The sequence below is a fragment of the Rhinolophus sinicus genome, chromosome 14 (assembly GCF_057876585.1).
Source record: "Rhinolophus sinicus isolate RSI-liver-muscle chromosome 14, RSI-T2T, whole genome shotgun sequence".
NCBI classification, from domain to species: domain Eukaryota; kingdom Metazoa; phylum Chordata; class Mammalia; order Chiroptera; family Rhinolophidae; genus Rhinolophus; species Rhinolophus sinicus.
The window spans coordinates 34,048,763-34,111,141 of NC_142514.1; the positions used below are offsets into that span (position 1 = coordinate 34,048,763).

The window sequence follows — 62,379 nt, forward strand, 5'->3', positions numbered from 1 at the left end:
ATATTCCAGGAATGGAGTTCTCTGGCACACAGTAGGTGCTCCGTACAAATCCAGTGCATCATTGAATGAAACAGAGACGTGGAGGCAGAGGTGGATCATGGGTATTTTACCTCACGGGTAAACGTTTCTGCACAGATTTTTGTATGAACATAGTTTTTCTTTTTCTTGGGTAAATACCTAGGGAAGCAAAGCAAAGAGTTGCTAAGGCAGGGCAGCCAGCTGGGAAGCGTGCCAACTGGGGCAGAGCCCAGGGCTCCAGTTGCAGCTCTCCCAGCGACCCCTGGGAGTCCCACACAAGCTGCCCTCCGTGGCAGGGCCTCAGCCTCGCCTGCATAATCAGGAGGCTGATTTATATCAGCGGCATTCATTCGAGGCTGCACTTATTAATCACTTGGGAAGTTTTAAAATATCCTGATAACGGGGCCCTCTCCCTAGAGATTCTGACTTAATTGGTCTGAGGTGGGTCAGTGCTGTTGCTAATTTAACACCCTCCCCCCCCACCCCCCCAGGTAATTACAGTAAGCTGCCAAGGCTGAGAAAGACATGGGTTATTTTCTGGGTCCCTCAAGTTCCCAATGCCTGTGATTCTGAGATTGTTTTTGAAGAATTGAACTAAATTAAATTTGTATCCCGTGGTAGTAAATGATGGCATTGCACCATTAGGACAATGGGTGGATATTGGTCACCAATAAACCTAAAGATAAATCTGACTATTTGTGTTTAGAAGGTAATCCCAACAATAAGCCACGGGAATATGATTTATTTCCCATGCCTCTAATGTAATTAAGTGTGCATTATAAAGAAAGCTGCATTATTGAGATGCAAATTAGTAATGGCAGTTTACCTTCCCATTGCCATTTTGTTGAGGTTACCATTGTGTGGTTTCAAGTGCTTAAAAGTGCATTATTCATGTAGCAAACACAGGAAGTCCACTGGGAGAGAAAATGCAACACACTCAAGAGATGATTCAAGGCCTCTGGACTTTGTCACATCCACAAGAACTATTACTTCATTCCCTCCCCTGTTTGTTCTCCCTCTATTCTGCGCTGAACTGTGCAAGAAACATAACACTAGTGGGGGAAAAGGAAAAACCATCTGCAACTTGGGCAGTCCTCTTTAGATACGCCACTTAGAGCAAGTTGTTCTTATTAGAAATGTTCAAAGGGCAAGCATTATTTTGAGGCAGTTCTCTAATGTCTCCCTGCTAGGGAAAACCATGCACCGAAAGAGAGAAGTATGTGAAGAATATTTTAGAATTCTGAGCTGGGTCTGTGTCTGGAAGCCTGGCCTGGCCCCCCTGCTTTGCAGTCTCTCCCCCAATCCTAAGGGGGCTCTGGCCTAGCCACTGAGCGAGCATTCACAGAGAGGTTGCTAACGGGCCCCAGATGAGGCTGCTGCCAGATGACACGGCTCTGGCTTCGATTAGCAAGAAACCATGTGGAACAATATCAGTATTAAGAACCACTATTGATTGAGTGCTACCATATTCCAGATGCAATGCTTGAATGACCCCCTTCACCAGTCTGAGGCATAAAAACAAGGTTACAAGGCTTTTACTTCTCATTTAATTACTCAAGGCCTACCTGCCTATAATATCCACCTTCCTTGACTTTTCCAAGAACATCATATAGTAAAAGGGTTTGGTGATGCTTCCAAGTGAACTCAATCTATCAAAGAGATTTTAATCTTGTTGATTGTCTAAAGGGGAGAGATTGGCTGTAATCCCTTTTCTTCTTAGAGATTCCTCAACCCTGTGCAAATTTAGTCCCTTATCCTAAGTAGCTAGATCTTGGAAGGGTTTGCAAAGGACAATCTTTGTAAGCCTCAAAGAATCCTGTTACACCTATTCCACATCTCAGTGTGTACTTTGTGGTCTCTTATTTGTATTAACTAAGTGGTGTTACTGAAGTGTTCAGAGAAAAAGCCAAGATCTGCTTTCAGGTGATAAAACTTACAATGTTTGTCAGACAGAAGCTACTGGCAGCTTCTCTTGATGAAAAAATCTTAAGTTCTGTCTCACCTGGCAGTCTATCATTCATATGTACATAATTTAATTATCACAACAATTTTGCAAGGTTGGCAAGTTAATCTTATTAAGTTAGAATGCTTATTATTGTCAGACTGATAGTAAAAGCTAATATTTTCTTAGTGCCTTCTTGGTTTCAGGACTTGTGCTAGGTCATATATAAATAACAAACACTCTTGCTGATCCTGACCATAAGACCATAAGGCAGGCATTATCATTCCATCTAGCAAACTAGGAAATCAAGTCTCAGATGTAATTAGCCCGAGGTTCAGTAGTTTGTACAGTCCATAAGTGACAGAGCTACGTAGGATTCAAGAGTGCATCTCACTGACTCCCAAACCTATGATTTGCACTGCATGGTGACTTGCAAATGTTCTGTTGTCCTGGAGATGATGGGACATGCTTTTCTCAAGGATCCTGTTCTAACAAGGTCGGGGAACACATTTCAGAGATGTTGTACAAGGTACTCCCCCTGAGAGCAGGAAGGGGCTGCATAAAGTTTCTTCCAGGCCAGGGGCTGACTTGTCATGAATCAGCAGACAGTCCCATTACCAGCACAGTCTGGCACAAAGAGTATGTTCAAAAATATCTGTTGACTAAGTGCTGACTGCCTACCCTGAGATTGGAAAATATGATTTCTCCATATGCTGTGCAAGTTAGTAGCTTTCATTGTATCTTATATATACAAGCTCAATAAAATGCATTTATTGAATTAAAAAATTGTTGAAGATAGTGCTCTGTCTTGGGAATGATTAAATGATAAAGAAAACATACAAGAACTATCAGGGAAGGGGAGGTGACTGGTCTGCAGTGATTAGGGAGGCAGATTTTGACTCAAGATGTGAAAAAACGTGCCACTGCTTTCGTTGGCAGTAGTAATGATGTCATTTATTCTTTTCTTTAGATGCCACATATAAGTGAGATCATCTGGTATCTGTCTTTCTCGGTCTGACTTATGTCACGTAGCATATAACGATGTCCATCGGGCAGTGATAATTAGGGACCTCTGGGAACAAATTCCTGTGACCTGCTTTGCATGAGCAGCCTCTAAAAAGTCTGCAGTACTAGTGTTACCTCCAGGTGGCACTCATGTACTTTTATAACTTTTACAGCTTAGCTTTCAAAGGAACTCAGCCAGTGGTTCTGTCCAACACCCTCCAGCTTCTCTTCATTGTGTTTCTGTAGGTTGGGATGTCCACTTATGGTTAATAAAATATCAGAGGACAAACATGTTTTTATCTTATTTATTATGAATTCAGTCATGTATACCCCCTCTTAGCCTGGATTGGGCTTGAGGCTAAACAGTCTGGCGTCCTGTATTACACATATTTCAGGCAGATACAGATGCAGACACAGAGGCCCTGAGACAGTCCCAATGTCACAGTGACTCCCATGCTCTCGGGATCCTCCCTGAGGGTCAGGTCTTGGGCTATGAGTCTGTGAAGAGACAAGATGCTGGCAGAGCCCTGCCCAGGGGTAAAGTACCTGTTTTGTCTCAAGTGACAAGCAGAGGAAATTTGTCTTCAATTCCATATTCATTACTTTTTGTTTTCTCTTACCTATTCTAATCTTGTGAAACACAGATAGGTGACAGGATGAAGGTATGCAGGGTCATGACAATCATAAGCACCGTGGTTGGAAGATCATGAGAAACAGTGTACCCACTGTACCCAAACAGTGTAACGTACCAAAGAGATGTAACAAACTAGGAATATAGGAACTGGAGGTGAAGTAAAGGCTGGTGAAAGAGAGATCCTATCATCCTCGATTCTATTGCCAAGGAGAAGAGTGAGTGAAGTTGAATTTTGGATGAGAAGTTCTGGGAATGGGGCGGAGCCTGGGCTAGTTGAATTTTGAGCTGGAGCATTCTCCCCACCCTGCCCAGTATCTCATGATTATGCCTTTATTCAATAAATACCCGAGCATCTTTCATGTTATAAGAATTGGTAGAGGTACTGAGGGTATAGCTATGAGAAAGACAAACAAAATACCTGCCCTTGAGCTTACATTTTAGTAGGGGAAATAGATAGACTTAAGTAAGGGTTGAGCGCAGGGCCCATGCCACTGACTAGGGCGTGCTGAGGGGTGCCATGGGGGCATGCTCCCTTGTGCTGCTCCGGGGACCAGGTGGGACCCACCAGACTCCGGTAGAGGCAGGTGCTCGCTCTCCTCCCTCCTGGTCCTGACCGCCGCACTCTGGTGACAGGAGCAGGCCCAGCCCACCGATTGGAGGGTCACGCGGAACGGTGTTCACAAGATCAACAGGTACCTGAACGCAGCCTTGGTCCTCCTGGGAGACGAGGACGGGCTCTGCCAGGGTCACTGCAGTGACTGATCTAAGCCTTTCCCACATTACGGTTATAAACCCTCTCCGCCGAGTGTATGCACGTGGCGCTCCACTATGCGGTGTTCATCTTAACATCGGCGTCCTTTCCCTGACAAAGCGCTGCAACCACCACGACAGGAGCTGTGAGACCCGTGGCAAAAGCAAGAACGACTAACGAGGAGTTCCAGTATTGCCTCTCCAAGATCAGCCGAGAAGTACAGAAAACACTGGGACTAGCTCAGCATGTTCAGGCAGGTGAAACAACAGTGGAGCTCTTGTTTGACAGGGTTATACATTTAGGCTGTAAACCATACCTGGATAGTCAACGAGCCACCGGTAGGTGGCGCTGTGAAATAAAAAACGGATCTTGAAAGAAGATGCTGGCGGGTGGTGACAGCACCAGGATGGAAGAATATAACCTTTGGCAAAGAACTAATGTTTTTACAGCATTAAGCTGCCTCATTTTTGTTTAAGAGTTATTTTAAGACCTCATTTTGACATTAAAACTGCAAACTAAAGAAAAAGCAGGGGAGTTTATGTTCTTGGATGTTGCTGCTTTAGTGTGCCAGATTGCCTTGACAATTTAGGAGGTTCAACATTTGAGAAACAGGAGTTCAAAAAGAGATGAGGAAAACTCAAGGGGAGAAAATTATTCAAAAGTGAAAATAATTTAAAAGAAAAAATAAATGAAAAGAATAGAGAATTTATCAGAGTAAAATGGATAAATGAAGTTTGAAATTGAGACAATCAAGTAAGATAAATAAAAATAAGGACAAGATAAGGCAAAGCATTATAGGGTTTCATACCATTAGAATTAGGACAGCAGGGATCAAATGAAAATTCTAAAATTTTCAGAGAAAGAGAGAGAGACTCACAAAAGAAAAATATTAGATAAGTAGATAAGCATCAGATTTCTTGTCGGAAAGAGTATATATATTCTTTTCCAGTATTCACAAAAAATTTGCCAGGGGGCCATGAAGCAAGTCTCAACAAATTACAAAAGATTGAAATCACATGAGGAATTAAGCTAGAGATGAATGTCAAAGAGATAACTATAATTTTCCATAGTACATGGAAAATTACAAAATATACATATACTCGTAGTTATACCATTTTGCATTCCCTCTAGCAATGAATGAGATTTCTTGTTACTTCACACCCTCACCAGCATGTGATATTGTCAATTTTGGGACTTTTAGCCATTCTGATAGCTGTGTAATTGTATCTCATTGTTGTTTTAATTTGTAATTCCTTAGTGACATTAGCATCTTTGTATGTGCTTATTTGCCACCTGTATATCTTCTTTGAAGAGGTGTCCAGATCTTTTGCCTATTTTGAAATTGGGTGCTTGTTTTCTATTTTTAGTCTCAATATTTGGATCCAAATCTTTTAGCAGGTAGTTGTTTTTCAGATATTTTTTCCCACTCTCTGATTTGTCATTCTCTTAACCATGTCTGTTGCATAGAAGTTTTAAATTTGAATAAATCTCAGTTTATCAAAATTTCTTTCATGGAATACCCTTTTGACATTGTATCTAAAAATTCATTGCTAAACTCAAGGTCACATAGATTTTTCTCTTTTGTTTTTTTAGAAATTTTATAGCATTGCATCTTATATTCTTATATTTAGGTCTATGCTCCATTATGAGTTAATTTTGTGACAAGTGAAAGGTCTGTGTGTAGGTTTTTTTGTCTCTCTCTCTCTCTCTCTCTCTCTCTCTCTCTCTCTCTCTCTTTCTCTCTCTCCCTCTCTCTTTTTTTTTTTGTTTGGTACATGGACATCATGGTGTTCCAAAAAAGATTATCCTTTCTCCATTGAATTTCTTTTACTTCCTTGTCAATGATCAGTTGACAATATTTGTATGAATCTATTTCTGAGTCTCTATCCAATTGATGTGTTAATCTCATCACTAATCACTAATCACTAATACCATGTTGTCTCTTTTTTTATTTTTTGTACCAGCTTACTTTTTAAAAAAATTATTATTAGTTTCAGGTGTACAAAAGAATGTAATAGTCAGACATTTATACCCCTCACAAAGTGATAACCCCTCCTCCCCCAATCTACTACCCCTCTGACATCACATACAGCCGTTACATTTCCACTGTCTCTATTCCCTATGCTGTACTCCACTTTTTGTGGAGTATATGTATAATTATAGTTGGCATTCATTATTGTTCCGCTTCAGGTGGACAGTGCAGTGATCAGGCATCTATACCACCCATGAAGTGGTCTCCCTAATAAGACAAGTGTCCATCGGATACCCTATAAAATCTTTACAACGTTATTGATTATATCGCCCAAAGTGTCTTTCATATCCCAGTGGCAATCCTGTGGTTACCAATTTGTGCTTTCTAATCCCCTCATCTTCTCCCTCATCCCCACCTCCTCCCATCTAGCAACCCTCAGTTTTTCCTCTATGTCTCTGAAAATGTTTCTGATTAGTTTGTTCATTTATTCTATTCTTTAGATTCCACCTATAAGTGAGATTATACGGTATTTGTCTTTCTCCATTTGACTTATTTCGCTTAGCATAATGTTCTCTGGGTCCTTCATATTGTTGAAAATGGTAAGATTTCATTCTTCTTTATGGCCAAGTAATACTCCATTGTATAAATGTACCACAGTTTCTTTCTTTCTTTCTTTCTTTCTTTCTTTCTTTCTTTCTTTCTTTCTTTCTTTCTTTCTTTCTTTCTTTCTTTCTTTCTTTCTTTCTTTCTTTCTTTCCTTCCTTCCTTCCTTCCTTCCTTCCTTCCTTCCTTCCTTCCTTCCTTCCTTCCTTCCTTTCTTTTATTAGTTTCAGGTGTACAAAACAATGTAACAGACATTTATCATTTATACCCCTCACACAGTGATAACCCCCCTCCCCCAATCTACTACCCCTCTGATATCATATACAGCTATTACAATTCCACTGACTCTATTCCCTATGCTGTACTCCACGTCCTGTGACTATATATATATTAAATTATAGTTGACATTCATTATTATTCAGCTTCAGCTTCAGGTGTACACTGCAGTGCTCAGGCACCTACAACGTCCATGAAGGAATCTCCCCAATAAGACAAGTGTCCATCGGGTACCCTACAAAATCTTTACAACATTATTGATTACATTCCCCAAATTGACTTTTGTAACCCCATGGCAATCTTGTGGTTACTGACTGTGCTTTCTAATCCCCTCACCTTCTCCCTCATCCTCACCCTCCCTCCCATCTAGCAACACTCAGTTTTTCCTCTATGTCTCTGAGACTGTTTCTGATTCGTTTGTTCATTTATTCTTTTCTTTAGATTCCACATATAAGTGAGATCATATAATACCATGTTGTCTTAATTACTGTAGCTTCATGGTAAGTCTTGAAGTCAGGTAATGTCAGTCCTCCGATTCTGTTGTTCAATATTGTGTTGACAATTCTAAGTCTTTTGTCTTGCTATGTAAACTTTAGAGTCATTTTATCAATATCCACAAAATAGCTGGCTGAGATTTTGATTAGGATTGTAATTAATCTATAGATTAAATAGAGAAAGAATTGAAATCTTAACATTATTGAGTCTTTCTGTCCATAAACATGAAATATCTTTCAATTTACCCCTGTGATTGCTTTCATCAGTTTTGTAGTTTTCTTTTTTTTTTTTTAATTTATTGGGGTGACAATTGTTAGTAAAATTACATAGATTTCAGGTGTACAATTCTGTATTACATCATCTATAAATACCATTGTGTGTTCACCACCCAGAGTCAGTTCTCCTTCCATCACCATATATTTGATCCCCCTTACCCTCATCTCCCACCCCAGCCCCCCTTACCCTCTGGTAACCACTAAACTATTGTCTGTGTCTGTGAGTTTCTGTTTCTCATTTGTTTGTCTTGTTCTTTTGTTGTTTTTGGTTTATATACCACATATCAGTGAAATCACATGGTGCTCTGCTTTTTCTGTCTGACTTATTTCGCTCAGCATTACACTCTCAAGATCCATCCATGTTGTCACAAATGTTCTTATATCATCTTTTCTTATCGCCGAATAGTATTCCATTGTGTATATATACCACAACTTCTTTATCCATTCATCTATCGAAGGACATTTTGGTTGTTTCCATGTCTTGGCCACCGTAAACAAAGCTGCAGTGAACATTGGAGCACACGTGTCTTTATGGATAAATGTTTCCAGATTTTTTGGGTAGATACCCAGGAGAGGGATTGCTGGGTCATATGGCAATTCTATTCGTAATTTTTTGAGGAACCTCCACACTGCCTTCCATAATGGCTGCACCAGTCTGCATTCCCACCAACAGTGTATGAGGGTTCCTTTTTCTCCACAGCCTCTCCAACACTTGTTACTATTTGTCTTGTTGATGATAGCCATTCTGACTGGGGTGAGGTGATATCTCATTGTGGTTTTGATTTGCATTTCTCTGATGATTAGTGATGTTGAGCATTTTTTCATATGTCTATTTGCCATTTGTATGTCCTCTTTGGAGAAATGTCTCTTCAGGTCTTCTGCCCATTTTTCAATTGGGTTGTTTGTTTCTTTGTTGTTGAGTTGCATGAGTTCTTTGTATATTTTGGCTATTAATCCCTTATTTGAGGCACTGTTTGCAAAAATTTTCTCCTATTCAGTTGGTTGCCTCTTTATTTTGTCGATGGTTTCTTTTGCTGTGCAGAAGCTTTTAAGTTTGATATAGTCCCATTCATTTATTTTAGCTTTTACTTCCCTTGCCTTTGGAGTCAAGTTCATAAAATGCTCTTTGAACCCAAGGTCCATAAGTTTAGTACCTATGTTTTCTTCTATGCAGTTTATTGTTTCAGGTCTTATGCTTAAGTCTTTGATCCATTTTGAATTAATTTTGGTACATGGTGACAGATAGCAGTCCAGTTTCATTCTTTTGCACGTGGCTTTCCAATTCTGCCAGCACCATTTATTGAAGAGGCTGTCTTTTCTCCATAGTATGTTTTTTGCTTCTTTGTCAAAAATTATCTGTCCATATTTATGTGGTTTTATTTCTGGGTTCTCAATTGTATTCCATTGGTCTATATGTCTGTTTTTCTGCCAATACCATGCTGTTTTGATTATTGTAGTCCTGTAGTACAAGCTAAAGTCAGGGAGTGTGATACCTCCAGCATTGTTCTTTTTTCTTAAGATTGCTTTGGCTATTCAGGGTCTTTTGTGGTTCCAAACAAATCTGATGATTTTTTGTTCTATTTCTTTAAAAAATGCCATTGGGATTTTGATGGGGATTGCATTAAATCTGTATATTGCTTTGGGTAATATGGCCATTTTAACTATGTTGATTCTTCCAATCCATGAGTACGGAATGTCTTTCTATTTCTTTGTGTCTTCTTCAGCTTCTTTTAAAAATGTCATAGTTTTCAGCATATAGGTCTTTCACATCCTTGGTTAAGTTTATTCCTAGGTATTTTATTCTTTTTTGCTGCAATTGCAAAAGGAATTGTTTTCTTATTTTATTTCTTTTTCTGAGATTTTATTGTTAGTATATGGGAATGCAGTGGACTTTTGTACATTGATTTTGTACTCGGCAATTTTACTGTATTTGTTTATCATTTCTAATAGCTTTTTGGTGGCATCTTTAGGGTTTTCTATATATAGCATCATGTCATCTGCAAAGAGTGACAATTAAACTTCTTCATTCCCAATTTGGATGCCTTTTATTTCTTTCTCTTGCCTGATTGCTCTGCTGAGGACTTCCAACACTATGTTGAAAAGCAGAGGTGATAGGGGACAGCCCTGTCGTATTCCTGAAAGTAGAGCAAAGGGCTTCTGTTTTTCACTATTAAGTATGAGATTAGCTAAGGGTTTGTCATATATGGCCTTTATTATGTTAAGGTATTTTCCTTCTATACCTATTTTATTAAGTGTTTTAATCATGAATGGATGTTGTATCTTGTCAAATGCTTTTTCTGTATCAATTGATAAAATCATATGATTTTTGTCTTTTGTTTTGTTTATGTGGTATATCACATTGATGGATTTTCGTATGTTGAACCATCCTTGTGCCCTGAGGATGAACCTCACTTGGTCGTGATGAATAATCTTTTTAATGCATTGTTGCATTCGATTTGCTAGAATTTTGTTTAGGATTTTTGCATTTGTATTCATCAGAGTCTGTAATTTTGTTTGTGTGTGCTGTCCTTGCCAGGTTTTGGTATCAGGGTAATGTTGGCCTCATAAAATGAGTTAGGAAGTACGGTCTCTTCTTCAATTTTTTGGAAGAGTTTGAGCAGGATTGGTATTAGATCCTTTTATTTTTCTTTTTTGCATATATATCTTACAAATATTTTGTTAGACTTATATCTAAGTATTTATTATTATTTAAATATTTTAAGTGATGTGTTTTTAATTTCAAATTCCATTCAAACTTTGCAGTCTATATGAAAACAATTGGCTTTTGTATATTAATCTTGTATCCTGTGAGTTTGCAATGATCATTTTTTTAGTTTCATGAGTTTTTGGTCATTTAATTGGGGTTTGTACATAGACATTGATGTCATCTGCAAACAAAGACAGTTTTATTTTTTTCTTTCCCAATATGTACACATTTACTTTCTTTTCCATTTTTTGTCTTATTATATTAGCTATGACTCCAGTATCATGTTGAATAGAGTAGGAAGAGGGACCTCCCTGCCTTGTTCCTGATATTGAGAGAAAGCATCCAGTTTTTCACTGTTAAGTATGTTATCTGTAAGTTTTTTATAGATATTATTTTACAAGTTAAAAAACTTCTTGTCTCTATTAGTTTCCCAGCATGTCCATTGCAAAGTACCACAAACCATGTGGTTTAGAACAACAGAAATTTATTCTCTCACACTTCTAGAGGCTAGAAATCCAAAATAAAGACAACGACAGGACTATACTTTCTCTGAAGGCCTAGTTGTTTATTTTATTAATCTGTCTATTTCTGTGCATATTTGTAAGTTTACATTTAAAAAGAAAAAGATCAAATGGGATGAATAAAAGCAACTAGCAAGGTAGTAGATTTAAACTCCATCAAATCACTAATGACATTAAGTGTACATGGTCTATGCACCTCAATTAAAAGGCAGAGATTGTCAGATACAAAAAAGCAATTATACACTGCCTACAAGAAACTACTTTAAATAAAAGGGCACAATTAGGTCAAAGTAATAGGGTGGGGAAAGATATGATGCTATTTTTAATCAAAGGAAGCTAGAGTGGCTATTTTAGTATCAGACAAAATAGATTTCAGAACAAAGAATATTACATAGAATAAAGGAAATCATTTCATAATTGTAAAAGGAACATTTAACTAGGAGACATAAGAATTTAAAAATTTTAAGTACTCACAGTTTTAAAACACTTGAAGCAAATACTAATAGAACTGAAAGGAGAAATAGGCAAATTTATATATTTATTTGGAGATTTCAAAGCTCCCTCTCTCAATAACTGGTAAGTAATCAGAAAATCAGTAGAAGACTTCAACAACTCTATGAATCAACCTGACCTGATTCACTTTTATAGAAAACTCCACCCAACAGCAGCAATATCCATGTAGATCAGCTCCAGCTGTGTCTGCAGATTACAATCTTTTCACCAGCAGCCACTTCTGAGAAACTCCAGCTTGCCAATGCCCTCTGGCAACAGCAGCCACCACTACAGAACAGTTCTGGTTCATCCATCCTTCTGAAACACTGGGAAACGTCTACAGAGCATCTCCAGACTTCCCACATTCTCATTAGAACTGGGCCACTTCTATAGACCAGAATCGGCCAACCTCCTCTGTCAAGTTTGGGTGCCAAAGGCAGAACGTATGCATATTTGGTAGCCATGCCCTCTTCAAAGAGATGTAAATATTTACCTTGGTGTAGAACACTCTCACTCTTTAGTGTCTTTATTTCCCATTCTTCCTTAGCCTAGAGCCTAGGTGATGCTCTTTTGTACCTACTGCTTCTGAATATCACAGAGTTTATTGAGCAATTAGCCACAATTCTATTGTCCTAGGCAACAATAATTTATGTTAAAATTACCCTACTTGAATATCTGGAGTGGTTTCAGCCCCCTGACTTGGCCCTGATTGATATATTTGTAGGGAGCTAAAATACTATAACCCACAGCATCTCTTGCAGAAAAGGGGTGACAAATGAGATATTGGGTGGGCTGGAGGGAAGCTTTTTAAAGAGGCCTGTCCTTGCTGTCAAGTGCCATTTAAGCTTTCCCCTATTCCTCATTGTTTTTGCTTGGAAAGAGAACACAATGGCTGGAGCTCTAGAAGTCATCAATGATCATGAGGTGACCTTGAGGATGAAAGCCAATTGATTCAGGAGGACAAAGCAAAAAGAATAACTTCATTCCTGGTGATTTAATGGAGTCATCATACTGCACCTGAACTGTCTGTCTCAACTTCATGTCACATAAGGGGGAAAAGAGCCCAATATTAGAGAAATACTTGGATTATGAGAATATATTATAGGAGAGTATTAGATTGTTTCTAAACCTTTATCATTATAAATACTGTAGTTAATATCTCCCAACATAACTGTCTTCAAACCTGATCCGTATTATAAGGAAATTAGGGGACAAAGCATAACTATTTTAAGGTTTTGATGTATATTCTTCTGTGAATTGTTGATTTTTTTTTGCCATCTTTTTTTCTATTCAGACGTGCATTTTTCTTATTGACGTATGTGCAAGGGCTCTTACCCATTGCATGTGTTAATTAACTTTTTAACTTTTTAAATTACCACAACCTTGGCAGCTCAAAGCCACATACATTTATTATTTACAGGTTCTGTAGGTTAGGAATCTGGCCATGGCTTACTTATGTGGGTCCTCTGTTTCAGGGTCTCTCATGAGGCTCTGATTAAGGTAAGAGCCAGGGTAGCGTCTCACCTGAAGCTCGACGGAGAAGGATCTGCTTCCCAAAATCCCTTATGTGTTTGTTGGCAGCATTCAGCTCCTTTAGGGCTGTTGAACTGGGTGCTTTAGTTCCCACCTGGCAATTAGCTGGAGGCCCCTCTAAGTTCCTTTCCACATGATCCTTCCAGAAATGGCAATTTGCTTCAATAAAAGCCAATAAGGGAGAGAATGCGTTAGCAAAAGGGGAGTCAGACCCTTTCATAACCAATCACAGAAGTGAAATGCCCTAAACACTGAGGTTATCTATTGGTTGATAATCTGTCAGTTGATAGGCCAGCCCACGCTCAAAGGGAGGGGTTACACAAGGGAGTGAATACCAAGTGGTGGAGATCACTGGGGCCCATTGTAGAGTTTATCGCACCATATTGAAGTCAAGCACCTTTTTTTAAAAAAAAAAAAAAATCATATTTACTGCAATTATTTTTCTCACTTTGACAGAATTTTTGCTTCATTAATGGTGTTTTGGATACACTGATAGTTTTTTTTTCACCTTAGCATTTCAGATGTAAAATGTTAAGAAATATGAATACATGAAATTTGTCAAGGTAGAAATTTGGGGCCACCATGTGAAGCTGTGACCACTAGGACCTCCATATGGCCTAGTGGCCCATCCTTCCTCCCAATGGTCAACCCTCAGGCTACATGCCTCACTCCTGAAGAACTAAAAAAGAACACCTTTGGGCGGCTGGATGGCTCAGTTGGTTAGCGTGCAAGCTCTTAACAACAAGGTTGCCAGTTCAATTCCCAAATGGGCCAGTGAACTGCGCCCTCCACAACTAGATTGAAAACAGTGGCTTGAGGTTGGAGCTGAGCCACCAGTGGGTGGCCGGTTTTCTCAGTGGTTAGAGCACGGTGCTTATAACACCAAGGTCGCCGGTTCGAGTCCCACACAGGTCAGTGAGCTATGCCCTCCACAACTAGATTGAAAAAACAATGAGTTGACACCCTGGAAAAACACTGTTCCCCAATATTCCCCAATGGAAAAAAAAAGGAACCCCTTTTGCAGCTCTGAGGGTTTTTTGTTCATCATTGGTAGTAGTCTACTCTGCAGGTGACAGAGAAATTGTGGACCTGTTCAGTGGATTGTGGGGATGTAGGGCTACCGTCAGTCCCCACTCTGCATTGGCCACCATCTAAGGGCTTCAGATCAGCTTCTGGCAAGAAGAGACCAGCCCAGGGTGTCCACCCCCTTTGCCTGGTCTGGCCACTATGGAAGCTAAGGGGTAATTAGGAAGCTCTGTCATAAAGATTATCAAAGCATGAATAGAGCTATTCAAACGCTATACTCTTATTGTCCATTGGAGAAAATGGAGTTTCTCTGATGTATCACCCTGATTTGAAATGTTATATTTTTGAGGTATCACATTGTACTTTTCGTTGTGTTTCCTGATTTCACAAGGATAATAAAACCTTCCAACTTATTACAAAATAGCTCTTTACCCCTTTTTGTATCCAGAAAGGCAAATTAACTTTGAGGGTACAAGGGCTGACAGACGACTTCTTAACAGAACCTATAGAATCCATAAGTCAGTGGATTAACATCTATAAAGTGCTGCAATACACACACACACACACACACACACACACACACACACACACACAACCTATAACTAGACTTCTATGCCCAGTAAAAATATTATTCAGGAAATAGGATAAAACATTTTTTGAAAAGTAAAAGCCGAGGGAATTTGTAGTTCGCAGATCTACACTAAGAACAACACTAAAGGGATTTCTTCAGGCAGAAGGAGAATGATCCCAATTGAAAATATAAAAAGGCAGGAAAGAATAAAGAACAAAAGACAAGATAAATACACGGGTAAATGATATTTATGACTCAATAATTGAAATGTATTATAGAGTAGCATATGGCCGAAAATAATAATGCAAAAGGTGGGAGGAAGTAAATGAAATTTAAAAGTTCTAAATTTCAAGCACTGTTAGGAAATGGTAAAAGTAATATTTTGTATTGTGGTAATAAATCAAGGATGAATGATATAATCTCTAGGATAACTACTAAATAGTAATAGAGTGTAAAACTAAAATTTTAATAGAAGGAGAAGTAAAATGAAGACGTTTAATCCACAAGAAGTAAGGAAAGAAGGAAAAAGGAACATTGTCTAGCTAATAAATTAACAAAAGAACCACAAATAAAAAATAAAATGTTGATTCATTAAAAAGAAGAAAAGAAAGGAGGTAAAGGACCATAAAACAGATGAACCAAGTAGAAAATAAATAGTGAGATGGTGGATAGCAACTCAACTATATTGGTAATTACATGAAAATAAATGGAGTAAATGCTTCCAATAGAAGAATAATATTGTCATAATGGTTAGAAATAAGTTTAAAATGCTTCTTCCATGAGACACACTTTCAGTATAAGAATACAAAATGGGTTAAAAGTAAAAGAATGGATAAAGATAGCCTGTGAAAAAGGTAACCAAAAAAGAAAATGAATGTAGCTATTCTAAGATTATACAACATAGATCATAAGGCAAAAAGCATTTGTAGAGATAAAGAGAAACATTTCATAATGATACATAAGATAAATGTGTCTAGCACAAAGACATCAAATTCATAACACATACAGTTATATATGCTAATCTTATATGTCCCGATCCTATTTCATCATCTTTGTGTGTATCAAGGGTGTGCAACGAAGTCCAACGATATGTTCTATCTAAGCGCCTGCAATGGGCTGAATTTTTGTGTCCTCCCAAAGTCCATATGTTGAAATCCAACACCCTCCCCACCCAATGTAATTGTATTAGGAGGTGGGGTCTTTGGGAGGTAGTTAGATCATGAGAGAGGAGTCCTCACAAATGGGATTAATGCCCTTATAAAAGAGACACCTCTCACCTTAACTCTACCATGTGAGGATGCCACAAGAGGATGGTAGTTTGCAAGCTGGAAGAGAGCCCTCATTACATTAGCACCCAACCACTGGCATCCTGAGCCCAGACTTCCAACCTCCAGAACTATGAGACATAAATTTCTGGTGTTTATAAGCCGACTTGTATATGGTGCTTTGTTACAGCAGCCTGAATTGACAAAGAGAGTGCCTGCCTTTGTTTTCTCTATAAACTTTGCTCTTCTTGCATGAGGCTTTTGTCAAGTTTTCACAAGTTGTTTGAGGTCCATGGTTTGGTGGCTGCATCCCTACCTTTGCTTCTGGGCCCTCTGGAGCCTGACTTTCTTTCTGCTTTTATCTCTGCACCAACAAGACTTTCACCCTTATTTAAAACTATCACTTAAGCAATGGCATGAACGCATAATTCACCGACTTTTTGGACAGGAGGCTGGTCTGGTATGCAGTCTTCTCCTTCCAGAAATAATGCCCCATGACATTATATTTTGGAGATTACAATCTGCCAAGCTGAGTTTGTGTGACTCATCTTATCTGTGCCAAAATTGCTGCCTCGCCCAGGGATTGGTTCTCCTCATCTATTTCCAGTACTCTTGTACGTGACCTAGCCAAACTCTGATAAAAATTTTTTATATAAGTTATAAATATCATTTTCAGGAAAAAGTAATTAAGTAGAAAGTATTTTCTTTTGCTGGTGGTGAGAGGTTTTATCATCGTACCTCAGAGAACATCCTACTCTTATTGGAAACTATGCCTTTTAAAACCATCTTGAGGTAGGCAAATACTGACAAGCCTGGGCTTTAGCTAGTGCCGAGACTTCTGAGAAAGGTGAGAAAATAAAACATAATAGACAAGGTTTAAGTATTTTCTCTGTGTGGGAGAGGAAGAAAAGGGAAGAAGGAAAGGTGATCATTATAATAGTATCATGTCATGTCATGAGTCATATAATACTTTTACGAATCCCAAGTCATTGGTAAAGCAGAGAATAATATTACAAATGCTTGGAATATTCCATTTCTTCTGGAAATTATTAAAGTCACAGATGTCTGCATTTTGGTTGATTTGATATGGAAGCTACACAAGGACAGAATGCTTGGGTGTTGGGCCTAGAGACACAGTTGACATGAATATATTGCTTCTATGGAAATTAGAAGACGTTTTTGGACTTCCTCAAAATATGGAACTAGTTAGGGTTCAAGGACACTTCACCCAGGACATTGGGGAAGAGAAGGTATCTGAACGCGATCTGGACCACATGTACGTTCAGTAAATCTCTTGTCCCATTCTGTTATATCCAGCTCTTATTTCTGAGGCTGCCAGATGAGACCTATATCGACTTTATGCTCCCAGATACTGGCTTGGGACCTCTAAGGTGCCTCCAAACTGGTATAAGTCCCCACTCTTGAGTTAAAGAGGGAGACTCCAACTTGTAACCTCCTTTTCTCCTCACCAATTAACCAAAGCCCCCATGATTACTGTCCCCAACTTTCTGGTTCGTAGTTGGGATTTTAATGTCAAAGGCCTTAAGCTCTGTCCCCACATCTGCTGTTTCTTGAGTCAGTGCCTCCATTGATGACTTTGTTGCTGTGGGAAGTGGATCAGGAATTGAGAGGGTGAATGTTGGAGACTTCCGATTGCTTTGGGGAGTTTGCAGTCTGTCCATGCTACTGCTTAAGCCTCGTGTGACATACATCTTACAAGTTCCACAGTATTCAGATATGACTTGTAAAGCCTTTCTGTGTCCCCTCACACATCATTGCTTCTCTCTGGGCCTTAGTCTCCCTAAATACATGATGACAGAGGTATTTGTTGACTGGTTCTGTGAGGCTAAGAATAAGATCAGGTCGCGCATTACAAGGAAAGACTGACAATTCTATCTACCTCTCCTTGTACCTCCATTCTATTTTTTTAAATTCCCTGTTTGATTTCTTTAGTTCTAATTTTTACCCTGGCTCTGCCTGGAACCCTGTTTTCTTTGGAATAGGGTCTCTGCCTGACTCTAATCGGCCCTGATAGAGATAGTACTTCTGATCCTAAACTGCTGTCTCTGTCAGTTCTCCTAGAAGTTGGCCTCCGGCTGCTTACGAGACTTGACAATTTAGTTCGTGAACTTCTTGCAATGCTGTTGCTAACCTTTTTTGATATCAGAGGGATTATTCATTATGAAATTGTACCAAGTGGACAAAGAGTTAACCAAGTTTACTGTTTGGAAGTGCTGAAAAGGCTGCGTGAAAAAGTTAGACGACCTGAATTTTCGCCAACAATTCATGACTCTTGCATCACGACAATGCTCCAGCTCACACAGCACTGTCTGTGAGGGAGTTTTTAGCCAGTAAACAAATAACTGTATTGAAACACCCTCCCTACTCACCTGATCTGCCCCCCAATGACTTCTTTCTTTACCCAAAGATAAAAGAAATATTGAAAGGAAGACATTTTGACAACATTCTGGACATGAATTGTAATACGACGACAGCACTGATGGCCATTCCAGCGAAAGAGTTCCAAAATTGCTTTGAAGGGTGGACTAGGCACTGGTGTCAGTGCATAGCTTCCCAAGGGGCATACTTTGAAGGTGACCATAGTGATATTCAGCAGTGACGTATGTAGCACTTTTTCTAGGATGAGTTCGCAAACTTAATTGTCCGACCCCATATACTGCATATTATTAGCTACATATTCCAAGTCTTTGTAATGTAGGACGTGGTAGCCTTTATGAGAATTGCTCCTGGATTCTGCCCTCTTGTCACCAACAATAGTGCCCATAATCTGTTACCATGTCTTCTAGGGGACCAAGCAAGTCCAAGTGACCTGTTTGAACCCTCTCTCTAGATGTCCTCCCTTTGTTCTGTGCTTGCTGTATTCAAGGACTGGGACTTTCTATCAAATTACATCTGTTTCCATTGAAATTCCTCATTTTTCCCTATGAATTCAAGCTTCAACAGATGCCCTTCACTTTGTAAAAAAACAAAAAAAACAAAGAAGTATGACAGAGTCTTGTTGGCTGCTGAGTACTAGACCCCAGACATTCTGGTTGAATCTGGGAAGGAAAGACAAATCTCTGGATGGAAGGGGCTCTCTGGAATTTATATTGTATAAAGGCAGGAATATTGTCATCCGTTTAGTGACTCACCATGTGTCCCTTGCTATGTTCTCCCCAAAGCTCTCTCACATAGCCTGCTTTAAGGACCATCATGATTGTAAGGTAGGTTGGTGAGCTATTTTATTTTTTACCACATTAGTAATAAGTAAATGAGGGTTTAGAAAGTGTAAAACACTTGCTTAAAATGACGCCAAACTACATCTGCTTGAGAGAAGCAAAATTGTTTAATTTGAATGAAAAGCCCTATGAAGACATGGACTTGTTTTCATTTTGGCCATTCCCCTCCCCTTCCTGCCCCCCATTTCCTATCCAGATCAGTTAAAACCAGGCAGTAGCCTAGACCAGAGAAAATGGGATTTCAGGCAGAGCCAGGGCAGAGATCTGAACTAAAGGAATCAAACAGCATAGCTAAAGAATGGAATGGCGTGCAAGGGAAGGTGGATGCTATTGTCAATTACTCTTTCTATTTTCTGTTTGGTTGCTAGAGTATCATCCTGGAATGACCTGGCTTCTCTCCTAGGCTTTCTGTTTACAACTTCTCTTGAGTCCAAGCTCCTATTTGGCAAAGGAGTTTCTGCCATTTGTCTTAAAACTCCCCATCTACAATCCCATCTTCTACGATATTTCAGATAGAAAAAAAGTCTTACTTAAGATAACACACATGGGGGTGGCCTGTTAGCTCGGTTGGTTAGAGCGTGGTGCTAATAACACCAAGGTGGCCGGTTTGATCCCTGCATGGGTCACTGTGAGCTGCGCGCTCCTTAAAAAATAAATAAAAAGATAACACACGTAATTCCACGCATATCTGCAGATGGCCTGTGGAAACTATAACTCCTACTCTTCCCGTTTATTAACTGTCTGCCGTGTCATTGGTATCTACTAAGGAAGGAAATGTATTGAAGGCCGTGGAAGAGAAGTGGTGTGTCTCTCACTCTTCCTTTTTCTCCTTAAATATTCAAAAACGTTTCCTTTTCTGGCTCTCAGAGGAACAAGAACTCAGCTGGAGTAACAAAGTGGGCAAAGAAATAACAGGGTTATTTCTCCAACATGCCCCAGATTCAGCTGTTTTGACAGATGTTTAATATCTTATGAGATATAATTGCAAAAGAAAGAACTTGCCTTTTTAAGAAATCTTTTGCAAAATGAACGGTGTATCCCTCCATGTTTGTGCAGAGTGACCATGTTTGCACAAAGGCTATGATACTCAAGCTTTTCTAGCTGATTAGTGAGTACGATCATGGTCCTTAAGTTTCTCTTGTCCCAGATAAATGCAAGTGGGATGTCAAAGTCACATCATATTCATCACATTCACATTTCATAAACTCAGAACCGACCTTTGTTTAACGGTGTGGTTTCACAAACATGAGACTTAGTTCCATTTAATATATACAATAACATTTTGAGCACAGAATTAATATTTCTCTTTTATAAAGTCGGGCTTCAGGGCATGTAGCACACAGTGAGCAAAAGCAGGCAGCATTATAACGTAGGCCAGTGTGACTCAATCTGTCACTTCACATTAACTTCACAAGGTGTGTGGGGTGTTATCACACAGACCATGAGGACATCAGACTGTGGAGTTCCCCTTCACAGGGAATCTGGGAAGTAAGTAAGAGGAGAGTCTATGATCTAGTTCAGATGTGGCAGGGTGAGCAGACAGTTACTATAATTCAGCAGATTGCCAGGGTTCAGGATCCAGGAGCTCAGGGAATCAGCTAAAATAGCCCCAAAGAGCAGATAGGTCAGAGAGATTTTGTTATTGCTGGGTTTTGTTTTCTTTTGTTTTGCTGTGTATGAGACTCCATACCTAAAGCTGTTTCAGCAATACTCTCAGAAAGTGCTTAGAATATGCTCCATGGTGATGCGTGAAGTTCTCTCTGGAACAAAGCTGAGTTGGGCCAAGGCAAGGGGCAAAGCTGGAGAGTCATTCTCAGGAATTTAGGAGGCGGGACCGTGGCAGAAGCGATGACCACAGGTGGGATGCCAGGCAGGTACAACAAGCAGACCAAATTCCAGTGGGGGGGCGGCGATTGTAAACTAATTCTAGGCAAGACTTGTGAAGCCAGTTGAGTTCTGACTGGGGAGAAGTGGCCTGGGTGAGCTTCAGAAATGTAAACTAGGAAAATGGAGAGTGTCTGATATGTTTGACATCCCCACTCTGATCTCAAAGGCACCTCAAATCTGATCATGCACATATGAAAGTGTGGGTTGAAGGATTGAGAAAAGGCTGGGATAGCTAGTATTTCAGCTCAAGCAGCATAGAAAGGCTTGTGCCTTTCTCAAGTCCCTTGACAGAGCTTTGGGCTTCCTGACCACAGGGAGGGACTGACATGGACTTATAGCTAAGGTGATTCGTCTCTTTCTGCTCCTAAGTAAGAGAAGATCTTCACCAAGAAATCAGAACGAGTCCAGCAGCATTCCATTTCAACAGCGAGAGAGAGACTCAGCCTGCTCACCTGCTTGGGCCGCCCGCAGCACGAGACCTCCCCAGCTCTGGTCTTCCCTTTGAAAAGTGTCAATCCCACCAGATTCTTGTCTTTGCCATTATAGGTCACTTCAAAATTCACATTCCTGCTAGCTCTTCTTCTCTTACATCCTTTTACACTTTTACTCTTCCTTTTTTTCCCCTACCCATTCTATTGACCCAGGATGCTCATTCTATGTACAGTCACTGTATCCCATATCTTTACCTTATTTATATAATTATTTTTTTCCTCCTTGTGATGATTAATTTTCTACGTCAACTTGGGTAGGTCACGGTTTCCAGTTTTTGGTCAAACACCAGTCTAGATGCTGCTCTAACGATATTTTTAAAGATTTTATTAATATTTAAATCAGTAGACTTTCAGTAAAGCAGATTGCCCTCAATAATGTGGGTAGGCCTCATCCAATCGGTTAAAAGCCTTAAGAGAAAAGACTGAGGTCCCCTGCAGAAGAAGTGATCCTGCCTTTGTACCCAAGATTGCAATATTAACTCTTCCCTTGGGTTTCTGCACTCCTGGCCAGCCCTACATGTCTCAGACTCGACTGCCCCACAATTGCATAAGGTGAAATAAATCTCTCTATATATATGTACATCCTATTGGTTTTGTTTCTCTGGAAAATCTTGACTAATACACTCCCCTAAAGAAAACTTGACGCAACCCCCATGGAAACCACCTCCCACCGAGTGACTGTCAGTAATTGATTTTTCTCTCCCACAAAAACCACAGAGCCAGGAAGCAGCGTCCGCATTTTGCAAGCCTCCCATATACTTGCTCAGAAGTCATATTCTTTTCTTATCAGATACAAACCCATCCTTCTTTGTTATTGATGCTGTCCAACCAAGATTGTACTACTGCTATGTTTCTCACTTTTGTCCTCTACCAACCTCCGCATCACTTCCTCTCATTCATTCACGAGAACAGTGTCTAGCTCTGGCCTTTGCATTTGGGACAGTGATAGCTCTCTGGAAGGGTAGTTGTCAGAACTAATGCCAATATGTATAAAAGACCTAAAACTGTGAGACCAATGGTAGGCACATGATACATAGGCGTTATTAGCAATTATGTTTTCATTCAGTACAGGTCCTTGTATAACCATATGAGGCTCCAATGAACATAAGGACAAACCATCCAACACTCTTGGTTTAAAAGTTCTTTGACCTTCACTCCAAAAACGTTTACCTGAACTCCTCTTTGGCCACTCATACCACAGCAACGTCCTGTATCTTATTAGTTTAAGAGGGAAGCATGTTCCTGAAAACTCCCCCGTCACTTATCACAAACTCATTTTCTATAGTTCAGCCAGAAAAAAAGGCTTGCTTAAGAAACCCATTCCTGTGATTTCCATGAAAAGAAAATTTTCTCAAATACTACCGACCTCTTGTCCCTCCACTGTACTTCTTCCCTCAAAAGAAGAGAAGTTGTTATGATTGGTTGGTGACAGCATGAGCCCACATTTTTCTCAATTTACTTGGAGATAATTTGCCAAAAGTCAGTTACCACACAGATTTATCTCCTCAGTGTGAAAACCTAGACAGTATGCTTCTTTTTCAAACACCAATTTCTTTTCAAATGATGTCAAGATGTTAGGAGTGGGGAGAATGGGTGGGCAGGGGTGCTAACAAGCCCATGTGGTTCTCACAGTAAGACAGCAATTTTATCAGTGATCAAAACTTGTCATTTATTAGCCTTCTTAGACCTCTCCTGTCATCAAGCAAAACTGCTCTACCTATCTGGAATTGTAAAGTATAAAATACCAATTTCTGACCATACCTTTATACTCCAGTTTTTCTCACCCATTTTTCTACTAGAACTGACCTTTTACACTCATTAAGATATAGTCCTAAACTCCCTCCGTGCTTTGTCGTGATAACCAATGCTGCACTGATCTCATTCCCAACAGGGCTCTGGTTCTGTGCAGCAGGGACTGTTGGTGGCTGTTGTCTAGAGCCTGATGGGCTTTCTGCGTGAGAAATCTCTAGTAAGTCACTGTTGAGAGACTGGATGGCCCTGGATGGACCCAAGCAAGATACTGGTCCAAGCTCCAAAAGGGGAAAATGGTGTGACCGTGTCATGCACTGAGGCGCTCTAAAGCATGAATAATGGGAGTCCCTGCTGGGCAAGCGCAGTGCCCACCCTCAGTGGCTGATAAGAAGTCACAGCCTCACTCTGGGCTCTAACTTACAAAATACCTTGTCTCTCCCAACCTCTTAATCATAATTACCAAAGGGTCAGATTCAAGTCTCTTCTCTGAGTAACCCCTCTTCACTACAAATGTGAGGGTTATTTTAATTTCTTAAGTTTTCTTAGAAAACAATGATAATTGATGATACTTGCAATTACAGAAGAAAGAGCATTATCAAAACAAATATATTTACCAAATTGAATTTTGTGAGGTGATATTTGACAGGGAATTTCCTTCCTTTAGGAGTTTGGCTGAAAGTTAGATATATTTCTGCTGCTGTGCTATTGCTGGTGGTAACTTGCCCTGGCTTGACTTGAGTCTGCTCATTTGAATCATCCACTGCGACTGAGCTGGTTGCCAGTGCGGTTCTGCCTCGCTCTGTTCTCATTATAGAGCAGCAGCGGTGGTGTTTCTGGGAGCATGGAGGGAGCAAGGACTTGTTCAAATTTTGAATGGATTAAGTTATATACAGGTGAGTAGTTAATCCTCCTCTTCCAATCTAGCAGTGGCCATTCCCAGGTTCCATTTTGTAATTCTTTTTAAAAAATTTAATTTTCCTTACTGTGCTGTTTCCTGCTAAGGGAAGTTTGCTACTGGCCCATTTGGGGAAAGCTCACAGAGCTAAACAATTTCAGTCATATTTTGAGCTCAAAGGCAAATCGTTTCTGGGAAAAGTAAATGCAGAGAACAAGTTTGCCTTCTCTTTTGTCAGATATGTTACAGGCACTAATAGAAACATGAAATGCAGAGAAGTGTGCATTCAGGATAAAAGCAAGGGATACTTATTCCTCCTTAGGACAACGATTCATTCTGATGTTTCCTTATGCTCAGTGTCATTTAAACTGGTCTCCTTCAGATTTAAGGTGCTGCCATCTTCAGAAATTTAAAAGGCCAGGTGTCAGTGTGTCACAGTGTGATGATTTAGAGGCAGGCCACTATAGACAGGACACATTCATGCTCTCCTAGTGGAGATATATGTGTGTGTGTGTGTGTGTGTGTGTGTGTGTGTGTGTGTGTGCATATATATAATAAAATAAGGGCATGTTTTTTAGAATAGCGAGCCTAATGATAAACTCTGACCTCCAGTGTTTCAACTACATTATTACCTAGTCCCCCAAGAGAAAATTGTGTGGCGTTTGCTTCTAATACTACCCCACCAAGGGAGAAAATAGGTACAGCTATTCTAGTCCTCAAGTCAGTAACTAGTTACAAAGCTATAAATAATATTTATGACTTTTCCCACTACCTAACCTAGGCTTCCTTTTCATTCATCTCAGAATATTGGGGTTTTCTACCTGGTGGGGAGACCCTAATCTTCATTCCTAAAGCATCTGAATCTTTAGTGTTCTTGCCTTTATTACATTACTGCGGTCTTTAATGAACATCTACTACTGAACTTGAAGTAATTAGGTATGTTCAAGAGAATCCCCTGGATTCTAGACATAGTTCTCTCTGACTCTATAATGTCTATTTCCTTTTGATGACTGGATTTCAATACATTTTTTATGTGCCTGTTGATTCAATGGCAAAAGGAACCCAAACTAGCCAGGTGGCCGTCTATGCATCCTTGTCACCAGGCAAATATTGCTCACTCTTATGAAGTTATGCCTCCCTTGAGAAGACCTTTAAACTGACAGAGCCCGAAATTATGGGAATGGGAAGCAAAGATATAATGAATGGATTATTGGGTACGGTAGTAACAGAACCTCTCCCACTTCTGTCTCTCTAGTCTTGAGCCTACGCATTTTGGCAACGGAATTAAAAACACCACGCATAAGTCATTGATTCAGAGATGGACTGATCCTTATGGGGCAGTGTTGCAGCCGTGCAGATGGTGCTTTCTAGCTAGCACCACACCTGAGTGTTCAACAGGCCACTCTAATGGTCTCTAAGACCTGCTGCTACTGTGTAAAGGAATGTATAGTAAGATCTGTCAGTTCCATAAGTGGGAGCTCATTGCTGCACTTTTTAAATGGTAAACTTAGTTCCTCAACCAGAAACCATTTTGTATGGAATGCCATGACTACATATAAGGCATATTATAAATTGGTTCTTGGTGATGCTGACAGAAGCATTGCAGTCGATGAAGGCAATCACATATGTAGGATAATTATCCCATCCAGTGAAGACAAATTGCCCTTTTCTCTATGGTGGCAGAGGTCCAATATAATCAATTAGTGGAAAATAGTTTCTCATCCGGGGAAAGAGTAAAAAACATGGGGCTTAATGTTTGATCCCTGCCATTAGCAGTTGGGCAATCAGTGGTTTCAGTAGGCAGAAACTGTGGGGAGGAGAATCCATCTTGTTGAGCTCATGCATAGACCACACCCCACCACCATGGCTGTTTTGTATCTGAGCCCATTAAACAAATACCAGGGTTGCTCACAGAAAAGGCTGATTGACATCCACAGGGTGGGATGCCGTGTCCACTTGATTACTGAGGGCTTCTTCTGCAATAGGAAGCTTGGATGACCATGCAAATAATTCATGAATATGCTCATACTTTGTGCTCCTTATGAGAGCATTCACGCATGAACTTTTCCAGACTGCCTGCCACTAATTTTCCTACTTTGTTCATTCCAAGATTCTGATCAGTTATCAGCTGTTTCATGAGCCAGTGTAGATCTTTATGCTCACCTACTGTCTCGTTATCACTCACCTAGTCTCTACCAGAGACCAGGAGCAAGGCAGACACTGATTCTCTAAAGGAGAACAGCTATTTGTGAAAGATGGTGTGCCTTGTTTCCAAATCTGTAGATAGTTTCCTGGTTGTTCTTGAAAATGAAGAACTCAGTTGGACAATCTGATTTCAAAGCTCACTATATATCAATCAAGAGTGTGTGCTAGTGCTGGAAAGATGCACAAATAGATAAATGGAATAGAATAGAGTCCAGAAATAGACCCAAATTTTCTGCACTTTGAATTTTTGTAAAAATCAGTTATCAATATATGCATCTATCCCTCTGATGACAGAACACTGTTTTGATTATTATAATACATCTTGAGATTAAATAGTGTTAGATCTTCAACTTTGTTCTTTTAAAAAAAATGTTTGGTTATTCTGCATCCTGGACTTCTCCATATAATTTTTGATGAGTGATGTAGTTTCCTCAAAAAACTTGCTTGGATTTTGGGATTAAGTTTAGTTTATAGATAAATTTGAAAGTATGGCCTTAAAAAAAATACTGAGTCTTTCAATCTGTGACCATAGTGTATCACTCCACACATGTGGGTCTTCTTTAATGTCTTTAAAGATGTTTTATAATTTTCATTGTAAAATTTCTATACTTATTAGATTTATATCTGTATGTTTCATTTTAGATTAGTGAATAGAATTAGCATTACTTCTTTCTGATTTTTGTGCCGTTACTCTTGCCTTTCTGCACTGGATAGGATAAGTACACTGCTAAATAGAAGTAGTAAGAACAGATATTCTTGCTTTAGTCTCTGTCTTAACAGAAAGTGTTTAACATTTCACTATTAAGTCTGATATCAGCTGTAGGTTTTCTGTAGACACCTTTTATCAGACTGAGAGAGTTTTCTTCTATTCATATTCCGAGAGTTTTAAGTGTTGAGTTTTGTGATATGATTTTTTTTTCTGCATCTGTTGAAATGATCATATGATTTTTGTCTTTTATTCTGTTAATGTCATGAATGCTCTGTTCCAGTTTTTCTTTTTTCACTTTTTCTTCTCTTTTAGTTGGGATAATTTCTATTGATATGTCTTCACGTTCACTGCACCTTTTTCTGTGGTGTTCTGTCATCAACCCATTCAAATGAATTCTTTATATCCAAAGTCATATTTTTTTATATTTAACATTTCCATTTTGTTTTTTAAGTGATATCCAAGTTTCTGAAAAAAATTTCCATCTGTTCATGAATGTTGTCACTTTCCTAACTAATATTTTATTATATTTATCATACTTGTTTTAAAGTTCTTGAGTTGTAAATCAAACATTTGAGCCATCTCTGGGTCAGCTTCTACTGACTCTTTCCTCTTGATAATATGTCACATTTTGTTGCTTCTTCATGTCTTGTAAGCTTTTATTGTATGTCAGACAATGATATGTTAATTCTCAGTACTAAAGGCTAATTTTAATCATAAAAGCATATGTTCCTTCTTCTGTCAGGCTTCTGATATGGGTGACTAGATTAATCTAATTTGTATTTGAGAATGCATTCAGTTTCACTACTTGCTTCAAGTACTTTGGGCATGGGATCAGAACTTTCCTTTAAAAAGAGCCTGGGAGCAAATTGTATGAGATATCTTTATGCTCTACAACCCAGTTGTCATCTTCCTGATCTGAGAGGTCCCTCGCTGCTTTATATTCCAACTATTGGCTTTTTGATTCACTTGGGAATTCTTTTTGCTCTCCTGTCATAATTTAGCTATTCTGTTTCTTAGGAGATCTCTCACTGCCCTCTTTCCCTGCCCCTAGCTGTTAGAAGGCCAACGCAGTGCTATTGATGAAAGAGTCTCTAGGAAGAATTTCTCTCGTTTTCTACCTTTGCCTCAATCTTCAGCAGCCACTGCCTTGCACGTAAGGTACAGCCTGCCTGCCTCAGGGGATTTCTCTCACCTGTTATGCCCTGTGCCCAGTCTTTGGTATACTACTCTCATGCACTAATTGAATTCTCTTGGGAAAGAATTAGTGTTGTATACAGACTTGCTCTGTGGCAAGAGCTCCTCAATCTATCAGCTTAGCCCACATATGACTGTTAAAAGTTTACCTTATTTTGTCTTACGACTATCTATGGTGGATTTCTCCTCCTTGAAAAATTCCACCAAAGGTGAAAGAAGCCTAGAAAAGTTTTTCTATTTTCTGGAATTTAGTTCCTTAGGTTTCTTTGAGCCCTTAGTTCTCTTGTGGGCTTGAAAAAGTTATCATCCTATAGCTTATCAACATTTTCATGTTTAGGGTGGGAGTAACAATCTCTTATTACCTAAAATTTGAATTAATTTTAAACTTTCATCAATGTTTCAAGAATAGAACTAACATGCGCAGAGACTCCTTAAGTTTCACTCTTTGTCCCAATAAAGTTCTTTATAGCAAAGGAATCCAATCCAAGATTATGTGGAGTATCCACTTTTTAGGTCTCTCCTGTCTTCTTAAATCTGGAAAAGTTCCTCCGTTTTTCCTTCATTTTAATGACCTGGACATTTTTTATAATTATAGGACAGTCATTTTGTAGAATACTCATCAGTTTGGGTTTGTACGATGTTTCTTCTTGATTAGACTTAGGTTAATTATTTTAGGCTGAAATACAACATAATAAATACTATGTTTTTCTCATTGCATTATGTCTGGTGGAACACAAAGAAAGAAAATATATATGCTAAAGATATATATACCAGCCATACAAAGGAGAATACATATTTTCTTTCTCTTTCTTTCTTTCCTTCCTTCCTCCTCCTCTCTCTTTCCCTCGCTCTCCCTCCTTTTCTCTCTCTGTTTCTCTTTCCCTCTTTCTTTTCTCTCTTTCTTTATTTTTTCTTTCTAGATTAAAAGAAATAATTTCTGTTTTAATTCCCTATGTTAAGATAGCATATTCTTTAGGATTTTAATTCTTTGGAATTGATTGTGACTTGTTTTATGGTCTGGTATTTGATCTATCTTGGTGAATATCCCAGGTGTATTTTCAGTTTCTGTGTATAATCTTCTATAAATATAGTGGTAATATTTATAGGATTTTTAAAGTCTTCTTTATCCTTACTGATTTCAGTTTACTTTTCCTGTCAATTACTGAAAGAGAAACCTTAAAATCTAGAAGTATAGTTGTGGATTTGTCTATTTCTGTTTTTATTTTGCTCAGTTTTTGCTTCATATGTTTTGAATCTCTTTAATTAGGAGCATACACAGTTGTGATTGCTATGTTTTCTTGATGAGTTATATTTTCATCATTATGAAATGTCCCTCTTTCTGTCTGCTAATACTTTGTCCTGAAATCCATGTTGTCTAATATTAATATACTACGATATTAATTAATATGCTTGCTGTTCAGACGGTGTATCTTTTTTCAAGATTTTACTTTTAATCTTTCTGTCTTTATATTTAATGTGTCCCATTTTTATCCAGTTTGACAAAATGAACTGTGAGAAACATTCCTTTCTCTACATGGGCACCTGTGAAGGAGTTTCTTGAGGTATATATCCAGACATGTGCTTAGTATATCACACATACATGAATCCTTAATTTAATGCTAAATTAAGAGATTACATTCCAGATTATATAGGTTTATTTTCACTCCTACCTGCAGTGAATTTTAGCCCCCATTTTCCCAGTTCTCCTCAGCACTAAATATTATTCAACTTCTTTATTTTGCTCATTTGATGGGTGAAAAATTGTATCTCCTTTTTCTTATATTTGTGTTTACCTGATTACTAGCGAGATTATGAATTTCTCCCCATAGGTTTAGATATTCAGTTCTACCCTTTGGTGGATTTCTTATTCACACATTTTAATGTTTATGGAGATGTCTATAGGTAGACTTTATCAAGATAAGGATGGTCCTTCTTATTTCCATTTTCAAAGACTGTAACCATAGTCCACAATCTTCCTTAATATATTCTTAAGACACTTTACTGTAATTTCTTCACCATAGAAAATTTAAATGATTCAAATTTTATGATACATAATAAACAACATTGTTTCATGCTCTATTTTCAGGGAAAGGTAAATCAAGTTGAAACTTGTGCTTGTTTGAGAATTGTTGTTGAATCCTGATGGCAAAAATGAGTTTGAACAAATAGTCCCACACACTGGGTGGGGTTGCCACCTTCAGATTTCTCTTATGAGGGGACGTGCATACACCTTAAACTGGAAAAATAAGCTGTTGCATGCATGCATTCATTGGGATGTATGTGTGTTTAAAGGTGTGTGGGGAGGATATATCCAAAATATCTGGAATGAATCTAGGTCTTTAACAATTTCAGGAAGCTGGCCTACCAGTCTTGAAATGTTTGCTTTTGACCTTCTTTCACCTTATTTAAGAACACTTTAAAGATAAATAAATATTGAATAGGTATAAATATTATTTATAATATATTTGCATTAAGAAGAACAACAATAAATGGAACAAGTGTGAAATGCAACCCAATTCAAGAAAAAAAAAAGACATAACTTTCATCATTAAACAAAATGAAAGAAGACCAAAGGTGGGTTTCCAAAGCTGGTGGGACAGCTTTGTAAATTTAAGGACCAAGCTCCTTCTGTTTTACTTTGTGCTCCATCATCTTCAGCCTATGGCTCCCTCTTCAAGGTTCAAGGTACATCTGAGATAGAGCCATCAGGATGGCATTCAGTCTGGCTCTAAGGAGGAAGAGAAGGTGTGCCTCCTGTTTTTAGGGATAAAAGAAAGTTGCTTACAGTTCTGTCTGCATTGTATTGGCCAGCAATTAGTACTATAGGCTCACCTAGCTGCAAGGAATCTGAAAACTGTAGCTTTGTTTGAGTTGTTCAAATTCTTCGATAAACACAGGCCGTTCTTTATTAAGGACAAAACAAAGAATTGTTTCTATTAAGAGACCACTAGTAATTTGTATGATAAGGAGTAATTAATATATTTTAGATATTGATTCTTTGCTAGTTCTAGGTATTTCAAATTTCTTCCATATCTATCTTTATAATGTCCTTAGATAAACACACTATTAAATTGAATGGAGTTGAATTTAACATTTACATTGCTGTTTTATTCATAGTTTAAGAATTTTGTCCATATCCCAATTTCATAAAAAGTATATTACTATTACAGAAAACGATTGAACATTTTTCAGCTTTGATTTAGCTTATATACAGAGGGCGCCAAAAAAATGTATACATACTTTGAGAAAGGGAAAAACTGTGTTAAAATTATAATACTCAATATATACTGATAACAAAAGATGAATACAAGTCATGTGCACACATTTTTTTGGCATGCGTGGTGTGCCGTATAGACTTAGCATCTCCACTCACTATGCGCCCTCATAGAACAGTGCTTCTTTTCTTAATTGATTTGCAATGCTAGTTCTATCATGCATCAGGTTTCCATGTGTGTTTGGATCTGTATTGGGACCTAAATTTTGTTGATTTATCTATTTGTCTATATCTACACTAAGACCACCATTCTTTTTAATTATAATAGTTTTATAATAAGTCTTAATATCACTTAATTCAGATTTCCTCACATTATTGTTCTTCAGAAGAATTTTGGTTCTTTTTGGCCCATCACTGTTCTATGTATGTTTTAGAGTCATTCTTTTAAGATTCATGATACAAAACAAAAAACAACAAAAACAGAAAAAGTCAGAACTTTCACTGAAAGTGCATTGACTCTATAGAATATTTTGGATAGACTTGACATCTTTATGATATTAAATTTTCCAATCCATAAACACTTGTATCTCTGGGATTTAACATAATAAAGTAGTATCTTTCAATAGATACAATTACAGTACTGTGTCATAATTTCATTAATAAAAATTTTGAATTGTTTCATTTATTCCAGAGGACTTTACATTTTTATTGTTGTTATTAATAAATGATAGTTTTAAAAAGGTATATATGCTAACTTCCTGTTGTTGGCAGAAATGCAAGTAATTTTTAAATAAAGAAACAAAAATAAGTATTTAGAAAAACATGATTTTCTATGTACAAATACAAAAGAATATGCACCTAAGTCATTATAAATGGTAAGAGATTTTAACAAATTGATTAATAAAATCTGTTATTAACATTATGTTTCTAAAGTTGTTTGTTGGATGTTGATATTACTTTGGGTTATATGTGTATGCTTACTGCTAGAATATTTGTATTGTGCCTAATTTAGTTATTACCAATAATGCTATGTTTATTACACATGTCTCTTGTGCATTTGTACTTGTGTTTCTAATAATCATATACCCAGATGTAGAATTGCTGGATCATAGACTATATTTATTTTCATCTCTAGTGGAAGATGCTAAAGTGCTTTCAAATACAGTAGTTCCCCCCTTATCTGCAGTTTTACTTTCTGCAGTTTCAGTTATCCACAGTCAACCACAGTTCAAAAATATTAAATGGAAAATTCCAGAAATAAATTTATAAGTTTTAAATTGTGTGCCATTCTGAGTAATGTGATGAAATCTCTTGCTGACCCACTCCATCCCACCCACGACATGAATCATCCCTTTGTCCAGTGAATCCGTACTTTATGTGCTACCCATGCATTAGTCACTTAGTAGCCATCTCGGTTATCAGATCAGCTATTGCAGTATCACAGTGCTTGGCTCAAGTAACCCTTATTTTACTTTATAATGGCCCCAAAGTGCAAGAATAGTGATGCTGGCAATTCATATATGCCAAAAAAAAAGTCATAAAGTGTATGTATGTATAAAAAAATCATAGAATATCTAAGGTTCGGTACTGTCTGCAGTTTCAGACATCCACTGGGGTTGGGGTTGGGGGCGGTCTTGAAAGTATCCCCACAGATAAAGGGGGACTACTGTAACATCTTAGCAATGCACTCTAACCAGCCATTAACATAAGGAATGCTCTGTACACCACGTTGCACCATATCTTCAGCAAAACTTGGTATTGTCAGCCATTCTGGTTTGTGTGACAATGTTACATTGTGGTTTTATTATGCATTTTCCTGATTCTTAATGACGTTCTTCATCTTTTTTTATCTTTACTGTTATTTGGGTATTTTCTATGTTGAGACTGTTTAGGTCTCTTGCCTACTTTTCCTTTGGCTTTTTTGCCTTAAAAATAATTTGTGTAATTAAAAATTTTAAACTATATATTCAGGATATCAGCCCTTCATCAGCTGAAGTTTTGCAAATACCTATCCCTACTCTGTGGCACTGTTTTCATCTATATCATTCTTTCTAATCCCATATTCTTTTTAATGGGTAGATTAAACCATTGCAAGAGACAGCTAACCTGTAAATTTTCTCTCTAACACATTATTTCATATTCTTGTATTGTAAAACACAAATCTCAAAATAGAATCACATCATTTATATTTGCACATAAGCACTCCATATTCTAGCAAGTGAAACCTAATATTTTATTTATTGACACATTTGAGATTCTTCGTGAACCAGACTTTGCTTAACTATTGAACATATGAAACCAAATATAGGTCCCTCAATCCAGCATGCTAATACATACTCCCGTATCTTAGCCATGCCTTTTTTTCTGTCTAGGACTCCTAGAAAAAGAGCCTAGGACCAAATGTATTACTAAGAATTTATTGGAGGGGAGTTGCAATTTAGGCAGCAAAAGTGAGGGGGGAAATTAAGAAATAAAGTAAGAAAGGAGTAGCATTTATCTGCTTGCTTCTTCCTATTTCCTGTATCAGATTGATCCAAGTTTATCTCACAAACAGTTAACACACCTTTGCATATGAGTTATTTTACCCAGGCCCTCTGGGCAGCTGTTGTGGAATCGAGATCCTTCCTCCCTATTGTGGCATTTCCTTTGAATGTGGAAGTAATGGCAAGAGCCAGAAGTTCCATGGATTCAGGCTGATCAAACCCTGCCCATAACAATGGAGTTATAGATATTTTGCTAAAGCGGGCCTATCCCTTACAGAAGGCACACAAGTGTTCCCTTTAGGAAATGAGGCAATATCAGAGGAAGCAGCCAGGGCTCTCCACTGAGTAAGTGGCCCAGGCCAAGGAGTCGATGGGGCCAAATGAGTGTGGGGATGTGTATAGCTGGGTTCTGTATGCCTTTATGCTCTTGTCTGCCACAGCTGCCATTCAGAACAGTAAATTGATGAAAGCAATGAGCCACAGTAAGAGCACAGGAAGGAAAGAGGAAAAGAGATAATCTCAGTGCATCTGATACCTGTAGTTTTGCTAAGTCATTTGGTTGTACATCAAAAGGAATTCTCTCAAAAGGCAAGCTTTCAAAAATTATCTCGTGTGTGTGTGTGTGTGTGTGTGTGTGTGTGTGTGTGTGTGTCTTACCATGATTCTTGCTGCCTGATCGATCCCACAGTTGCTATTTCATTTTCCAGGTGTGATGGAGCCTTTATTTCCCAGTGTGTCTGGATACTCTGTGGCCATTCTTCTCTTACTGGTGGTAGTACCCACCTCAGGTAAGACTATCTGTTTCCTTTGCATGGTGGGTTACATCTATAAGGGAAGATACGGGAGATAAGTGACACTAAACGAAATGAGGAAGCTTTCTCACTGATATTCCTCAGGTCCTACCCTTTTTGTTCTAGTTTTGAGGATAAAAATGAGTCCTAAAACAACTTATTATTAAGAAATGTTGTGCCAGTGACTGCGTCTTTCTCAGCCCGAACTCCATACCACAGTGCTGTAATGATGTACCTAAGAGACAGATAAATGCTACCATCTACCCCAGGGAGACTCAAAATCTGGCAAAACATAATGAATATATCCCTTTATTTAACAACAAACCATGATCATTTATGTGACTATGAATTATAAGTTTAGTAGGACCTCAGGTAAAGAAACGGTGTGACCTGGATCTGTCCACAAATTTTTCTTAGTGCAGTGGGCCTTAAGTGGCAATTCAGATTCCTTATGGTGAGAATGATAAGCATTGTTGGCAGAGACAGGAACGCATTTGGTGTAGTTGAAAGGAGCAAAAACTCAGAGAATGTGAGGAGCTGTGTGATAGTTATCTATAGCTTCATGACAAATTATCCCCAAATTAATGCTTTAAAACAAGCACCATTTTATAATATCTCACAGCTTTGTGGGTCAAGAATTCTGGCCAGTGCTTAGCTGGGTGATTCTTCTGTTCCACGTGACATAGACTGTCACTGGTTTATTCAGCTTATGGTCAGGATGGTCTGAAGGACCCAAGGTGGCTTTATTCAGATGTCTGGCACTTGGGTGGAGCAGGCTGGAAGGCTGGGATCAGCTGGGGTTGTCAAACAGCCTTTCTGCCATGGATGTCTCAGTGTAGTCAGACTTCATTTTGTTAGCTCATGGCTTCCAGAAAGAATGTTACCAGAGAGAGAGAGAGAGAGAGAGAGAGAGAGAGAGAGAGAGAGAGAGAGAGAGAGAGAGAGAGATGCTCATTTCTTCAGACAGGCTCAGAAATGATTGCAGGTTGTCTTCTGCTATATTCTCCTGAGCAAAGCAATCTCAGAACACACTTCGAAGAGGAGGGGACATAGACCCTTTCTCTTCATGGAAGGGGCATAAAAAAATTTATGGCCATCTTTAATCCACCAAAAATGGATACTGAAAAAAAGCAGTGGTATATTTGATAAGTAAAGGATATTGTTTGGCAATAGTGGTCCACATCCCACCTCTCAACAAGGGAGTATCTTCCATTCCTTCATTAAGTATTTACAGAGTACCTGCTAGGTCCAAGTGATGTTTTATGCATTGGGGATAATAAAGAGACTTAAAAAGGGAAATGAAACAAGACTCTGCTATTGCATGACTTACAAGTTAGTGGGCCAGGAGGTAATACAGAAATTTAAAATATCAGGTAGTAATATGTGCTATGAAGACATGCTTAGTTATGATTAAGGGAAATGTTAAATGGGTGGTCATAAAAAATTTCCCTAAGGAGAGATAAGGAGGCTGTGACTGAAGTGTCTGAGGAAGGAAAGCTGCTCCCAGAGTGAAAAAACCTCTGAGAATAAAGTTCTGAGTCAGAAAGGACTTGACATCAAGAATCAGAAAATAGGCTAATGTGTCCGGGGCAGAGGGATCTAGGTGAAGCATTCTTCTCAGGCCTTCAGACTAAACCCTTGGTCTCCAACTTCCTCCACAGAGCATTTCAAAGTGAACAGCTCCAGGAGCGACCAGGTGGCCATGGTAGGCGGACATGCTGAGCTCAGCTGCCAGCTGTCCCCACCACAGAATGCAGAACACATGAACGTGGGCTGGTACCGGGATCACTACTCCCGCCTAGTTCACATGTATAAGCATGGGAAAAAATTCTCTGGAGAAAGCACTCAGAACTATGCAAATCGGACAGTGTTACTGATGGATGCCTTGGGAGAGGGCAAAATGACGCTCAGAATCCACAATGTCAGTATTTCTGATGAGGGGAAGTACCACTGTTTCTTTAAAGATAATGACACCTATACAGAGGCCAGCATGGATCTGAAGGTGGCAGGTAAGGACAGAGGAGTCATCTCCAGGTTTCCTTGGTAGTGCTACTCTGGACCCATGATCCAGGATTCATTAATGCTGGGCCATGAGAAAAAGATCTCAGGGCATTTTTAAAAATTTATAACTTTTCAATATAATGAAATACTATAATTTGTAGAAAAATACATAGAAAAATATAATAATCCAGATACTTGGTTAGCAATTTGCCATATTTATTTTAGATCAAGTTAAAGTCACTTTTATACTCCTCGATGGCACTGTTCATTTTTCTCGTTTCCAAGAAATAATCATTAAACTCATATTGTCTCTTTTGGTTTATGTACAGTCATTCATAAAAATAGATTTTATTATTTTGTGTTTTTAAATTTTATACATTACTATCATTATATATATTCTATTGATCTGATTATAGTCTTAATATTTTATTTTGATATCAATTCATTCTTACTCAAGTAGATACAATTCATTCTTTTTAACTGTAGTACAGTATTCCACCCCACAAATATACGACCACTGGTTTATATATTCCCATATCGCTGTGCATTAAGGTGGTAGTCAAGTTCCGGTTCCCATGTTAAACTGTAATCTTTGTGTGCAAGAGTTCCTCTAGGATATACAGCTAGGAGGGAAGTTGCTAGGCCATTGTATACAAATATCTTCAAATTAATTTGGCAATTGCCCAACAAAATGATTGGACCAATTTATATTGGACTCAAGTCATGCAAAAACTATATCCACTTCAATGCTTGGAATTATCATGTTTTTAAACTTTGGCAATTTTGAACATTTGTGACAACATGGATGGATCTTGAGAGTATAATGCTAAGTGAAATAAGTCAGACAGTAAAAGCAGAGAACCATATGATTTCACTGATATGTGGTATATAAACCAAAAACAGTAAAAGATCACGACAAACAAATGAGAAACAAAAACTCATAGACACAGACAACAGTTTAGTGGTTACCAGAGGGTAAGGGGGGTGGGGGGTGGGAGATGAGGGTAAGGGGGATCAAATATATGGTGATGGAAGGAGAACTGACTCTGAGTGGTGAACACACAATGGGATTTATAGATGATGTAATACAGAATTGTACACCTGAAACCTATGTAATTTTACTAACAATTGTCACCCCAATAAATTTAAAAAAAAAAATCCTTTGGCAATTTTGATTTTAGTTTCCTTATTGATAGTAAATTGTTCTTTGTTATATAATGGATATTGTATTATCCTTTCTGCTTCTTGCCTGTTTATTATTTTTAACCATTTTGCTATTGAGTTCTTTGATGGTTTTCTTAATTTATGGGAATTTTTTTTATTCTGGATATTACATTTCTGTTTTCATTTATGTTGCAATAATATTTAGTCTATTGTTTTTTGGGAAAAAACACTTATGGTAATTTTTGTTGCGCAGATATAATTTTGAAATGATCAAATTTACAGTCTACCAATTATGATTTATAATTTGTGTAACATTTAAAAAACATCTTCCTATTCTCATATTATAAAGATATTTCCTTTTAAATTTTTAAAGATTTTTTTTACATTTAGTTCTTGATTTATACAGATTTTACTTTTGTTTGTTATGAGATAATAATGTCTTTCAATATTAAGATATATATTTGTTGACTATTCCCAATAATTGTAAGATTTTACACAACTTTTGTCGAATTTCATTAGTCAATTTTTTTGAATTATGAATGGGATGTTATTGTTATACATTTTAATGATTATGGTTGTGATGTAGAAATGTTACTGATTTTTGTTTTCTTTAAATATTACTTTCTGAATGAAAATATCAAGATTCAAAATTTAATAATTTGAAGAGTGCATGGTGAAAAGTTTCAATATATTCCCATCTTATAGCCAAGAATTTCACCTGTCACAGCTAATATGATTAGTTTCTTAAATATCACTCCCTGAGATATTTTACATTTATATAAATAATATACATAAACATGCATATGTACACGCATATACAAACACAGGCATACAAGTATATATCTATATAATCTTTATATATATCCATATTTTCTTTTTAAATAAATGCTAACATACTATATAGTTTTTTAAAACTTGCTTGTTTTTGCTTAATAATATGAATTGAAAAAAATTTCATATCAGTATATAAATTTTTTTCTATTCCTTCTATGATTGCAGTGTTACATTGCAATGGATTGTGGATGCTGTAGAAATTATCTTACTCAAATCCTATTAAAGAATATGCAGATTGCTTTCAAGCTTTTGGTGTGCAAGCAATGCTCTAATAACTTAAGTAAATAACTACATATACAATTTCACACATGTACAAGTATGTGCCTGTATGAAAATTTTAACATCAATTTGTCAAATCTTTCTCTCTCTCTCTTTTTCTCTCTCTCCCTCTCTCAGACACACACACTCATACCTTTAGGTTTTTATTAGACTTCATTGAATTGATAGAACAAATTGGGTATGGGGTAGGGTTAATGCACCAGAATCTTCATCTTCTAGGTTCCAATCTTTTCTCTCTTACTCCCAGAAATTCTCTAAAAGAAACTCAAGGTCATTAGCTGTCCTCCCTGACAAGCAAATACTCAGATGCAGAAACAGCTAAACCTTCTCTTAACTTCAATCCTTTCCCTGTTCAGGTCCTGTAATTGCTCTTTATCTTTTTTTTCTTTTTTCTTTTTTTTAATTGCTCTTTATCTTATTAGAACTTTGAGCAAATTTTAGGAGATGCTTTTTGGATTTCATCCACATTTGGGTTGTCTTCAGATGGAAGATTTGTTCAAATTACCTCATCATCATTACTGGCAGCCAAAACTCTAAACACATCATTTTTATTTTTAAAAATTTATTATTTGTATACTTACGTATTTACTCCCAAAAAGAACTTGATGCAGGTTCTATGCTCAAAAAGTGATGATGCAAATTTTACAATAGTTAATGTAGAGATGAGGACACCTAATAGAACTTGATTCTAATTTGGATTTTTTTTAATTACTTTTTTTTTGTATTGAGGTACACTTTATAAATAGCACAGTGTACAAATCTTAAATGTACAGCTCAGTGAATTTTCACATATGGGGACACCCATGAACTCACCCTTTAGATCAAAATGTTAAATATTTCTAGCACCCCAGAAGGGTCCATCTTTCTCCTTCCTAGTCAATACCACTCTCCTCCTATGGAGGTAACCATCATTCTAACTTCTGTGACAATAGATAAGTTTTACTTCTAGAGGATGATACAAGTGGAATAACACATTTAGATACACAATTGCTCACCATTATTCATTTATGTTATTGTGAATAACAAAATGTGTTATTTCTCATTTCTTTGTACTATTCTATGCTGCGATTGGACATTGGATTACTTTCGGTTTGGGGCTATTATGAATAATGCTACCACGAGTATTCTTGAGCATACTTTTGGTAGGCATTAGTACTCATTAGTACTAGCATTTATTTCCCTGAGAGTTAGTGGTGTTGAGCTGAGCATCTTTGCATATACTTATTGGTCCTGTGTGTGTGTGTGTGTGTGTGTGTGTGTGTGTGTGTGTGTGTGTGTAAATTGAATATCTCTTCAAATCGTTTGTCCATTTAAAAAAACAGGTTTGTCTGTCTTACTGATTTATAGTATTTTTAAAATTGTGTTTTGGACTCAACTCTTTTCTCAGATGTATTGTGAATGTCCTCTAGTCTGTAGCTTGATTTTTCACTTTCTACCTGTCTTTTGATGAACAGAAATGATTAATTTCCATAAAGTCTAATTTGTCAATCATTTCTTCTATGGTTAATACCTTGGTATCCTTTAGCTTGGATTTGGATCAGAGTATTAGCCCTGCCCTAATTGTGGCCATCACTATTAAACTTATGGCATATTATATCAGCCACAGAGAATGAAAGGAAACATTTACTTATTAATTTTTGAGTACACACCAACCATTAATGTTATTTCTCTCTCCTCCTCCAGCTCTTGGCATGAATATACAGATTGATCTTCAGGTTTCTGACACAAAAGATTTCATGGTGGAGTGTAGCTCAGGAGGGTGGTTTCCACAAGCCCTGATGGAGTGGAGAGACAGCAGAGGGAACGTAATTCCACCCTTATCAAAAATCTCCTCTGAGGATGTAGCTGGATTATGGCACCTAAAGATGAGTGTTCTTCTCAAAAATAGCACCCATCGTTCTGTCACTTGCTGCTTTCATAACACGGTTACCCGTCAAGAGAAAAGGGCAGGTATTGTCCTACCAGGTGAGTACTTGTGGCTTACCTTCTTGTTTTTATCAGTGTGACAAACTAAATATAAAATTAAGTAAAATAATAAATGGGAAATTGCTTTATAAACTGAACTGCTGTAGAAATGTAATATTTAAACCTTATTAACTGGTTGGGAACAATGAAAACACCAGATGCAAAGGGGACTGTTTTTTAAAAATGGAAGGTACTATAATAATCAGAGAAAGAGCCCTTATTCTGTTTAGCATCTTAAGGCTTCAACAATTATATGTCATTTGAGTGCTAGATCCACTATTTCTAGCTTTGTGAACTTGGATGTCACTTGACCTTTAAGACCATTGATTTTTCTTATTTGAAAATGATAACACATATGGTATTTTGAGTTTGCAATAAAATGTTGCAAGTGAAATGGCTTTACGAGACCTAAAGCACATGCATATTTAACATTGATTTAAAAATTATGGATGTCACAAGTGGACTTTTTACTATCTCATGAAGAAATAGATATGTAGAGAAGTCAGTTACTATAGATTCAGAAACCAATAAGTGGTATATCCAGGATTAGATCCCAGCTCCTCACCCATTATCCAAGGCTGTTTTTCTCTGGCAAGGGATGGGTTATGATCATGGAGGAAAGAGGCCAACACAATGAGTTGTGACCTGTGTGCTTCAGCCAGTGACTAGGTGCAGTCCCAGAGAAATTAAAGTGAATGGAAAGGACAAGAGGTAGGAGAAGTGAAAGAGTCCATTTTCAGTAGGACAACAGCTCAACAGTTATACTAAAAGACTTTCTCCATCAGTAGTTCAAACACAATAGAAATAGTCAGATAGCTCATGTGGCTCTACTCCTTGAGGTAACTCAAACACTTAGATTCACTTGGGTTGTTCACAATCAATCCCCCTAAAGACCTGAAAAACCTGTTTATTAGACCTAATGCAGTAAGAGAGAACATCATCTTGGCAGAGTATTAATAGCACTCTAAAATGGGTAATTAGAGGAGGATATTTATAGAGTTTTAGAGCCTCTGCTGGGTGATTTTAAAGGTCTTGCAAGATGACACACTAGTTAGAATTTACAGAGTTTATAATATAATAGCTTTGAATTGGTGAGCACAGTAAGAGGAAGGTCTTGAAGTGAGTCTTGATGAGCCAATCATTAGTTTTATTGAATAAACTATTTTAGTTGACCCACAGCCTTATCTCCCAGGAGCAAGAATTTCCTGGGACCAGTAGTCAAGTTATTGTTGTTTTCAGTTGTTTAGTAGAGGGACACGAAAGTATGCCTAGCACCAAAATTGTTTACCACAAGGACCAACGTTTAACATAGGGACAGGGAATTATTTTAGTTTCATTCTCAAGGGGACTACTGCTGAAAAGAAGGAGAGGACATGTCCTGCGGGACATCATCAGTGTCTACAAGAGGGTCTTTGGATATGACCTCAGATCAATTTTAGTCTTACTGTAGAGAACGGAACAGAGAAGATAACTGTTTAACTACATCCAGTTCACAAAGCCTTAGTATCAGGAAATTACAAAATGCCCTTTTTCTTCATAGTCATGGAAGAATTAGGAAGTTAATAAATAAATTTTGGAAGCCCCTTTACTCCTGTTCATCAAAACCCCACTTTATGTGCTTAAATCTTTTCATAATTCAAAATTAACTCCCTTTGTCAACTCACAATTTGAATCTTCTGTTTGGCTTCATGGGAAACTTACTTCTGGTTTTCCTTTTAATCCTACATTTCTATTCTGAGTCATTCGGGATTTTTGGATTGTCCGACCTAATCAATATTGTTGAAATTGAAGTGTAATGTAGAACCTTGGATCCCAGGCTCTTTTCATGTTGATCTTTTATTTGAATGAACGACTTTCATAAAATGAAACAACAAATTCAGCCCTGGTGATAGCCAAGTAAGGGAAATACCTTGACAGTGGAGCTGCTATTTTTGTTGTTGTTCCTAAAATCCATGTGTCCCTCAAATTCCAATAGTTTGCTAATCTACTTACTGGGTTAGCTTGCTTTACTTCACACCATTTGTTAATTTAATATATTAAGATATTAATTTAATATATTAAGATGAAAATAACACGATATGGAGGTATTTCCTGTCTGATTCTGTGTTTTGTTAGTTTGTGTGTTTGTCTCTTTCCAAATTTACCTTCTTCATTCCCTGAGAAACAATGCTTGTCTCCTTTCACAATATCTCAGACACAAGGTTTTTAAAATCCTACTCTCCAGGTCACCAGTTATTAGTAGTAATGATAGGGCAAATATTGGCATTGCACTTTCCCTATTTTCTGAACTTTTAAGAGTTGAGGATTCCTTGCTTTATTACCACTCAAAATTTGTTACTTTTTTAATTTAAATATTTTGATCAGGATATTGGATGTTCTCTCCTGGGAGAATTTTTCTGTCATATTGGCCCTAATACACAGGGAATTTGAACACTGAATGTCAGAAGACTTTCATAGTTTTATTTCTGGAATTTCAGAGCTCTTATGTTTTCTTTAAACTTCCTAAAATTTCACCAGGGGCACTTCTGATTCAGTTCCACAGACATTGGTTTCCCCAAATCTCACAAATATTTTTTGTGAGTGGTGCTCAGGACCCTGTCCTCTAATTTCCTTAATTTCATAGATTTGTCCTCTGGAATGTAAGAAAAGAAATAGAAAGTTATTCCTCCCTTCAATTCTGTCCCACCCTTGGCCCAATACCTCCTAAACTCTGGTCTTTCCCTTAGTCCATTTTCATTGGCCAGTAGCCCTCATCTTTGTACTGTGTTGGTGGTACAGTGGTGAGCATAGCTGCCTCCCAGGAGCCCTCATCTGAGCCCAGAGTACATTTCAGAGTGTAATGGGGATAAGTGTGGATCCTGCTTCCTTAGGAGCAAATTTCCATACCCATTGGACTCTTGTAATCCTGCTGCCCTACTTAATCAAGACTTTCTGCTCTCTCTTTCAGATATCCTGCTCAAATCTGAGTATTGGTCAACAATGTCGTGTATGCATTCATTGGTCATTACAGGTTTGGTCTTTGTGCCTGTTTTTCTGACACTCAGAATGAAAGGTATGTCATTCATGGAAGGTAAAGAGCTCTGAAGCCTTCTGTACTTGATATCAAGTGCTTAGAGAAGGTTTATACAAAACTGTGAACCTGCATCTCAATGTGTCACACTGCTATACTTGCCAAAGTAGGTCTCAATGTCTCGAGTTATGCCTCAGGTTAAGCTGCCAGTCTCCCTCCTTCTGTGGTTCTCCAGGGTGTGGGCACTGCTGATGTGTATTACTGCCAAGACCTCCTGATCATTTCACAGTCATCATTGCTTGTTTCCATCACTTGGAATCTCAGTAATAGTAATTCTGTCCTCTTACACACACAGCCATGGATCTTTAGACTTATCTCTCAAGTTATTGAGAATATTTTTTCTTGACAACATGAGAAAGAGAAAAATATATGAACCAATAACCAGATTCTTGGTCCTCCTGAATCTCCTCTCAACTCTCCTTTTGCTCTTCCTATGAAACTAACATAAATATATCCTTTTTCTTCCCCATTAGAGGTAGGAAATGAAGCCTTAATTGGAGGGAACTGAGAACAGAGGGCAGAATAGGTATCAGATACATTTGAGAATGAGTCCTTAAGTACTTGACCTTAGGAACTTCAGACCATGCATTCTATAACGTTGAATGAGTATTTGTCATGTGCCAGAAGATGTGATAAATAATTTGTAGTAAATATCTTACTAACTTATCCAAACAATCCTATGTGGTAGCTTCTGTTTATTAGCATCATTCTTAGATGAAGAAATTAAGGATCAGAGTTTTTAGGTGAATTGTTCAAGCTCAAACAACGTATAAATATACAGCCAGGATTGGAACTTAGGTTTTTCAAATGCTAAACACTTTGCTCCACAATCAGGCTCTTCTTCATGTTGTGTGGTATCAAGATCGTTCTCTTATCCTTGCACTGATGGGGAGATCACTAACTCATTAGACAGCTTGATTTGTTTATTCATTTATTCAGCAAATGTATATTGAGCATCTCCTAGGTGCACTGTTCCAGATACTGACAATATAGTAGAAGAGAGCACTGGTAGACCTTACTTTTAGTGTAATGTGAGAAAATTCTTCTTTTTGGAACTTTCTTGTTGAGAATTACTTGTATTTGTGACTTTAAGAACAAAACAAACATAGAATATTTGTCTTTCTCTGTCTGATTTATTTCACTTAGCATAACACCCTATAGATCCACCCATGTAGAACCTTAAAAAACAAAATAAATGAACAAACAAAACAAAACAGAAACAAACTCATGTATACAGAGAACAAACTGATGGTTGCCGAATGGGAAGGGGTGGGGGGCATAGGTGAAAATGGTGAAAGGGATTAAGAAGTACAAACTGTCAGTTATAAAAGTAGTCATGGGGATGTAAAGTACAGCTTGGGGAACATAGTCAATAATATTATAATAACTGTATATGGTGCCAGATGACAACTAGACTTATCATGGTGATTACTTTGTAAGGTATATAAATGTCTAATCACTATGTTGTATACCTGAAACTAATATAATATTATACGTCAATTATAATTTAAAAAATACAAACTAACAAACAAATAAACAAAACAAAACCAAAACCATGTTTCTGGATCCTCTCCACTCTAAGCCAAGTATTCAGTTGTTTTTTTTTTCCATTATAAACCTCAGAATTACCCAACTATCTCATCATTTTCCTCTAGGAATGTTATGAATGAGTAAATGAATCTTTTTAAAATTTTTTCATTTAAAATATACAATATTATATTAGTTTCAAGTGTACTCTATAGTTAATTCAACATTTATATACCTAAAGATAAGTCCAGCAACCATCTGACACCATATTATGCTATCACAATATTTTTGGCTATATTCCCTATGCTGCACATTAAATCCCATGACTATTTGCTTCATACCTGGACATTTGAACCTCTTATTCCCCTTTACCACCCCATTTTTTAAATTTTTCAATTATAGTTGACATTCAATATTATTTTATATTAATTTCAGGTGTACAGCATACTAGCGAGACATTTATATAATTTAAGAAGTGATCCTCCTGAGTAGTCTAGTACCCACCTGGCACTATACACAGTTATTACCTTATTATTGACTATATCCCCTATGCTTTACTTTATATCCTCATGACTATTTTATAATGACCGATTTTTACTTCTTAATCCCTTCACTTTTTCACCCTGCTGCCCAACCCACTCCCATCTATCACCTCAACAAGTCTAGCACCCATCTAGCACTATAAATCGTTATTACACTATTATTGACTATATTCCTTATGCTATTCCCCATAACTACTTTGTAACAATCAATTTGTACTTTCTAATCTCTTTACCTTTTTTCACCCACATCCCCAACTTCTCTCCCATCAGGAAACCATCAAAAAGTTTTCTGTATCTATGAGTTTGTTCCTGTTTTGTTTCTTTATTTTATTCTTTAGATTCCACATATAAGCACAATCACATTCCATCTGTCTTTCTCTGTCCTTCCAGGTCCATCCATGTTGCCAAGATGGCAAGAACTCATTTCTTTCCATGGCCGAGCAATATTTCATGGTATATATGTATATCACGTCTTTTCTTTCTTTCTTTTTTTTAAATCTATTCATCCATCCACAAATACCCAGGCTTCCTCCACATCTTGGCCATTGAAAACAATGCTGCAATGAATATATGGATGCACACATCCCCTCAAATTAGTGTTTTGGGTTTCTTCAGATAAATACCCGGAAGTGGGATTACTGGGTCCTTCTTTGTCTCTTGTTATAGCCTTTATTTGAAAGTCTATTTTGTCTGGTATAAGTACTACTACTGTAACTTTTTTTGTGTGTGTTTTTTTTTTCATTTCCATTTTCATGAAATATCTTTTTCCATTCCATTACTTTTAGTCAGTGTGTATCTTTAAATCTGAAGTGAGTCTCTTGTACACAGCATATGGAAGGGGTTGGTTTTCTTATCTATTCAGCCTTCCTAAGTCTTTTGGTTAAAGCATTTAATCCATTTATATTCAAAGTAATTGTTGACAGACATGTAACTATTGCTATTTTATTATTCATAATTTTGATTTTTTTCCCCCATCTCTAAGAAGTCCCTCTACATTCCTTGTACTACTGGTTTGGTGATGATGAACTCCTTTAGCTTTCTCTTGTCTGGGAAGCTCTTTTTCTGTCTTTCAATTTTAGATGATAGTCTTGCTGGGTAGAATAATCTTGGTTGTAGGTCCTTGCTTTTCATCATGTTGACTATTTCATACCAGTCATTTCTGTCTGCCAAAGTTTCTGTTGAGAAATCAGGTGACGATCTTATGAGGGTTCCCTTATAAATTATTAATTGTCTTTCTCTTGCTGTTTTTAGGATTCTCTCTTTGTCTTTAACCTTTGCCATTTTAATTATGATGTATCTTGGTGTGGGCCTGTTTGGGTTCATTTTGTTTGACACTCTGTGCTTCCTGGACTTGTATGTGTATTTCCTTCACCAGGTTAGGAAAGTTTTCGGTCATTATTTCTTCAAATAGGTTCTCAATTCCTTGTTTTCTCTATTCTTCTGGTACCCATGTTATGCACATGTGGTTATGCTTGGTGCTGTCCCAAAGGTCTCTTAAACTATCCTCATTTTTAAAAATTCTCTTTTCTTTTTGCATTCTGATTGGGTGTTTTCTGTTATCTTGCCTTCCAAATCATTGATTTGATCCTTTGCTTCATCTAATTTGCTGGTGACTCCTTCTAGTTCATGCTTCATTTCAGTTATTGTATTCTTCACTTCCGACTGGTTCTTTTTTATGGTTTCTATACCCTTCTTTATGCTGCTTTCTCTCTGTTGAAGTTCTCACTAAGTTCCTTGAGCATCCTTATCACCATTGTTTGGAACTCTGTCTCTGGTAGGTTTATTCCCTCCATTTCATTTAGTTCTGTTTGTGAAGTTTTCTCCTGTTCTTTCATTTGGGATACATTTCTTTGTTTCCTCACTTTTGGCTGCCTCTCTGTGTTTGTTTCTATGTTTTAGGTACATCTGCTATGTCTCCCAATCTTAGCTAAGTGGCCTTATGTAGTAGGGCCCTGTGGGGCCCTGGCACAGTCTCCCTGGTCACCTGCTCTCAGATGTTCCAGGAGTGTCCCTTTTGTGGGTTGTGTGTGCCCTCCTGTTGTAGTTGAACCTTAATTGCTATTGGCATGTTAGGGGGTGGGGTTGACCCTCAGGCTGATCGGCTGTGGGATTTGACCATATCCACAGCTTACCTCACTGAGTGGGATTTGCCCCAGGGGGCTCTAGTGCCTGTTGGGACCACCCTTTGTGTGTGCTGCTTGTGGGGCTAATTGGGTGGTGGTCTGCTGTGGCCTGAAGCCAACCTACAAGTATATTTGTTCGGGGGCCTCTTGGGAGGGGTTCTGGTGCAGACCTAGGTCTTCCCCTGCCTGTGACCAACTGGGGACTACCTAGCAGGAGCTACAAAGTGATCCACAGTTATTCACTGTCTGTGCTAAACCTGGAGCCATGTGGGAGAGGCCATGCTGTGAACCAAGAGTGTCTGACATCAGTACCTGGCCTGGGGTAGCTCTGCAAAAAGCCAGAACACCCGGAGGCCTGCTGCCACCTGCCCACTCTCTTTAGGTTCAGCTACTAATAAAGACTCCTACAGGATGCAAGTTGGGTGAGACAGGAGCTCAGTGAGTCACTAGAGTGGGAAGAGTTGTGGTCACCAGGTAATGTAAATTCTGGTTTGATGCCAGTGCTGAGCCTGGGATGACTCAGCAAAAGTCTCAGAGCTCACTGAAGCTATTTGCTGCCCACCTGGAGCCTGTGAATTCTGATAGTTTTCCAAGAAAGAGTTGCAATTGGGGGGGGGGGGGCTGACTGCTCATGAGAAAGTGCCTCCAGCATTGGGAGTTTGGGGTGATATGGAGTCCTAGTGGAGCTCACCAGACCAACTCAAATTCAGATTTGGCCATGTATGTGTGGGGATGGCTCAACACAGGCAAGATGGTATTTGCCCACTGGCCAGATGGGAGAAGGACCCCACACAGGGAAAATGGCGACTGTCCTCCAGCCCCTGCCCCGAAGCCACACACCCCAGGCTGCCCCCAACAAGCCCTTGATGCCCACTGAGATACCATCCCTGTGCCAGAGCCCAAGGTGAGTGCCTGAGTGTAAGTGAATCTGTGCCCAGGCTTTTTAAGAGGACTCCTGGGTTTCCCACAGCCTTCTGTCCCACTGAGATGATCAGAATCCTCACTGTTTTTCACAGCCAGATGTTGTGAGGGCTCCTCCTCTCAGCACCAGTACCCCAGAATGGGAAGACTAGTGTGCGGCTGGTGTCCCTTGATCCTCTGGGGGGGACCTCCACAACTCAGATATCCCTCCTAATTCTCAACCACCACATAGAGGTTGGGGGTCAGCCCAGTTTGTGTCTCTACTCCCAACCCAGTCTCAATGTGGTTTCTTTTTGTAGCCTTACTTATAAAACTTCTGTTCTGCTTGACTCAGATGACTCTCCGGGTTGAGTTTTCAATAATGTTATAATTTTAATGTGTTCACAGAAGGAAGCCGGCACAGTATTTATCTACTCTGTCATCTTGGCTCTCTAAATGAATCTTTTATTTTTTTTAAATCTAGCTTGATGTAGGAAATCATAGTTTAATAAAAAGAGTTTTCCAGCCTTGAAATAATCTTTCTCCCACTGCAGTAAGGCCCTAAACAATAAATATTCAAGCCAAGATTGAATGAATAGCAGGGATGCTAAAGAGAAGAGCCTTGCACTGTAACTGAAGGCCCTTACCGCTGTAAAATTCTTGGCTTCCAAGGCACTTTTGTTCTCCTAGCTAACTCAGAGTTTCCAAAACTGTCACTTTATTGGGCCTATCAACTTTATACCTCAACATGTCACAAGGTTATAGTGACTTGGGCCCTACTCTTTCTAGATCTTATTTCCAGGTTGATCACATGCTACACAGTATGGGAACAAGTAGAAAGAGATCATTCTTTTTAACCTTGCTCTATCCTCAGCTTAAGTGACTGTGAGCCCTGACTATGGCTTTATCTTCACCCACAATCCTGCCTTTCATGCCTGAACTCTGATATAAGTTGAATAGCTCTGAGTAGACATGGCAATGAGAACTTTAAAAAAGTTTCCGGTATTCAGCATTTTTATTGTTATCCCAAAGTATCCTTAAAGTCCTACCTTCCTAATTCTCTTTTTCAGTTCCACAGAATAAATGGTGTGTTCTAGTTGAGTATTTACCTTTCCTGATACAGGCTGTCATCTTTCCTGTCTACTGGATACTCAAGAAAAGAGGTAAATGGAAATAGAAAACATTGAGTTTTTCAGATAATTTCTTCTCTGGCTGGTGCCCTCTTTACTAGGAGGTACTTAGAGATAAAGCTGGGTGACCTTTGTAGCAGCAACAGGAGGAGGAATCAGGGTTACTTGACATCTCAGAGGTTTCAGATTCTGCTCCCTGAACTGTTAGAAGCCCAGCATTTTAGGCTGTACTGATTGATGGCTGTGTTTCCACCATCACTCATGGTGACAGCTGCTTGTGCACCAAGGGAAAAACATATGTTCCTTCAGGTGTCACAGAAATTTCATCAAAAATTATTAAGTCCAGACACTCATTTACGAAACACAATTATTGATGTCACCTATAGGTTGGTTCTGAAGCCACAATTCAAAAACATTTTTGAGTTAGAGATGTTCTTTGAAAAATTAATGAAATAATCCAAATGCGTAATTTTACTTATATTATTTTCTATTCAGTTTCAAGACTATTGAAAGCTATCACTTAACCCTATTTACATATATTTAGATGTTGTTTAGAAATGTGATTACACTATATTTTATACCTTATTATGATCGTATCTGAGAATTTAGCAATACCTTTCATTCATTTACAGTCACTGGTAAGTATTTACATAGGACAATGACTAAGTAAGCAAAAGCATCACTTTATTATTTGCTAGGGCTTTTTTAAATCTAGTATATATTTCTGCATTGCCCCCAAACTAAGCCCATTACATATATTTATACCTCCAGTTACAAACCCAAGCCTCAAATCTTAACAAACAAATGAGCACAAAGAACAGCCCCCTCCGAGTCAGCTAGAAAGTAGTAAGGATGTGTAAGGTGGAATTCTTTTTCCAAAAGTATGGGAGGTCTGAATACCCTAAACCACTCTCTGACAACAATATATGTGCTGCAACGTCTATCTATCATCCATCTAATCTAACATCAATCTGTATCAATCTACCAACCATTATTTTCAAGTTATTTTTGAGCTACTGTGAAGCATTGTTAAAGGAAATTCTTCAGACAGAGGAAAATAATACCAGAAGGAAATGTGGACATTAGGAATTAAGGAAGAGTAAGAAGAGAAGGGGAAAATATCTGGGTTGATCTATTAGAATGTTCTCCTTTTAAGCTCTTAAAAAACCCCAGTTGGCTATTTCTCTTCCTGTTGTCCCACCACTTGTCTCTAGACACAGGTACAGACACAGGAATTATACAGCAAAGCGGATGTCTTAGTCCATTCAGGGTTCTATAACAAAAGCCACAGAATGAGTAGCTTATAAACAACAGAAATTTATTTCTCATAGTTCTGGAGGCTTGGAAGTCTAACATCAAGTTGCCAGGAAGGTCACATTCTGGTGAGGGCCCTCTTCCTGGTGTATAGCTGGGACCTTCCCACTGTGTCCTCACATGGCGGCAGGGGGCTGGGGAGTTCTGTGAGATCTCCTTTATAAAAACACTAACCCCATTAATGAAGCCTCCAACTTTATGATCTAATCACCTCCCAAAGAACGATCTTCCTAATGCTCTCACATCAAGCATTAAGATTTCAACATATGAATTTTGAGAGGGATACAAAAATTCATAGCAGTAGGGTGAAGTAAAAAAAAAAATAGATAGAAAGTTTGATGGTGGAAAGCAAAAATCATAGTATTGTCTGATTAGATTTTTTGTTTTTATTCTCATTTCTTAAAATCAATTTTTATTAAATATATTTGGGGTGATATTGGTTAGTAAAATTATATAGGTTTCAAGTGTACTTTTCTATAATACATAGATGTAACATATGTGACAACTACAACATAAATAGGGATGGTAAAGGGACCTAAGTAGATTGTAGAAAATTCAGTATATTTATTTTAATTCCTTGTACAACCATTAAAACCAACCAAACAAAAACTATACAAATTAATAGAGTAAAAACACAAAAGATAAATTAAAACGTAAAAATTAAAAAGTTCAAAGGATCCCTAAAATTGAGGAAAGGAGGAACAGAGGAATAAGAAATAGAGAAAATAAATAATAAAATGGTAGACTTAAATCCAAACATATCAATAATTACATTAAATGTAAATGATTGCGTTTTCTCAATTTTCTTTTTATATGTTGAAACCATAGTAAGTACATACACATTTAAAACTGATAAACTTTACTGATGAAAGAAAGCAATAATCATTACAGTGTAGCTATTAATGTTTTGCTTTAGCATCTGTTTTGTTCATTAGTAGTATGGCTACACCAGTAATCTTATGACTTGTATTTGCATTGTGTATCTTTTTCTAACCTTTTATTCAATCTTATAAAATATTTTTTATTTAAACTTTTCTGCATGCTTATGCTTTTATGTTCCTCTTGCAAAAAACATATAATTAGATTTTAATGTTTTAATTTATCCTGTTTAATTTAACTGTCATTTAAATGGATCATTTATATCTTTTGCTTATTGATGTTTCAAATCTCTAACGTTATTTTGTGCCTATTGACCTTCCTGTTCTAGCCACATATTTCCATTCTTCTTTCACTTTTGTTTTATTGTGTATTTTTAATAATTTCATTTCCTTTTTCATAATTTTAATCATTCCATCTGTTTTCACTTATAATTGACATATAACTTATACAGTATTTCTATTATTTTAGCAGTTCCCTTAGAAATTGATATACAAATTTAAGTTAACACGTATATACTTAACTTATTAAGTCTGAAGTGAATTAATACCTTAAACACTCTCAGTAGATTAAAAAAACAAAACAAAACTTGGAATAGTTTAATAGCATTTAGCCCCATTGAGTTACATACTATATTTGCTGGGGATTTTAATTCTATGTTATTTAAGCCTCATGGGAGGTTATTTTAATTATTGCTTTATATAGCATTGCATATTTATATTTATCCACACATTTCAATGCTTTTTATCTTTATTCTTTCTTGTGTGTTAGCCTTTACAAATACTAACACATTGAGTAGTCTGTTGACCTTTACCTCACCTTTATTTCAATCACTACAGAACTTTAGTTTGCACGTTATTTTTTTTTTTCTCCCAGTGCACTGAATATATTATTTCACCATTTTGGCTTCCACTCTCTCTATTCTATCGAGACTCTTCACTCTTGACTGTGATCTGTTTTTTCTCTGGTTGATCAAAAGAGTTTTTATTTGCCTTTGTGCCTGTATGCACAAGTGCCCTCAGTGTGGGATTCCTTTTATTTTTCATAACAGGGATTTGTTGGGCTCCCTGATTTTCTAGATTAGTGTTTTTTACCAGATCTCAAATATTTTCAAATACCATTGTTTCAAACACTTCGTTTTCTCCATTCTTTAACTCTTCTTCTTGTACAACTTTATAACTAAGAATCAGAATTTCTACTTCATCCTATATGTCTCTTACCATTTCTTAATTGTTTTCACTTTTTCACTGTTTGTATCTTCCCATTTATTATCCAGTTTACTAATTATCTCCTGAAACATGACTAATCTATTGTGGGACCCAGCCTTTGACTTCTTAATTTCAGATATTATGTTTCAATACCATCAGTCCTATTAACTATATTTTCAAATGTGCTATGTCTCGTGTTTTTATTATTTCCTGTCCTGCAGATATTTCCTAGCTTGTCTCTTTCAATTTTTGAAATATGATATGTATATAGGTGTTTTATAAGATTCTGTCTCATAATTGAAATATCTAAAACTGTTTTGCATCTGTTTCTGACTTTTGTTGAATGCTGTCTTTGTAGCTCTAATTCATTTATCAGATATTTAATAAGGGCCTACTATGTGCCAGGCACATTTCTAAATACTGGGGATTCAACAAGTAACAAAAAATTAAAAGACCCTGACCTTCCTCTGGAGCTTCCATTTTGGTGACAATGTTTTGCATTAATAGACATGAAAACTACCATCTCCAACTTCTCTATTGGTCCTTCCAGGGTCTCATCACAATGACAACATTTTAAAGATTTGAATTTAGTCATCATGGCCCCTGTATCATCATTTGCCCATTTGTTACTTAAATGGAATGACTTTGCGCATCTTCAATATTATGATCATATCCAGGGCACATGCGTATTTGTCTTCTAACACTGAGCTGCAATTACAAACCATTTTTTTTTACCCAATTGCTCAACGGTCCAATTTATTATCTCTATGACATTTCTAGAACATTTTGCCGCTACAGCTCCTAACCAAGGGTATGAAAGCAAATGAGAGTGTGTTCATTTAAGTGAGTAGATGCCTTGCAGTTTACAGTCATGGCTCAGTCCAAATTTTATGCACCCTCTGGCTCATGTAAACTACCAAGTCTTATCCTGTCCTAAAACCTGGGGTTGCAATCCCAAACTAGACCCAGAAAAACAAGTAAATGAGGGCTCGAAGGCAGATTTTCCTTTGCCAATGTTCCCCTTTCCCCTGTTAAGTGGGCTCTACACACCTGTTTCCTTTATTTGTGCATCTTTTCCAGTCTCTATTTTGTTTTGCATATATATGTGTGTGTGTATATGTATATATATATACACGTATATATGTATACATATACATATACATATACATATACATATACATATACATATACATATACATATATATAGTTTTTAAAATATTTTCTTTTTTTCTAGTCTCTGTTTTAGATGACCTGTCATTTTATAGTACCTTCATGTGTGATATGTCTGTGATCGTGGGTGTGCTGATGTGCTTTTTCACCATACTGGTTTGTGTTCTACTTCGTACTCTGAAAGGTAAGTGAGACAGTGAGGGTAGGAGCTCTGACAATGTCATCTCCTGTACTTCCACCAGAATCCCTTGTGTGCTTGGCTTGCACACTGAAACTTCCAGTATAGGGTCAAATAAGCGCTAGGGGAAAAAATGGCAGCTTTACCACTCCCATTATGAGTGAAAGCTAGTCCGAAAGGGCACAGCAATCAGAAAGAAAACCAGGACAAGAACAAGAAAGGCAGGACAGAAGTATGTTTGCCCTGATTGAGGTTTGTATTTAGGCTCTGCTTCCTGTCAGAGATGGTAATGAAGGCACATGTACAGGGATAGGTAGCATACCACCCAAATCAAGAGCAATTCCCATGTAAGAGTCTCATGCCCACAACAACAACAACAAAAAACAGAAGTAACAGCATAAGAGCCAGAGAAGGGCTGTGCTCCTGCTAATACAGGCTCATTTTATCCCCTTCTTGACCCTGCTTAAGGGTTTTCCCTTCTGTCTAAAAAAAGATCCGGTAAATTCCAAATGGGTCATCACTTGGAGGTGTTCAAGTACCTACTAATGCCCCAATCCCTTGAATCAAGGGTTTTCTGTTTTGAGAAGAGACAAAGTGTGTGTCTTGTCCTGGCTTGTTTTTATCTAAGTTAAGAAATTGTAGAGGAATCAGGCTTCCTTTTATTGGACTGCAATTATCAAAGGAATGGGTCGTAGCTGTGACATCGGAATTAACATTCTACTTCCAAACCATGTCATTTAACTTTTGCCTTAACAAATATATTCTAAACACCCCAATGTGGAATTAGAACCAAATCTGTCTTGGGAGAGACTCTACTCCCTTATCTAAATGGTATACTCCAAGTTTATAGTAGGCAGCCCTCAGATTTTGTCACTTATATGATATTAAGCCAATATCTTTACTGCTCTCTATATATCTCTTTATCCACTCAGCTTCTTGAATAACACATGTAATTTACACAAAAATGGTTGTTGATACTGGTTTCTGCTCTAGAATTTAACTCTACAAAACATTACAATCACAGAGGTTCTTTTCTCTCTCCAATTTTGTTCTGTCTAGAAAATAAAGACTTTGATCTTGATCTTCATTGTCCTATGAATGTCAGTGAGCACCATCATGACCTTTGATGTACACTCATGATGTCCATGAATGTCAGTGAGTACCATCATGACCTTTGATGTACACTCCTTTCCTATACCTTAAGTTTAATTAGCATTGAATCCATATACATTCAATAATAACACTTGCTGCTTCCTTAACAGGTTTTCTATAATCATGGACATCTGTCTCTTCATCTGAAACATAGGACACTTGAAGACAGCAGAACCAGTTATATAAAACTTTGAGAAAAAAGCACTTTGGATAAAGGGCCTGTATACTTTTGTGCAAAGTCAAATAATGAGCAATGTGTGAGAGCAAAATAAAAATTTTCATAGATATTTTGTAGTCTTTGAATGAATTTATCACATATGTATCTTTCTTGCAAATTTACATGAGAAATTATCTAAGCCAAATGTAAATTGCACCATAACAAAGAACTCAAGCAAGGGCAGTAGCTATAGGTAGAACAAGTGATAAGCTAAGAATCAAACATATCACAAAATCTAAATGTTTCCTTGAAATAATCCCTGTGTATCATAATCAGATATATAAATGGACTAAAATCTTTGATTTTCAAACTGAGACTCTATTGGATGAAATTACAAATTAGAAAATGTTTGATTTTCAGGACTTATGCTCTGATGGTTTACTTTATACATCAACTTGACTGAGCTAAGGGATGCCCAGATAACTCGTAAAACATTATCCCTGGGTGTTTTTGTGAGCATGTTTCTGGAAGAAAGTAGCATTTGAATCAATAGACTGAGTATAGCAGATGACTCTCGCCAATGTGGGCAGGCATTAGCCAATTCACAAGGAGCCCAAATAGAACAAAAAGTTGGAGAAAGGGCAAATTCTCTCTCTTCTTGAGTTGGGATGTCCATATTCTTCTGCCCTTGGACATGAGAGCTCCTGGTTTTCAGGAAATTAGCCTTGAATTTGGAGTTACATTATTGGCTCCCTTGGTTCTCAGGCCTTTGAACTTGCACTGAATTATACCACCAGCTTTCCTGGTTCTCTACCTTGAAGATGGCACATCACAGGACTTTTTGTTCTCCAAAACCACATGGCAATTTACATAATAAATGTGTATGTGTGTGTGTGTGTGTGTGTGTGTGTGTGTGTGTAAACTTACATAATAAATTTATATGTATACATTTATATAGATATATGTAATTTATATAATAAATTTATACACACACACCACACACACCGAGGTCGGACAATTAAGTTTGCAAACTCATCCTAGAAAAAGTGCTACATGCCTCATTGCTGAATATCACTATGGTCACCTTTGAAGTACTCCCCTTGGAAAGCTATGCACCAATGCCAGGGGCTAGTCCACCCTTCAAAGCAATTTTGGAACTCTTTTTCTGGAATGGCCATCAGAGCTGCCGTCATATTACACTTGATGTCCTGAATGTCATCAAAATGTTTTCCTTTCAATATTTCCTTTATCTTTCAGGTAAAGAAAGAAGTCATTGGGGGTCAGATCCGGTGAGTAGAGAGGGTATTCCAATACAGTTATTTGTTTACTGGCTAAAAACTCCCTCACAGACAGTGCCATATGAGCTGGTGCATTGTCGTGATGCAAGAGCCATGAACTGTTGGTGAAAAGTTCAGATCGTCTATTTCACACAGCCTTTTCAGCACTTCCAAATAGTAAACTTGGTTAACTGTTTGTTCAGTTGGAACACATTCATAATGAATAATCTCTCTGATATCAAAAAAAGGTTAGCAACATCATTATAACAAGTTCTCAAACTTAATTGTCAGCCCTCGTATACATACCCTATTGGTTCCCTTTCTCTGGAGAACACTGACTAATATAGATGCTTAAAACTTAATGATAAAATCAGTCTAGGTGTAAAAGGATGGAAAAATAAATACCTGGAAAATAGTAACTGTATAATTACACTGATACTAGTAATTATACAGAAAACATAATTGCTACTACATAATAGCAATACATAGGTCTTGTTTTAAACTTTCGCCATTTTGGTTGGCATGTAGTGCTATCTTACTTGGGTCTTAATTTGTATATCTCTAATGACTACATATATAACCTAGTATAAAGTATAGGGCAAAGTAGAACATTTAGACATGATGTACTTGTTGACCTCAGTGCAAAATCAATCCAAGGCAACGTGTAAGTGTCCACATGAGACTTTAAGAGAGTGAACTTTTATACCTTAATCCAAAATGTCAGAGACGGATAAGATTGATGTGGACCTAACACCTGAAAGAAAGATTTTTGGAGAATGTGGGATTTGAGCTGGACTTTTAAGATAGTTAATGTTTTGGGTTTTAAAAATAAGAGAAAACAAACTAGAGGGGACACCCAGTGATGCTAAGGAATAGAGTTTTTGTAAGAAATGGCTTGTTTTTAAGCAGCCTTGTTTCTCTCCTAGGTTTGGTAACTTAAAAAGGTCCCCTGTGAGATCTGCATGGTTGGATCAGAACTAGAAACACGTGAATATAGTTCTCTAAATAGCAGAGTTAAATTAGTTGTAGAATTTGAAGTGCTGAGTTCAGCATATTTTTGATAGGATTAACCTTAGTATAAGAAGAGACAAGAGAAAGCTCTCTCTCTCTCTCTCTCTCGCTTTCTGTGTGTGCACAAAGAAGAGGTCATGAGGGCACATGGTGATATGGCGGTTACCTACAAGCCAGCAAGGGAGACCTCACCACAAATTGACCATGTTAGCACCCTGATCTTGGACTTTCAGCTTCTGGAACTGTGAGAAAATAAATATCTGCTGTTTAAGCCACCCAGTCTATGATATTTTGTTATGTTACCCCAAGCTGACTAATACATATCATCTATAAAGCAATAAGTAAACTGGGAAAAAAATATGTTAGAAATCAACTTTTTCAGAACTCCAGAAGCTAACCAAAAGCTTGCAACAACCAGAGGGACACTTAATCAGAAAAACAAACAAACAAACAAACAAAACAAAGAGCTGAGTTTAGGTAAGACAGTGAACTTTGCGGCATTTTAATGGAACCTCATATTCTGCTTCCCAGCTCAGTGGTTATCTTGAAAATAACAGCCTGCATTCCCTGACTAGTACTGGAAGAGAGAGCAGAAATGAACCTCATTACCAAAGATACATATAAGTTGGAACCCACATGCATGAGCTAGACCATCACAAAGTTGGATTGATATCCATATCTATTCTTATTGCTTCTATTTCAGGATTATTTCTTCTGACCTTATCGAGGAGACTCTATGCAGAAGTCAGGGCAACTTTATAACAGAGTTAACACACGCATTTGGCTTAAGAGTCAGAGAAATTGAAGGAAGATTAATGGGAAGATAGAGCAATTGTAGATCTATCTGCACATTTCCCTTGTGGCCCATCCTAACTGAAAACATAAAAGAAAAGGCATTCTGGAAAGTAGTTCATCCTAGACAAGTTGATACATTATAAAGCTATCACAATGTCCTTAAATCAAACTTTTTTTATATGTGAGAAGACAGAATCATCTGAATATAAACTAAGAGAAAAAACAGACAATAGAAACCAATCCAACAGCCCTACTGTTTACTGAGATAGTAAAATTAGCTGGTAAGTTTAAAATAACTACCATGTTTCCCGGAAAATAAGACCTAGCCGGACCATCAGCTCTAATGTGTCTTTTGGAACAAAAATTAATATTATATATAAGACTGGGCCTTATATTATACATAAGAGAAGATCTGGTCTTATAGTATTATATTATATAAGACCCGGTCTTATATTATAGTAAAATAAGACCTGGTCTTATATTAATTTTTGCTTCAAAAGATGCATTAGAGCTGATGGTCTGGCTAGGTCTTATTTTCAGGGAAACAGGGTATCATTAATTTGTTCAAACATGTAGAGGAAGAGTATTTAACATTACCATAGAAGTGGAATCTATGATAGAAAAATACTTGGGATTCCCAAAAGAAGAAAATATAACTTCTGAAACAACACACTCATTAAAATAGTTTAGTAGTATATTAGGCAGAGAGAACACAGTATTAGTGAACTGGGAGACTCTGTAATTGTAAAAATCCAAACTGAAGAACAGAAAGAAGAAAGAATAGAAAATAAAGAAAAAAGCATAGGGAGATAACAAACACAATGAAAAGATCTAATATACATGTAACTGAACACCCCAAAAGGAAAAGAGCATAATGCAGAAAAAAATATTTGAAGAAATAATTGTTGGAATTTTATTTTTAAACTCATGTATGCAGGAGGTATGTGAAACCCAAGAAGGATAAATATAAATTAAACAATATCAAACACATCATAAATAGACTATGAAAACCAAATTGAAGCAAAAATGTTTAAAGCAATCTGAGAATTAAGACTGACTATTCAACATATAATACAAAAGAGATATGCAACAATGAAATAACTGATCTAACACTTTGGAAGGAAATAAGTTCCAATTAGGGTTTTGTTCCAGTTGACATTATCCTTAACAAATGTAGGTTAAAAAAAGATGATTATATCACAATCTGAGAGAAGTGAGTTTACTTTAGTTTAAGAAGATATTTACAAATACCAAGACCTCCTAATTCTTGAATCAAATTACAAACACGCTTACATCTTTACCCTGGTGTGAAAAACTCAGTCAAGGCTTGGATTTTTGTAAGCCAGTGTTTCTCCTTCAAGATTTCTAGTTTTTGTTTGTTTTGTTTGTTTTTTCCCCCCACCTGTTCAAATTTGGTTCCCCCCCCCTTCTGTCATGCAGGGTGTCATGCAGGGTCTCTACTCCCGCTCCCCACATAAGAACACAGGACATGGTGAGGCCAAAAAGGAACACACATGGAGCCATAGATAGGGGAGTCATACCACTATAGTCGCACTGGCGGCTGGGTTGGAGACACAGGAAGCAGGAGCCACACAATCCGCCACCCACTGTCTGCTTCTCTGCCAACGAACCTCACTTGCTAACTGCAATCCGCCTCTCTGCAATCCTCAATCCGCTGCTGCATAGCCACGGCAGTTATATTAGTGGCCAATGGCTCACTGATTACAGCTGACGGCCAACTAGCCACAGCTGATGGCCATCCAATAATCCTCAATCCGCTGCTGCATAGCCATGGCAGTTATATTAGTGGCCAATGGCTCACTGATTGCAGCTGACGGCCAACTAGCCACAGCTGATGGCCATTCAATTACAGTTGATGGCCATTTACTACCCGAGCCAGCACCTTTCCACATGAGGCTGAGAGCCTGGAAACTGCACTCCTGGCTCTGTCCCCATACCTTCCTTCCATCTCCCACCTGCCCCTCCATTTCAAGCCGTTGTTTCTCAGTCTAGTTGTGTAGGACACAGCTCCCTGGCCTTGCACTCCCCGTGGGCTGAAGCAGTTGGTCACCAGTCATCAACTGCTCACAGCAGCTCACAGCAGCTCTCACCGGCCACTGGCCACTCAGCAGCCTGCGCCCAGCACTCAGCAGCTCACACCAACCTCCGGCTGCTCACGGCAGCCCAGCTCCAGGGAGAGCTGTTGTTCACAATTTTAGCAGTAGAGGGCGCAGCTCACTGGCCCATGTGGGAAGGGAATCCGCGGCCTTTGGCGTTAGGAGCATGGCCCTCCAACTAAATCTTAGTTGTCCTTTCTAAGTGTACTTGCGTTTCAACATTATCTGTGTTGATGTAAATCTTTCTAAGATATAACTTTATACTTAGCATTATCTGTTGCAGTAGACTGAATGTTTGTGTCTCCCCACCCCCCAAATTCATCTGTTGAAACCCAGTCCCCAGTGTGGTGGTGTTTGGAGGTGGAGCATTTAGGATGTGATTGGGTCATGACAATGGAACCCTCATGAATGGTATCATGCCCTTATAAAAGAGGCCCCAGAGAGCTCCCTTAGCCATTGCATCACGTGAGGACACAGTGGAAAGACTTCTGCTGTCAATGAACCAGGAAGTGGGCCCTCAGCAGACACTGGATACTTGACCTTGGAATTCCCAGACTCCAGGACTGGGGGAAACAAATTTCTGTTGTTTATAAGCCACCCAATCTATAGTATTTTGTTATAGCAGCCTGAATGTACTATAACA

General features: G+C 37.8%; 1 protein-coding gene and 1 pseudogene across 1 annotated transcript; both read left to right on the forward strand.

Moving 5' to 3' along the window:
- The first annotated feature begins 4,124 nt into the window (after positions 1-4,124).
- On the forward strand, positions 4,125-4,723 carry LOC148755682 (group XIIA secretory phospholipase A2 pseudogene; annotated as a pseudogene).
- A 30,144-nt stretch (positions 4,724-34,867) lies between these two features.
- Positions 34,868-56,643, forward strand: LOC109434145 (putative selection and upkeep of intraepithelial T-cells protein 1 homolog). Its single transcript, XM_019710869.3, has 8 exons — positions 34,868-34,943; positions 36,608-36,955; positions 40,908-41,189; positions 44,137-44,241; positions 50,422-50,514; positions 55,114-55,233; positions 56,287-56,382; positions 56,490-56,643. The coding sequence occupies exons 1-7, from the start codon at positions 34,868-34,870 to the stop codon at positions 56,352-56,354; spliced, it is 1,092 nt and encodes a 363-aa protein (XP_019566428.3). The 3' UTR covers positions 56,355-56,382; positions 56,490-56,643.
- Positions 56,644-62,379: the final 5,736 nt, after the last annotated feature.

Coding starts and splice junctions, on each gene's coding strand:
- LOC109434145 (XM_019710869.3), top strand. CDS start 34,868: ATGGAGCCTTTATTTCCCAGTGTGTCTGGATACTCTGTGGCCATTCTT. Junction 50,515..55,113: donor CTGGATACTCAAGAAAAGAG/GTAAATGGAAAT, acceptor CTTTTTTTCTAG/TCTCTGTTTTAGATGACCTG. Junction 55,234..56,286: donor TCTACTTCGTACTCTGAAAG/GTAAGTGAGACA, acceptor TGTTCTGTCTAG/AAAATAAAGACTTTGATCTT.